At 37.4% G+C, this 69,002-nt stretch overlaps 10 protein-coding genes and 1 pseudogene across 18 annotated transcripts in view; 6 read left to right on the top strand and 5 right to left on the bottom strand.

The window, feature by feature from the left end:
• Positions 1–2,966: 2,966 nt before the first annotated feature.
• Positions 2,967–6,447, bottom strand: LOC113768633 (transcription factor TCP9-like). 2 transcript variants are annotated; one of them, XM_027313071.1, is made up of 3 exons: positions 5,805–6,447; positions 5,111–5,235; positions 2,967–4,583 (listed from the first exon to the last, which is right to left on the bottom strand). In XM_027313071.1, exon 3 carries the CDS (start codon positions 4,538–4,540, stop codon positions 3,269–3,271), a length of 1,272 nt encoding a protein of 423 aa, XP_027168872.1. In that variant the 5' UTR covers positions 4,541–4,583; positions 5,111–5,235; positions 5,805–6,447; the 3' UTR covers positions 2,967–3,268. The 2 variants fall into 2 exon arrangements, with proteins under 2 accessions (XP_027168872.1, XP_027168871.1); XM_027313070.1 differs by lacking the exon at positions 5,111–5,235.
• Positions 6,394–9,535, top strand: LOC113767822 (annotated as a pseudogene).
• A 4,205-nt stretch (positions 9,536–13,740) lies between these two features.
• Positions 13,741–14,620, top strand: LOC113767467. Of its 2 annotated transcripts, none has more exons than XM_027311574.1 (2): positions 13,741–13,939; positions 14,130–14,620. In XM_027311574.1, exon 2 carries the CDS (start codon positions 14,189–14,191, stop codon positions 14,573–14,575), a length of 387 nt encoding a protein of 128 aa, XP_027167375.1. In that variant the 5' UTR covers positions 13,741–13,939; positions 14,130–14,188; the 3' UTR covers positions 14,576–14,620. The 2 variants fall into 2 exon arrangements, with proteins under 2 accessions (XP_027167375.1, XP_027167374.1); XM_027311573.1 differs by having other exon boundaries at positions 14,111–14,620.
• An 83-nt stretch (positions 14,621–14,703) lies between these two features.
• Positions 14,704–17,179, bottom strand: LOC113767468 (pectinesterase 3-like). The gene is made up of 2 exons (XM_027311575.1): positions 16,030–17,179; positions 14,704–15,932 (listed from the first exon to the last, which is right to left on the bottom strand). Exons 1-2 carry the CDS (start codon positions 17,087–17,089, stop codon positions 15,262–15,264), a joined length of 1,731 nt encoding a protein of 576 aa, XP_027167376.1. The 5' UTR covers positions 17,090–17,179; the 3' UTR covers positions 14,704–15,261.
• Positions 17,180–19,443: 2,264 nt separating this feature from the next.
• LOC113768054 (pectinesterase 3) lies at positions 19,444–22,822 on the bottom strand. The gene is made up of 3 exons (XM_027312282.1): positions 22,545–22,822; positions 21,320–22,441; positions 19,444–20,474 (listed from the first exon to the last, which is right to left on the bottom strand). The coding sequence occupies exons 2-3, from the start codon at positions 22,395–22,397 to the stop codon at positions 19,804–19,806; spliced, it is 1,749 nt and encodes a 582-aa protein (XP_027168083.1). The 5' UTR covers positions 22,398–22,441; positions 22,545–22,822; the 3' UTR covers positions 19,444–19,803.
• A 7,600-nt stretch (positions 22,823–30,422) lies between these two features.
• Positions 30,423–34,881, bottom strand: LOC113767615 (pectinesterase-like). 3 transcript variants are annotated; one of them, XM_027311767.1, is made up of 3 exons: positions 33,656–34,881; positions 30,702–31,398; positions 30,423–30,610 (listed from the first exon to the last, which is right to left on the bottom strand). In XM_027311767.1, the coding sequence occupies exons 1-2, from the start codon at positions 34,731–34,733 to the stop codon at positions 30,707–30,709; spliced, it is 1,770 nt and encodes a 589-aa protein (XP_027167568.1). In that variant the 5' UTR covers positions 34,734–34,881; the 3' UTR covers positions 30,423–30,610; positions 30,702–30,706. The 3 variants fall into 3 exon arrangements, with proteins under 3 accessions (XP_027167568.1, XP_027167567.1, XP_027167566.1); XM_027311766.1 differs by having other exon boundaries at positions 30,423–30,622; positions 33,656–34,880; XM_027311765.1 differs by having other exon boundaries at positions 30,423–31,398; positions 33,656–34,880.
• Positions 34,882–40,525: 5,644 nt separating this feature from the next.
• LOC113769479 (pumilio homolog 23) lies at positions 40,526–47,162 on the top strand. The gene is made up of 11 exons (XM_027313932.1): positions 40,526–40,682; positions 41,130–41,444; positions 41,531–41,894; positions 42,198–42,500; positions 42,807–42,974; positions 43,216–43,359; positions 43,662–43,781; positions 44,455–44,640; positions 45,699–45,847; positions 45,965–46,147; positions 46,761–47,162. Exons 2-11 carry the CDS (start codon positions 41,299–41,301, stop codon positions 47,119–47,121), a joined length of 2,124 nt encoding a protein of 707 aa, XP_027169733.1. The 5' UTR covers positions 40,526–40,682; positions 41,130–41,298; the 3' UTR covers positions 47,122–47,162.
• A 5,105-nt stretch (positions 47,163–52,267) lies between these two features.
• LOC113768753 (ubiquitin-conjugating enzyme E2 34-like) lies at positions 52,268–57,680 on the top strand. 4 transcript variants are annotated; one of them, XM_027313222.1, is made up of 10 exons: positions 52,268–52,568; positions 54,033–54,120; positions 54,906–54,960; positions 55,177–55,215; positions 55,440–55,503; positions 55,626–55,687; positions 55,815–55,854; positions 55,942–55,969; positions 56,733–56,824; positions 57,085–57,680. In XM_027313222.1, the coding sequence occupies exons 2-10, from the start codon at positions 54,064–54,066 to the stop codon at positions 57,380–57,382; spliced, it is 735 nt and encodes a 244-aa protein (XP_027169023.1). In that variant the 5' UTR covers positions 52,268–52,568; positions 54,033–54,063; the 3' UTR covers positions 57,383–57,680. The 4 variants fall into 4 exon arrangements, with proteins under 4 accessions (XP_027169023.1, XP_027169021.1, XP_027169022.1 ...); XM_027313220.1 differs by having other exon boundaries at positions 53,985–54,120; XM_027313221.1 differs by having other exon boundaries at positions 53,981–54,120.
• A 1,320-nt stretch (positions 57,681–59,000) lies between these two features.
• Positions 59,001–60,423, top strand: LOC113768802. 2 transcript variants are annotated; one of them, XM_027313298.1, is made up of 3 exons: positions 59,001–59,067; positions 59,328–59,457; positions 59,766–60,423. In XM_027313298.1, exons 2-3 carry the CDS (start codon positions 59,374–59,376, stop codon positions 60,171–60,173), a joined length of 492 nt encoding a protein of 163 aa, XP_027169099.1. In that variant the 5' UTR covers positions 59,001–59,067; positions 59,328–59,373; the 3' UTR covers positions 60,174–60,423. The 2 variants fall into 2 exon arrangements, with proteins under 2 accessions (XP_027169099.1, XP_027169098.1); XM_027313297.1 differs by lacking the exon at positions 59,001–59,067 and adding an exon at positions 59,089–59,200.
• Positions 60,424–61,115: 692 nt separating this feature from the next.
• On the bottom strand, positions 61,116–62,820 carry LOC113768399 (RING-H2 finger protein ATL3-like). Its single transcript, XM_027312739.1, has one exon. The coding sequence runs from the start codon at positions 62,540–62,542 to the stop codon at positions 61,610–61,612; it is 933 nt and encodes a 310-aa protein (XP_027168540.1). The 5' UTR covers positions 62,543–62,820; the 3' UTR covers positions 61,116–61,609.
• A 6,176-nt stretch (positions 62,821–68,996) lies between these two features.
• The window catches only part of LOC113768021, a 4,198-nt gene continuing 4,192 nt past the window's right edge, over positions 68,997–69,002 (top strand). The window contains exon 1 of the mRNA XM_027312235.1: positions 68,997–69,002. This exon is cut by the window's right edge and continues 239 nt beyond it. The gene's annotated coding sequence lies outside the window, so the exon portion shown is untranslated.

The following is a 69,002-nucleotide window of genomic DNA, read 5'->3' as shown; positions in this document are numbered from 1 at the left end:
CTTTTGGATCAAAATTTTCCACCAGCCATGACATTAGCTCCTCATTTATATCAAACTGTTTAAGTTCTAGTAGTGATCCCAATCCCATGGATTCCACAGCAATAATCTGATTCATGTTCAATGAATCAATCACCTCGCGTACCATGTGCGTCGAGCAAATGCTCCTATACCTCATCTATAACAAGAGTAAAAACAAAAAATTTACATTTCCATACACTACCAACAAATTTATTTCAGCACTACATCACATATTTGCTTAACTAATTACCGGTTCATTCATCCATTTGGCTTCTCTATCAACGTCAATGTCGTCTGTCGGATCAGCTAATGGCATGATGCTGTTATGGTTGACTCCATAAAATCCATTCCTTCCTTGTATGTATTCCATCTCATCAGTGGCCCCCCTGTGTTTTCACATTGAATTCATCATTATTGCCATGATACTACTACTACCGAAAAGGTTCACCCATTATACTAATACTACTCTTACCCATATATATATATATATATATATAAATGAAATATACAAAACTATTGCTTGTAGCTTATAATAATTTTAGGTAGTGGTAGTGGCAAAAACTGGTCATTTCTGTTATGGTAGAATCCTTCTTTGTTTCTTTCTTTTTTTTTTCGTTTTCTTGTTTACTTTCTATTTTATTTAACGGCAACTGTGAAGTCTTTTTATTTTTATTTTTACTTTAAAATGTTGCTCCTTTTTTTTTTAATTTCAAATTTTTAGAAATCCCTTTGTATCGTTGTTTTGCTTTATTTTTGCTTCAGACATACAAACCACTAGCATGAAATGTGCTGTTTGTGATTTGGCGGATGATTTACATGTGGTAATGTTTAGTGGAAAGGAGATAACTTGAGATATTAGTAGGTCTTATAATTGTTGGACTGGGAGAATTGGCTGCTTTTTCACAGGAATCCCAGTTTTATGCTTTACTTTGCTGACTCTGCAGTGCAAGTTAGCTGCATCATAACACTGCTTATTGCTCATCCAATCTTGGATTCAGTTGTGGCTTATAAACAACGGAAAAAAAGAATAGTAAAACAATTGGATTCTAGGGGTTGTTGGACAATTTGATGTGATTTTGCTGGGGTGATAGTATTTACCTTTGGGCACCATAGTTTGAAGGCAAATGAGTACTTAATGAGTATATGTTTACCCTTTTTTCTGAAAGGTTGCGGTGCCTCCCATGATTATACGCACAAACACTGGCATTTTCTCAACAATATTTTAGAAGTTCAATCAATCATAAAAAATTTCTGCAAGCTAACATCATCTATATGGGAACTGTAAGAATCTATAATGTGCAAATATATTCACATTGATGCAATCTCTGGAGTTATGTAACTGAAGTGCAGCATCAATCATAAAAAGTGATGTGATTCTTAAAGGGAATTCATCTGATTCCCCGAATATGTAGTGAAATTGAATTTGTTCTGGTGTAATTACAAATTCTTTTTTCTTTTCACGGTTTTGGGTTGATGTTTGTTCTCTTATCTTTTTTGTTCTAGACTTCATCGGAAAGTTGGAAATTTTGAACTATAGACTATACGCGACTAATCTTTCTAGTTTCATTCCTTGTAATTGAGCTACCACAACTAGCATTTGTTCTAAATTGGACCTCTGAACTATTTTGTTATGTAAATTTCCTCTTAAGTGACAATCACAAAACAATATACGTCTTCAAAGAAATACACAATGCCGCTCCGTGTGTTCCTTCCCCTCCTCTCCCGAGGTTCCCCTCAATTTCATTTTTCACATCTTCTTATTTTTTTTCAAGATTTTGCCCAAATTCATGTGCATATATGCTTATCCCAACCAACTATTACGAAATTCGCTGCTGCTATCATCTATTGCTTATACATTAATAATAATTTCAAGGTAATCATACCTAGTTTCTACAACAATCAAGTCATTACCCAACAGATTTTAGGGTTTTTCAATGATCAAATTTCATACGTACCTGATGTTTCTACTGCCAGAACAGTTCCACTCGTTCTCCATGACGGATGATACGCTGCTCATTGTGCTCATTTTTTGTTTTGATTCTAGTTCCGGGCCTTCCGGCACCGTCTGCACACCCACGCCCTTCCTCTTCTCTTAGCTGCTTTTTGCTTTTGTACTGCACTTTCCTTATCGTACTCCTAATTCCATAGATCTGCCGGTTTTTATGCCACCCATCCCATTGTCTCGTCTCTTCCGTTGCAAATCTGTTGAAGTTTATCTGCTTTACAGACGGAAAGATAATACTTTGGCTATTTGCAGGTTCTACTAATACTGATACAAAAGCACTTTGCTCTTGTAGGTATATTAGTGCCGGTTGCCCGTTTTTTGTACCCCTTTTTTCTTTCTTTATTATCTTCTGAGTTTGTACGAAAATGATGTGACACGTGACTGTTTTGACAGGCGGTTTTGTCAGTCTAATAACATTTTTGTGGTAAAAACCACTCTCAACATACTGTATAACTATCCTTGTCAAACCGATTTGTCCAACAAACATACCATCATCACTTAGCTAAGCCGACCGATAAATAACAAAACAATACGGGGGACTGAGGAGTGGGGACCCACGATGCACGTGCAACTTCCCAATCTCACGTGCACTTCTGCATTAAATAAATTTGACCACAGGAGGCGAGGCCGGGAAGTTTTTCTAACAATCCTCCACCAGAAAGGCAGAAACCACCACCACGATACCATCGCCAGTAGAGATTGATTACCTTCATCAATTTAGACACATTAATTATTATTACTCTTTAACAGTACTCAAATGATTGCGAGGGGATGCTTCTTTGAGCTGTAGACCCACGGCCCCAACAATTTACCGATACCGACTACGCTCGGTAGCAAGTTTTCCATTGAACCAGTATTTTATTGATTCCAGTCCTATTTATTTTCCGCAATTTTTGTACATGCCATTCTATTTGCATGCTAGGCGGAAACTGCAGACGGAAAGGGGAAGAACGAGAGGAGTTACTACTATATAAGATCAGCAAAACAAGTTCATCCTTAGAAATGATCCCTATAAGTTTCTACCCAGCTAAGAGATTAGCAAAACAGACAGCCTCCACTGGGGAAACTAAAAGAATACTCACTACTAGATAAAAAGGGGAAAAAAAGAACCAAAAAAAAAAAAAAACTAGCAGAATCTAAAAACGAAGGATTGTGTTGTCTGCTCTAGGACTATTAGAAAAAAAAATGCTAACCTCCTAAAGCCCTAACCATTTTGTCAGTCCACCCATCTATTTTTATCTTCTATCAGGATTTCGAAGATGGAGTTTGGTCATTCCCCGCCCCAGCAGCAGCACCACCAACCATAAACTGAAGTTCCCTCTTATCGTAAACCTCCAGTGAAAAGTCCCTCAACACTTGAGCTGAAGTAGCACCAGTAGGACTCCCAGTCGCCCTTGTTCCAACAGTTGCTGCACCATCCCTACTACTAGTACTACTGGCAAATGGAGCCATTGCGGAAATCTTCCCTGAAAAATTCTTATCTCCGCTCCCAACAATATTGGGCAATGCAGACCCCATACGACCCTCACCCTCATCACCCCCACCACCATCAGTAGCAAAATTAACCGAAGGCCCAGGCTCCATTGCGGACACAAAATTAGAAATGGGCCTGCCTGAAACGCCAAAAAACGGCGTAGCTGCTGCTGCAGGTATGGCCCACAACTGAGGCTGATTAGAAGGCCTGGGAGGAACAGCACCTGCAGCTGCAGCAGCAGCAGCAATGGTGGCGCCAGTAGGAGGGATCATAAAAAACGCACCGCTTGGAACCACACTTGTGGGAACCATCCCAGGGGCCCCGTGTGCTCCCACCGTCCAAACCGGCACCAGACCTTGTGGGGTAATGGGTGCGACAGGTGCAAAACTGGAATTATCGTTCACCTCATAAAACTCGCTCGTGGAGGCTCTCTTCCTTTGTTTCCTAGCCCCGTCACCCTCAGTGGCCGTCATACTGGTGCTCGATGTGGTCGGAATTTTCAATGCCCCGTTAACTGAGACGGCAATGGCCGGAACAGTGCCAGTACCGGTGGCTTCAATGATTGCTGGCTCCGCTCGCTCCAGTAGCCACCGGATAGTCTCACCGTCGGACTTGTGGCCCAGCTCCCGTGTCAATTGGAAGATTCTGGCAGCACAAGTGGCAGGCATGCGGATTCTCCTGCCGCGCCCCTCCACCTTGGTGTGTCGGTCCTTGGAGGACCTCTTGGGAGGCGCCAGCAGCATGGGCTTATCAAGGTGATGAATGGGGGTGAGGCCGACTGGGATTGAGCCCTCAACGTCATTATCTGCAGGCTCTTCCTTGAGCATTGGAACGATATCAGAGGACTGCAGAAAAGGAGGCGGTGGTGGAGGTGGAGATGGGGTTGGGTCCACCGCCGCCGCCACCCTAGGAGACTGTTCGAAAGCAGGCCCAACGGCTGTGATAGTGTAATGGTGTGGGTCACCGAGTAATAGATCGTGTGCATCATTGTTAACCTCGTCATCGTCAGGTTCAAGGTTCTGGCTGTTCTCAACAGAGGCCATGCTAAAAGCAAAAACCTTAATATAAAAGAAATCACCTAAAAATCTGCAAAAAGAAATGAAGAATGGAGAGAGCAATCAGTAATCAAAACAGCAGTAGGTGTGGACAGACGAAGTCATTTGGAGCAACTGAAATTCAGAGGAAAGGGTTTGGACTTTGGCATCAGGACTGGGATTGTATTCACTGATTGGGGTTTCAATTGTACTCTGAAAAGCTATGTTTTGAAACTCAGACCGAGTAATGACTCGGCCGAACTCAAGGGGTCAGGAGTCAAAGAGTTCGATCGGGGTTGGACAGGTCTAAGAACTATGTATTGTCATCATGATGTCATAAATATATATAACCTTGAACACCACAAAAAGTACATACACTTTGGTGGCTTCCTTTTTCCTACCCATTTCCTACGTATCATACCCACAAAGTAATACCAACTTTGAAAACTCAAACACATACAATCAAACCAATAACTTCACAAATGAAGAAGAACAACTTCCAAATCCATCCAAACTAAATACAAATCTAATATTACATCTTAAAATCTTAAGACAATGAAAAAAAAAATTGAAAATTACCTCTTTAATTCAGTTCCAATGTTCCACAGGCAATACCACTGCCATTATGTATATTCATCAACTCCCTCGAGTTGAAATACTGTAATAACTTGTTTCAATCTAAAACTTTGACGGAGCAACATCATCTGAAAGAACCAAAAAAGAACAAGTTGAAGTATAATAAGTTTTGTTTAGTTGAAAACATGTCATAGTATTTATTCAGGTATTGACATGTTAGGTTTCTATACGTCGAGTTATTAAAAAATTTTCTAGGCCCAATATATACATCTTAGTTCTTTTTCTTAGAATCCATATGTAACAAATTATTGCAGAATATGATCTCTGGCCAGTTCTTACGTGCGAAGCTTAATCTAAAATGCAAGTGCCAAAAATGAAAAAAAACACTGATACAAAACTTGATTCCCAAATAGTAGAATCAATTCCTACTATCCTGGTTCTTATATTAATGCACTTTTTAAACTACCACTGGTACTATCCTTCAAACACTAGGCCTATGTTACAGTGGGATCAGTCCACACATCGAAGTTTTTTATCAAACGAAAAAGTTTTAAAGAACCCACAATAAGCATCAATTTGTCGTCCCTTTCAGAGTCAATCCCCCAAGAGCAAAGCAGATGCCAATTACAATTTTATACTTGCAACAAAGGAATAAAAACGAAAAAAAAAAAGGACAAATGAAGAGAAAGAAACCCACCTTAGCAACATGAAGTCGCCGGCGTCGGTATTGACGGAGACAAGGCTACGGTCATGTCTCTGATGAGCGGAGGAGGCATATTGGGTGGGGAGGAAGGGAAGTGGGGTAGGAATTGCGGTGGTGACGGCTGGGGGTGAGGTGAAGAATTAGGAATTAGGGCTGGTCGGTCAAACAAAAGTTAAGACAAAGTCAAGAGTCCCAAATAAAAAGTCAGCAAAATGCAAAAATGAAAAACCCCGGTTTTACTTGAAAGTGAACAAAGGCCGAGCGGGGACCGGAGATTCGTGGCAATGCAAAAATGAAAACCCGGTTTCTCTCTCTATTACTATTACGGTATTACCTTTGGCAATGCGGAGATTCGTGGCCGGCCAAACCACAAATCTCGCCAGGGATAGCTTTCACTTGTGTTCCATGGCCCTACTTTGCCTCCTGTCCCGTCCTCGACGTCACACTGTTCCCTTCTTTCTCATCCTACAACATCATCTTTTTCCTCTTCTTCTCCTTCCCATCAATCGTCTATTACCAGTCCTCTACATTTCTTGACCGCAGCTGCTCTCCATCCTCCTATTTTCCTGCTTCTCCTAACTCCATGGCTTCCAATGATTCAACCACCCCTGTTACTCTTTCAATCCGTCAATCCAAAGGTATTCTTCTTTCACCCTTTTTGGGATTTATTTTCTGATTTGCCTTGTTAGTTTTTGCTATTCTTCGCTCTTTCATTGCTTCTGCAAACTTTATAGCTTTTATTTCTTTGTTCTGAATCTGGGTTTTACCCATTTTCTGGTTAAAAAAACTCATAAAGCTTTTGACTTTTGCTGGAATTTATATTTCGGCCTTGGGGAGGGAGCATGCCCTATTCCACTATTGATTGTAGCGGGGTGATCATGACTATGCACTAAAGGTTGACTCTTTTTTTTGGTTGGGGTATCTAGTAGTTGTTGCCTCGATTTGAGATGCTTGATCATGTATCCTTTTCAAATTGGTTGTGGGTCCGACTTAATGATCTTTTTTTTGGTGTGTGTGTTTTATTCTGGATCACTCTTTCCTGCAATTGTTTTTTCTTTTCTACGAAGCATTATTTGAATGAATGTATAAAAATGGAGATGAAACAGTTGACTATTAAGTGGTAGTTTGATCTCTTCTGACTTTGATTCCATGTTGTTATTTGATCTATGCTCAATTTGAATGGACAATATGTGATCTCCTGTAAGTAACTTGAGTACGGCTAAGCCTACTCAATTTGGTCATCAATAGCTTGTGAACAACTTGGGTGTAGCTTATCTGGTTTTGTCTCGAATTTTCAAGTTTATTGATCTTTTTCAGAGAGGAAGACGAAAAGGGTATTTGTTATTACCTTCAAAGCATCTTGCTGACCTCGTAAATAGACTTTTCAGTGTTACTTTTCCCAGGTCTGAAATGTGAGTATGCTGTACGTGGAGAGATTGTGACCTTGGCCTAGTTAATTTACTTATTGCCTTGATACATTGGCTATTCATCTGTGGAGTCGGATGCTAGTTTAGGACACAAGTGCAAATCGTCCATATCATTAACAATTAAAGGAAAACAGAGATGGGAAGTTATAAAATGTTTTTTCCTCTAGCATCAGTGACTGAGTGAATGTCTGAATGTGATTAAATCCAAAATCTGGTACTTGTCATTTCTGAGGAGGTCTTGCAGAATGCTTAATTTTGCTGAAGTTAGAGCAGGATTTAAAGCAGAATCCTGATTCTCATCCTTTTTGATGAGGTACAGAATTTTCCGCTCTTCAAAGCCAACTTAGGAATGCATACTGGCAAGCTTTTTGATCATCTTCACCACCTTTTGTAATGATTCTTACCAAGTAGAGATAAGCTTTGCTATGTTAAAGATTCAAAATTGAATTTTCTTTGGACATGGCAAATAAGCGAGTCTTTCTAGAAGTTCTTTTTTTGCTGGGGGTGTCTGCATCTTAACAAAATAAATAATTAATTAATACCAGAATAAATTTTTGTAATTACAATTGCTTGTTCATTAAAAATTTGGCAGATAATTTACTGCAACATTGGGAATCCTCAATCTTTGGGCCACCAACCTATCGCTTTTTTCATGGAGGTACGTGATGTATACCTATCACTTTCTTGTATTGACTATGATAACTTTTTTCTGTTTTTCAGCATTTGTAGTGATCATCGTCCCTATCTTAGGTACTTGCTTTATGTGACCATCCAGCCATTTTGGACAGAAGTGAGACAAAGGTTTATTCAGGTAAGGAAAAAGTGTTAAATTTTAAGCTTTTACACGAATTAGAATGTTTAACATTCTTGTATCCAGACAATTTCAAACGTAATAGGTTTTTTTTTTCTTTTGTAGCAATAATTGATCTTTGCCTCTTTCACCTCTTCTGCAGTGCTGATGCTCTAGAGTGAGCCTTCGAGATCTTGGATCAAATTCCTGGAAGAGCAACTGGTGCATATAGTCATAGTCAGGTAAAAACATTCATCTTGAGTTTATTTTAATTTGAACCAGTATTGTAACTAATTTCAGATGTAGTGTGCCCCTTTAAACCAGGGAATTAAAGGGTTACGTGACACCATTGCTTCTGGTATCGAAGAGTGTGATGGATTTCCTGCTGGCCCAAATGAAATCTTTTTGACTGATGGTGCATGCTACTGACATACTTTTCTTCATCATGTTCTAGGGATTTCATATTCTAATTTTTCTCACTCCCTACCTTCTCCCGTTCTTTTAGGTTCATATGATGATGCAGTTACTGATAAAGGTCAGAGAAGGATGGAATTCTTGCCCTATTCCCCAGTACCTCTTTATTCTCCGCTTCAACTGCCCTCCATGGTGGTTCTCTCATATGTTCTATTTCCATTTTACAAGAGATTCTTCAATCCAATTAAGTTGTCATTAGATGTGATGATATTTACTGAGAGGTTGCAGGCTATATAATTAAGTACACTTCTGCAAGTGCAACTGGGCAGTTACTCAACACTATATTCAAGAACTATTAGTCGAATATAGGTTACCATCAACGTGGGTTCTGATGCAAAATTCTTAATTAATTCGAGGTTCCTTATTATCTTGATGAAGCAACTAGGTGGGGACTGGAAATCTCTGAGCTTAAGAAACAGTTGGAAACTGCCAAGTCCAATGGTGTTTGCGTTAGGGCTTTAGTTGTGATAAATCCTGGCAATCCAACGGGGCAGGTGAGCACTGACATGATATTTGCACCTCATGGACCAAGAAATAGTTTTCCATTATGGTTGTAGGATATTGGAATTTAGTTTTTCTTTCTTTCCTTGTTCAGTTTCTTAAAAATTGGTTTAAGATAAGAATTAATTGGTCAAATTTTGTGCATTGTGTAAAGGTTCTTGTGGAGGACAACCAGCGTGAAATTGTGGAGTTCTGCAAGAATGAAGGACTTGTACTTCTGGCGGATGAGGTGACGAGAATGCTGAATTTGTCTACCTCAAAGTGCCAAACGGAGAATAATCTGTGTTTCATTTGTTGGCGCCCGCAGTTTTGCTGCTGTCTTGTTGGGCCTTCTCCCTATTTTTTCCAATTTCTGACCATATTTTTTTGAAAAGTCGAATTCCTTATTGACACCAGTAGTAGTTGTCGTAGTGCTTTCTTGGACCTTAATATCCAGTTGTAAGCACCAAGCAAGAGGCAATTTACAACTCTTAAAAATGAATTTGACTTGACTGTAACATTCAACTTTTAACAGAATATAGGGCCTGTTTGGAACCCCAAGTTTTTTACAAGTTTGTATGCTACTAGTTTTTTAACAATTTTTGTTACAGGAACCCCAAAAAACTTATCAAAGTTTTTAACCTACACACTTAAAAAAATTTTCCCTTCAACTTTTCTAATACATAAAAAATTTCCGAAAAACTTTTCTATAGACCTATTTGCCATCGCAGGAGTTTATTGAGAAGTATTTCACCAATAGGATTTTTTATATAAGTAATTATCAAGTGATTAAGTGCTTTTAAATATATTATTTGGATGCATAATTCAATAATTATTTAATATATTGGATAATTTGTAATTTAAAATTTTTTAAATGTATTTATCTCTTCATTTGGTTCATGATATAGAATAAAATGATTAAATTTAATTTTTTTTTTCTAAACCACAAAAGATATTCTAGTAGTACTAAATTTGAACTTTTGCTAAAGAGTCATGTTATATTATAAACACTATTATAATCTACAAACTTACAGCCCCCTATTGTAACAAGTTTTTGCAATATTACAATGAACTCCCTTAAAAATGCTTATTTATCCATAACCCCAATGTCGCTTCATCTTGTGAATTCCTTTCTTCTCCCCCACTCCCCTCATCTTTTCCTCTGATGTCTTTGTCTTGTTGGCCTTTCTCCTCTTTTCTGCCTCAACTGTTCTAACATCTTTACCATTGATTTTCTACTGAGTTGTACATATTTTGGTAAGGTCTAAAACTTATGCTGCCAACCAACCATGGTTACAACTAGCAAAAATTGAGAAACAAGTTGCTTCCATTTTTGGGTCACCTCCTTTAAATTGTTAATGATTCAAAATTTTAACTTTCTGGTATTCCCTACAACTAAAGTAATCAAGAGGCGAATTTTTTTCTTTTTCTGAATTTTTATCTTCGCTAACTTCATACCAAATAATAATCTAGACGTTCAACTAGGTTTTTCTAAACTTTTTCCAAGCATATCTCCCTTAATATCAAAACCAACGGATAATTGACAAAAAAAAAAGGAATAGAATGGAAAATGGAACTGGAGGAGAAAAGAAGGGGCAACCAAGGAAGATCAAAGGGTAGGGATAGATAGGTGGAGATTATTTAGGTGGGCACGGTGGTTTACCGAATAAAATGGTAGCTAGTTGCCATCTATATGCAATGAACGGCTTAGATGGGTCTATAATTCTGAGAGAGTTACGACCGTAAACAAGCAATTTTAGTTCTTTTGCTAAAAGTGCTTAATTGGATAGATTGTGGACAGCCAACCATCGTGCTGTAAAAATTGGATAGGTTCGATCTATAGTGTTATTAGGGCCTCCTAAAAAGATATACTAAATTCATCAAGTTGTTCTTAAAGATCAAAAAATGGCCGATTATTAATGGATTGCCCTCTAAATCTACAATCATAGTATCTGCTTAACTTAACGTGCTTCTAGGGAGTGTAGAATCTCAAGTAGTAACATTTAGTATACTTAAATAAAATTTCAGTAAGCTAATATTTTTCAAGCCTTTACTTTACGCGATTTGCAAAGCGTATTTTTAGGTATTCGAGCTTGAAATTGCAGTTCATACCATAAACTAAGAAAAACATATGAAAGAGAGGCATTTGCAGTGGCGGATGCAAGGGTCGAGATTTGAGTTGCTAAATGTGTAAATTTTCTCTAATAAAATTATGCAGGAACACTAGTTGCTTTCTGTAAAATTGTAGAGTTAAGTCTATTTTTTCCAAAGAGATAACTAAAAATTTCTTTCCCTTCATCAAAAGGAGGAGGAGGAGAGGGGGGAACAATTTCTACAATCACTAGCGCTCCTAGTCGTTGGTGGCTTGGTGCAATCCACACCTCCTAAGGAATGCGCCGTTAATTTGTTTCAACTGCCAGAGTACAAAAAAGAGTTCCATATTGTTCCCACATTGCCAATATCAAGACTAGAGGTGGCAAGATGGGTGATTTGGGCGGGTTTGGGTTGGGTAAAATGGGTAATGGGTATAAGTGAGTCAACCCATTTATATCCATTTAATTAGATGGGTATAAATGGGTAAGTCAAAAAATGAGTTGGGTAACCCAATTATCCATTTATAACCCATTTATTCTAATTTTTTACAAGCTCATATAAATTCATTTTGTAAACTAAATTATCAATTTATACCATTTTACACCCATCATTAATTTTAAATATTTACTTATTATGCCAAATAAGTCTAATTATCAATTTTTTTTCCATCCGCATGCCATGTCGCAAAATTACATATTATTTAATAATTGAACAATGAGAATCTAAAAATTTGGACTAAATAATATGAAAGTTAACAAAAAAATTTAATCCAAAACTTTGAACCCCTAGTATTTTTTCGTTTATAAATTTAAAATTTCATTTGAAAAGGTAAGAAAGGAAGCTAAAATTTGTCATAAATTGATGATGCTAAAAAATGATCAAATTAATAAATTACAAGGAAATAAAGCGATAAGATAAAACCAACAAATAAATATAATAAATAAAACAAAAATACTTAACATAAAAAATAGTTTGGGAAATACAAAAGGTTAGCCATTATCAAATATTTCAAAGCTTGCACCATTTTATAGAAAGTAAATCGCGTAAATAATTGCTAAATAAATGCTATATCCATTCCAGTTCTCTGCTCATCCTCCAGAGACCCCCTCTTTTTCTCCCTGAAATTCTTCACCAGACCCATCACTACTCAAGAAAATAATTGGGATACTTTTACAGATGTAGATTGCAATTTTCAAGAATTTGAGTCTTTTCCACCTGAAAAAACTCCAGCCAGCTCTTTTTCACCCCGGGAAATACAAAAGGTTTGGGAATGTAAGTTAAATGGGTTAAATGGGTTAGATGGGTTACCCAATTATACCCATTTAATAAATGGGTATAATTGGGTAACTCATTTATATCCATATATAAAAATTTAATGTACCCATATTCAATTATTAATGGGCGGGTATGGGTAAAATTAGTTAAATGGTTTTATTTGACACCTCTAATCAAGACCATGAAAGAATGTTCATAGTTTGAGGTTTTTTTTTTTTTTTTTGGTCAAACCATAGTTTGAGGTTGTTACTTGGTCAATTTGTGTTTAATACCTAGTGGCAACAGTGATCGGCATTTATTGTAGAGGACTTGGGATTCAAAATCAATGAGGTCATGGAATAAAAGGATAGGAAAAGTGCCAATAATCCAAAGAGAAATACTTTTGTTACTTGACCAACCATCAGAGAAAGCAAATACAACAAATTGTGAGATTGTGAAAACCAACGTAGTACTAAAACTTAAAAGAGCATGGGATCAATTATTATGAAAAATTAAATTGACCCTTTTTTTTTTGTTGTTGCCCTTTTGGCATTTCCCTATTAGTAGTAGCATAGTTATAAAATCCGGCCGGCCCGGCGGTCGAACCGGTCAACCCGGTGTACCCGCCAGTAGACCGGGCCGGGTTTCTAATTAGATCGGTTAAGCACTGGAACCGTTGACTAGTCAACGACCCAGTGGTTCAACCGGATTAAACCGGAAACCCGGCCGGTTTTGTGAAGAAACCGGTTTTGAGGAAAAAATTTTACAAAGTTGTTGGCTGGATTCGAACCTCTGACCTTAGGTAAAGTTTATGACAAGCTCCCCACCAGACTACTTCGCTACATGTTAATTAGTTATCATTCTTACGCTATATGAACGTTTTATCAATTTTATCTTTATTCTTTTTTTATTTCTCCAAAACAAATTTATTTGGAATCTTTTAATACAAACTTATGACCACCAAATTCTATAAATTATAAAATAGATTTCAAAAATAACATATTACATAATTTATTTTAAAGACAAATATTGTTTTTAATAATTTTTTGCACTTAAAATTTGTAAGTAACCTAGATAATTACACTAAACATAGATAAAATTTTACACTTAAAATTTGTGGATCACTAATTAAATTTATGTTTTGATGATTCTTATATAAATTAATTATTCTATAGCAAATTAAATCAAATGAGCATTTGTTATGACATTATTTATTAAAATTTATATCATATATCCTATATAAAAAATTATAAGATATAATATTTAAATATATTTAGTGACCCACTGGTTCAACCACTCACCCACCGGTTGAACCAGTAACCCGTTGACCCACCTCCTTCGCCGGTCTCCTTTCCGGGCCGGGTTTAATAACTATAGTAGTAGTATCATTTTCGATAAGTAGGGAAAAAAATTCTCCTGATGCTAATTAACCCAAGTCCAACGCACAAAAAACCCAGAGCCGAAACCCGTCTCTTCGCAGCTCCGTCTACAGTGGCCCTTTTCGCCTCCTTCCCCAATTCCGTTTCCCTTCTGAGTTCCTGGCTTTCTTCGGATCTGGGGCTTCTTCAATCTAGAGCAGAAGAATCACAGGATTGAAAGCCTCCATCATCGTGAGTATCCTTATTCCCTTTTTCCTTCTATATCGAAATTAAATTCTTGACAAAGAAAAGAAAGAATGGTATTGAATAAAAGTTTGCTCTTTTGATGTATTCCTAATTCCCATTGCCCTCGTCGTCCCGTATATATATATATATATATTATAAAAAAAATTAAATCTGCAGGCCGTCGAGATAAAAACAGCAAGAAAAAAAAACAGAAGAAAGAAAAGGGTGGGCGGTCGATTTTAGTGAGTTGTGGAAATGGAGAGAGCAGCGGAGGCACTGAACAGAGCAGCAAACAGCAATGGATTGATGAATGTGTTTCTAATTGGGTGCTTTGGGGCGCTGGGAGTTCGGTCGATGAGGCAGCAGAGGGATATTGAGGCATTGGAGGCAGAGAAGGAGTCTTTGGTCAAATCCAATAAAGCCATCAAGGCTACTATTTGGGACTGGAAGAAGCAACTCTTTGCCGAGGCTGAGGAGGCTGCTGCCGCGGGGTCCAAGAATTCTTCTAGAGCAGCAGGGGGGCCCTTAGTTCCTCTTTCCAAGCTTAAGGCTATCTACGGCGAAGTAACCAGCCCAGCCCTCCCCGCTGCTGATGCCGACGGCGCAAGTGGTAAATCACCTGCATCAAAGATTGTAATTTGACGGACAGTTATTCCTACTAGTAATCAATCATCTACTACTCTAGTACTGGTCTGATTTTCACCCCAAAAAAATTTTTTTTTTTTTTTGATACTGCAGAAGCCTAGAACTATAATGCATAATCCCCTCCGTTTATCTTCTTGAAACTTTTATTTATCCGTCTGCCCACCCAGCGTTGACATAATCTGATTAACTTGATGCTTTCAAATTTTAGTACTACTAGTAGTATTTGCAACGGACTATGTGAAGGGCCATTTGGAAGTTGGAAATAATTTGACGATCACATCTGGGAGTGGAGACTTCTATGAGAATCGATGCTTTCCTATTCTAATTCTGATATTCTGGGAGTGGAGACTTCTTGTTTCAGATTAGGCCCAGCAATGGACCAACAGACCCCTCCAACTTACTTTCCAGACAAAAGGCTCGATGCATTTTCTCACAAATTGGTCCAACAGGCAAGACAGAGATAAAACACTCCTCCTAAAGAATTAATTGTACAGGAGAAGCAAAACATTTTCATAAATAAAAAATCAAAAGTAGGAAACAAAATGAAGAATACAAGAAGCAAAGCTGGAATGATGGTATGCCATCCTTCTATTTGATGACCACTGCCGTCTCTTCCGTGTGCTGATTTTACTGAATGATGAAGACGTTCCAATCTGCAATCTATGGAGATTTACCTTTGTCATCTACGTAAAGGTCACCTGTGATGCCGGTATCCAATCTTGGCCATCTAGAAATGGTCCTATAGCGAAATTAGAAGCTTGTTTGGGTGTGAGAGTGGGCCTGTAGCCTGCCCATTTGACCCTGTTGGCGACGCTTGCTCCTGCACCCGTGTTTTGGTACTCGGCGTAGAAAATGGTGCTGGGTGGCTCCACATTTCGGAACCACTCTATCCAACCCACGGGACTCAACAAGCCGCCAATTTTAGTTTGCATGATTATAGTGGTGGAGTAATTCTTCCAGGGCCTGCCGAGGAAGACTGGAACTGTGACGTTGTCCAGCGGAGTCACGACACAGCTTTGAATACTAATGCCTGTGTTCTGATTGCGATCCTTCTTTCCTTGAGCCGTTATGGTTACAAATTGATCCGGAAGTGGCTGTCTGGGCAAAATGTTGCAGTCCTGAAAAACAACCGCAGCATTACCAAATATGAAGTCTACTGTCCCAATGATGTCGCATTTGCTGTAGAATTGGCGATTGGTGTGTGAATAAAGGGTATCTTGGAAGCCATCAAAAGAACACTGATGGAAAACAGATCGGTCGGAGCCGGACCGCACTGCCACGGCCTGCTCCTTTTCTGGTCCAGCTGTGTTCTTGAATCCCATGTTCTTTGCTATGAAATTTTTCCCCGTCACAGCTGGTAGTAAACATGAACCAACGTCAGCTACACAGTTATAAATGACAAAAAGTACTCAAAATCAACAGAGGTTTATATATGGACGAAGAGTACTCACCGAATGTAGGCGTGTCGAAAGTTCGGGTTCCATCAACATAATTGTCGTCGAAGGTAACAATGGTCTCGGTCTTGCCATCTCCATACATCATCACATTCCACAAGGGCTTGTCCAATATCACCTTCTCCTTATAAACACCGGCCTTAACATAGATCACAAACCTTGTTTTACTGTTTATCGGAATCCTTGCCACCGCCTCATTGATTGTCCTATAATCTCCACTGCCGTCCAGGGCCACGACCAGATTAGGCTGTGGATCCTTAGACGTTTGAAGCAGCCTCCTGTCAGCTGCTCTAACCCAATGGGGAAAACCTGAACTTCTTCCTGTCTCCCCTAGCAACTTCCTATTAACTGGGATTTGAAAGTCGCTGAGAATTTCAACGAGTTTCGAGACTATTGCCAAACTGTTGCTGGCAAATTCGGTTGAGTTCTTCATTGATGTTCTCACGTCTTCCAAGATTGTAGCATTAACTTCTTCCAGAGTATCCAAGCATGTCTCTAGATCGGTAAGGGAGGTGCTCAGCCAAGTCTTGAGATCATGGATTCTCTTCACGGAGAATACTTTGTTGCTGTCGATCACGTTTAAGGATAAGATAGATTCATTGACGGCATCAACTGCTTCATCAAATACCGTTTGGCATACACCCAAAGCCTTCTTGACTTCAGGGTCATCAGTATTGTTTATCCATTCCTGAGGCAGAGTGGAGAGCTTCTCCAGGGAGTCGTGGACGACTTGCAAAGAAAGATGGAAGAGCTTTTCCGGGTCAATTGTGGAATTTGAAGTCCCGAATGGTGAAAGGCTACTGTAACATGATTTTGGATAAGTTGCTACACTGCAGACTGCTTTTATTGATTGAGCTGAGTTTGGAGTTGAAGAAAGAGCATCATCACCATTCTTGTTCTTCTTGTGATTAAGAGTCCCCACCACGATTCCAATGATGAGAGCTACCAAAACAACCAGTGAAAGAAGTAAAATGATCATCTTTCTACGATTTCTTCGTTTGAGGGCTTGTTTTTCTAGAGAATCCACTTTCCCATAGGCCTTGAAGGACTTCGTCATTGTATGTGTTATTTAATCGAGCTTGAGGTTGATGTTCTTTTTTCCTCTCTTGAGGAAACTTGTGTATTATACAAAACGACTGAAGTTGTAAAGGAGGTTTGAGAAGTATCTGATGTCTTTCAGCAGATGAATGAAGTATCTTTTTATAGGAGAGAGTGGCCTGTTGGACTTGCTCTAAGATGCTGTCTAACCATTATAATTTAAAATTATTGCCGCTGGTTAAACTTAAAAAGCTCCTTGTGATGAATTCAACCTGTCATTATCCAATTTGATGCTCTGTCTAAGGCATTCTCTCTCTCAATCGATCAATAAGGATGGATCGATCATCAGTCGTTTGATCTGTTCTTGTTCTTTCGTTTCTGGATTCTGTGTTAGTTTTCCCTTTGATGGACGCTGTGACACAGTCAAGTAATAGCTGGCAAGGAAAGAAGTTTTGAATGTCAATTGCTTTGCGATTTGAACGGATACTAATGTTTAGGATTTTGCAATCTGGTTTTTGTTCATGTGATGTTTGAAACAAGAATAGTTTGATCACATACTCTTGTTTGCAACAAGAATAGTTTGATCACAAGTTTAAGTCTGAGTTTGTCAAGGAAAGGAACTGTGAATCTCAATTGCTCTATGACATGAAAACTATTTATGTTTACGCTTTTGCAATCAGGTTTTAGTTTAAGTGATCTTTGCAACAAGAGTACTTTGATCACATAGCTTCATTAGAGAGTTTCACTCAAATTCTGAAAGGGAAAACTTGAGAGAAAATTCACCTAAGACGCCGAGATAGGCGTCACGTAGCTTCCTTCTTCCCCTGCTGGGACATGAAACTTTGAGCAGTTGTCATGTCCTCAATTAACACATGTCCCGATGGGTATGTCACATGATTTAATACTTCAGCTAATTGGAATTTTACACACTCCCAAACTGTGCATCATCGTTTTCTGGCTACATTGAGCTAAGCTGCTCTTGATAATTCAGAGGGTCGTAGTTATCTGATACCATGTTTTCAATGCCAACAAAAATATTCACCGAAGGATGATGATGAACGTAACGTAAGAGGATAATGACATTCATAAACTTGGCATTTGCATTTTCAGCAACCAGATAACTATATAAAATCCCCAGTCAAGAGTTTTTGCTAGCCAGAAGCAATCAGGCTGTAATTTGGAGGGACATTGATGGAGTATGTTAGGAAAGGGGATGTCCGGCTTTCCAATCGCGAATGAAAAACTAGCTAGGATTTTAGTTTGACGGGGTAAGACCATTTACTCAACTCAGCTAAGACCAGGTCTGTGTCCTAGTTCGGTTATGCTGATAATCCACCTGGCTGATAGACTCAATCACACTAGAAATGACATTGACGTGCTGGATTGGACCATATACTGGCCCTCACGATTGCATCTCACAAGTTGCCAGGATACGAAACTCAGGCCTTGGTCGCATGAATTTTCCTCGGTTTCCTGTGGGGTGGCAGAAGAAATTCAGAGAAACTGGCAAAACCATATGCATATGCATTAATGCATATATATATATATATATATAATGTATATTATATGACGAGAACTATAAATAAAGACACAAAAGGGAGAATGCAAGTGCGAATGCATTGAACAGAGCAGCCAACAGGATTGTCACTTGCGATGAATGTGATACTAATTAGCATAGGATGTTTTGGAATCAGCAGAAAGACATTTGAGGTATTGGAGAAGGACTCTTTGGTTAAAGCCATCAAGACTGGTATCTAAGGAGGCTCAGGCTGCTAAGGTTGATGGCAGACCACCAGCATTAAACGTGGTAATTTGAGAGTTGTCTCCATGAAGAGTCGTCTTTGACGAGCTCGAGATGATCTTCAGCGAAATGACTGCACTTAAGAGGTATCTTGTTACGGTTTTGCACTCCTAATAACAGATTGAGACTTGCAAAATATGCGATGATGGAAAGTTTTTTTGTTGGGGGGTCATTGAAAATTTGCCTGCATGATTGTTCTGTTGATGTTGTTGTTACCTGTTCAGTTTGCTGCCCCATCTTTTGATTAACAAAAGAAACTCTTAGTTAGTTAGTGTGGCACAATCAATATATGGCCAAGAGAAAGCTAATCAATATATGTCTTATTTGCATCAAGTGCGGCATAATTTTTTGCCATTCTAATTTGAAAGCTGCAATTCGATCTTCCAGCTCCTAAAATAAGAAAGGGTAGTTTTGTTAGCTAAATTTTACCTTAATCAGATTTTTTTATTTTTTGGTTTGGTCTGAAACATCAACTAAAGCGGATTCAACAAGCATCCGTCCATCTTTGGATGTAGCTGGACAAGGCATTTCCGAAAAAGCATTAGCGAGGTCACCAGACCATTCAAGCCCAATAAAGGATGATCTCAAGTTTTGCCTTTTTCATTCAGAAAAATTGATGCATCATCTGACAAATTCGCCCAACAAGCAAAACACCAGACAATCTCTGTGGTTTACAAACATCTCGACAGGGGACTCGCAATAAGGTGCTAGTGCTAGTAAGCAGTAATATGGATAACCAGTAGACGAACTAAATGTATACAAACCAAGAATGTTAGTAGAAGCCACGGAACTCTGCAAACATTAAAAATGTACGTACGGGGGTGCAATTGCTATATGCAGCAGTTGGAAGCTGTTCCTATACTAGTCGGCCGTTTGGAGTGGTAAAGCAAGGAGGAGAGGCTCTTTTATTGGAAAGGGGTAGTGTAGGAGATTTACGTAAAGGTCACAGCAGATGCCGGTATCCAACTTTGGCCGGCTATAAATGATTTTACGGTATACTTGGAAGCTTGAGTCGCTGTGAGACTCGGGTTAAAACCAGCCCACTTCACCCTTTGCGCGACGCTGGATCCGGGACCTGTGTTTTGGTACTCGCCGTAGAAAATGGTGCTGGGTGGCTCCACATTGAAGACCCATTCAATCCAACCTTTGGGGGCTAGGAAGGCACCTATGTTGGTTTGCAAGATTACGGTAGTGGAATAAGGCTTCCAGGGCCTGCCCAGGTAAGTGGGAGCTGTGAGTTTGTCCAGCGGAGACATGACACAGTTCTGAATGGTAATGCCTGTGTTCTGATTGGGATCTTTCTTTCCCTGAGCTGTAATGGTTACAAACTGATTGGGAAGCGGCTGTCGGGGCCGAATGTTGCAGTTCTGAAAGACAACCGCGGCATTACCAAAAATGAAGTCTATGGTTCCGCTGATGTCACATTCGCGGTAGAATTGCCGATTGGAGTGGGGATAAAGGGTGTCCTGGAAGGCGTCAAAGGAGCACAGATACAGCACAGATTGGTCAGAGCCTGATCGGAATGCCACGGCCTGGTGCTTAGCTGCTCCAGCAGTGTTCCTAAATGCCATACTCTTTGCGATGAAGCCTTTCCCTGCAACAGCTGGTTATGACAAGAGCCAAATATGTTAAGGCCATGTTTGTGAATTTCATGCAAATCTCATTTTGAATTAGAAAGCCTTCTCAAAAACCTGTTGTGATTAGTGACTTTAAATTAAAATGCATTCAATCAGCGGGTAGGCCTTGAACAAATGACTCCATCATTTGTGATTAGATGCACTAAACCCCCGCCGTCCACCCTTAATCTGTGGCCATCCGTCATGTTCCCAACACGACAGAGAAAGAGAAGTCGGGGCAGTGCTAGCTAATTTGCACATGGTGGTGGGGGATGCTTATGCGGAGTAAATGCGCACTGCTCAGCAGCCTTCTTTTAGTTGTAGAATTAAGGCATTAATGATCAAGTGAAACCACATGGAAACAGAACAAATCAAACCACCCTTGTGGCCCTCCTCATCTCTCAACTCAACTATCATCATGCACTACTTCGCTAAATTATGAGAACTAATTATACCCACCCACCCACCAACAAAAAAACATTAAACACGCATAAAAAACAAAAGAAAAAAAATCAGGGATCGATCGAGCTTTCAGACGGATTACTGACTACTGGTTAGATATTTTGTGGTGTAAACAGGCATTGAAGGTGTTCAATCAATTCAGCGACACGAAGAATCAGCACAAAACTAACAAAATTAATTTTAAGTCGAAAGCAGTTCGAGTTGAGTCAAACGCTGCTACGAGTTTTTAATCGGAGTTCAGTTGTTGAAAACAAAATCAAGCATAATATTATACTAGGAGTACGAAAGCAATATGGAAAAACTAATGTGTATAGGATAGCTAGGCATGAAAGGGAAGAAGAGTGAGCAGCAGCAAAATCCATCCACTTACCAAACGTGGCAGTGTCGAAAGTTGGGGTGCCATCTACGAAATTATCGTCGGAGGTAACAATGGTCTTGGCCTTGCCATCACCATACATCATCACATTCGACGTCGACTTGTCCAGACTCACTTTCTCCTTATACACACCGGCCTTCACGTATATGACGAATCTCGTTTTACTCTTCTTTGGAATCTTGGCCACAGCTTCGCTGATTGTCCTGTAATCTCCGCTGCCATCCTGGGCCACCACCAAATCCGGCTTTGTATTTTCATTTGGCGTCTGAAGCAGCCTCCTATCCGCCGCTCTAACCCACCTGGGAAAACCCCCGTCTGAGTCTGTCCCTGCTGCCAGCAACTTTCTGTGAACTGGGATCTTGAACCCACTGAGAATGGTGAGGAGTTTGGAAACAATGGCCAAACTGTTGCTGGCAAATTCGGTCGAGTTCCGGGAGGAAGTCCTGACTTGTTCAGCCAGCACCGTAGCATTCACCTCTTCCAGCGAATCCAAGCAAGTCTCCAGATCAGTGAGGGAGGCGCTGAGCCAGGTCTTGAGATCGTTGACTCTGTCGACGGTCAGCAGTCTGTCGCCCTCACTCACGTTGAGGGAGGAGAGGGATTCATCGGTGGCGTCGACCGCGTCGTCGATGACGGCTTGGCAAACCCCCAAAGCCTTCTTGAGGGGGAGGTCGCGGGCGTCGCTGATCCAGTGTTGAGGCAGAGTGGAGAGTTTCTGGAGGGAGGCGTGGACAACTTGTAAAGAGAGCTGGAAGAGCTTTTCCGGGTCGGTGGTGGAGTTGGAAGCCTCCAGGGAGGAAATGCTGGTGTAGCAGGAGTCGGGATGGACGGTGACGCTGCAGATTGCTCGAAGAGATTGAGATGGGGAGGTAGGAGCATCATTAGCGTTACCCTTGCTGTTTTTCTTCTTGTGGGTAACAGTTGCCACCACCACTCCAACGATGAGGGCTACCAAGAGAAGCAGAGAAACAAGCAAGATAATGGTACGCCTGCGGGTTTTTCTCCTGAATGCTTGTTCTTCCACAGGGTCCACCTTGCCGTAGCCCTTGAAGGACTTGATGGTGTCCATCATCAAATATCAACCTGTCTTCTGTGCGAAGTCTGGAGGTTTGAGCGGTGTCTGATGATCTCTTCTGATATCTGCGACTTCTTGTTTGGTTTGGTGTAGTAGTAGTAATTATTTATGGGAAAGGCGTGGGATTTATCAATAATGTTTATGGGGAACTGTCTATGGAGCAGTAGTATGTTTGTAGTAGTAGCAGTAGTAACTAGTAGTAAGTCGTTTGCTTGTCTTTATTTTATAGTTGTAGTTTAATACTACAGGGTGGATGGGTCGTAGAATTAGAAAGAAAGCAATGAGAAGCTTTTTGGACCTGTTCCACGATGCTTCTGTCTGAAGATCTGACCATCATTCAATAATTTAGTCCGACCGTATAGCCCTCCAGTTAAACAAAATGACTGTAAAGTAAGAGGAGGACACGCTCCATGATTGATTGCTTCCACCTGTCATTATCTAACTAGACACACTTCCTTTTTTTTCCTTCCAAATCTGAGGTGCCGCCGTCTTTCTTTCTTTTTTTTCTTTCTAAATTGGCTTTTGGACAATTTCCATTTGTATCAGGCATTTTAAGTTCCATTTGAAATAAGAAAGGAAGTTCTGACCCTCGTATCGTATATTCGTATGTTGCAATTTCAACCGCCGTTTTCCTTGATTACGCTCTTCTTTTTTCCTCTTTTTTGTAATCTGATTTATTAGTATGTGTGAGCTTTGGAATTCTTGGTAACCTTATACCTCTCGTTTAGGGACATTAGTCAAATCGGATGCCTTATAGAAGTTTTGTTGATTAGGGTTCGAACACTGCCAACATTAATATATTATTATTTCTGCCAAGGAACAACAGCAGCAGTAGCAGGCACACCACACACACAGGAGAAGAAATGGAGGTGTAATTTATTTGGAGGACACAGATGGAATTCAAACATACAATTGCATAGTAGGGACTAGGGAGTGCGCGTCCGGCAAGTCAACCAACTTGGCTCAAAACGCAACGCAGCTCCAGTACAATTACGCGGTGGCGGGAGGACCGTTTTACTCGGTTCAGGAAAACCAGAGACCAGTTCCTTCGTCCTAACTCAATTAGTACTTATTATTTAACTTTAAAAAAAAAAAAAATTCCCACTGGACTGATGCTGCTAGCCTGCTAAATGTAGTGTGTTTGGATTGTAAGTTATTTGAAATATTTTTACTGTAGCACTTTTTGTGATGTGATGTATGTGAGATAAAAAGGTAATTGGGAAGATAAAAAGGTGTATTGGAAATTGTAATGAAGATTTTGATTGATTCAACTCGTACCAGATTCTCATTCAGATTGAAGACGACGTTGCCTAGCTAAGCTAGTAAGTATCCAAGTTTACCCCACTCGCCACCAGAATCTCCTGGATTTTTTGCCTCTGAATTTGAAAAATTAAACAAGTTCTGATTGAATTATCGGATGCAGCTTTTTTGAGCTTTTCCGATGGAATCAAAGGCAGCTCACATTAAATAAATTATATCTCATGGGCTATATTGCAATGGATGTATTACAGGCAGCGAGGAGCGTTGATAAAGTCTTAAATATTCTCAAATTTGATTATGTTTCAGATCATCCTTGCAATTCTTTTAATTATTATTATTCTTTTTACGTGCAATGCAAAGAATTGAAGTTCAAAGAATTTCAATTATTATGATGTGTCAAACTTTTGTGTTAACAATATTGGATTTGTTTGGATCGAGACTTATTTACAAAATACTATTTATTTGCGTCATAAACATAATTTTCAATCAATTTTTTGTATTCTCAACTACTTTTTTTCTTGTATGTATTATGTCATAAAAAGTACCAGGGGTTATGTTTGAATAGCAAATTTTTTCGCTTGCATCATAAGCACATTTCCCTATTCACCTTTTTATTTCACATACATCACATCACAAAAAGTGCTACAGTAATTATTCCAGATAATTATTTGGAATAATGCTGTGTTATAATTATTCTAAATAATCTTTCAAATAATTTCTTAAAAACATACTAGTAAAAAATCAAAATTGAAGACGCAGTAAATTAATGGCTCTTCTATTTGATAGAGTAGTATTATTTGTTTATAGAAGGCGAAATGGAAAGCTGGAAACGGTACAATTCAAGAGCCAGAAACTTAAAAAGAGCAATGTTTTCAGAACCGGACCGGACCGGCCGGTTCGACCGGTTGGACCGCGAACCGGCCATGTCACCGGTCCGGTCTAATGCTAAAGCCGGAAGTTCATGGAAAACCGTTGAAACCCGGACGAACCGTGCGAACCGTTAAGAACTGTGAACTGGCGGTTTTTTAAATTCTTCAACAAAATATCAAGAATGGTGTAGCTAAGATTCGAACCTGGGTCTCCAAGTTTAAATATGACAATCTTACCACTAGACTGTACTTAAGTTTGTTGAGAATTCTACTTGACTAAAAAATATATTAAAACATCAAGTTCTTCTCTTATTTTTTTTTTCAATTTTTTCTTCTTAACCATTTTTAACCCAAATATCCACAACAAGATTTTCTCAAGTCTTCACCATTATTATCTGGTTATTATCTTTAGCAGATTGTAAACAAGTTGAAAATTTCAACTTTTCTTGTTTTCCAACATTTTAGTAAGTTTAATTTTTTTCTTTTCAAGGTTTTTTTCTATATTATTATCTTTAGTTGATTTTTTGCATTTTCTTCTTTTTCCCCTCAATTTTCATATGTTTCCCTCATTTTTGTTTTATTTTTATTCGATTAATTAAGGATGAAATTTTTGCAAAAGTAGTGCACATCCGTGTAGGAATTGGGTAGGAATTACAAATAATAACATTGGGTTGGTCAAAAATATGGTAGTTGGCACATAATCGAAGCTATTGATAATTGAATTTAAAATAATTAATGGTATAGGATCATTGAATTTAATATAACATGTTAATTAGTAATGTTTAGTAGCAATTAATTTTTTATGTGTTTAACTGTATATTTGTTTTTCAAAAATTTTTAGTTTTTTTTAGTTTGAGCAATTAGATTTATATTTTTATAATAAAATTTTAACTTTTTCAGCTTAAGTTGATGAAATTGTGAAGGTGGTGTGGTTGCTTATCATGCCACTGATAAAAGTTTGCTATTCAAATAGTTTGTCTTAACTTGAACTCTTTTATGGATTTTTTTAAGGGTTGTAAAAGAATTTCAATATTTAATTAATTTATTTTTTGTGTTTTTATTTGTGATAATTGGTGCACATTTGGATTGTATCTATTTATGTTTATAATGAATTTATGAAAACTTGTGGTGAATTATGATATTTTAATTATATTTATCATTCCATGTTTTGTGTATAACTTTTAGAAAATTTATTATTATCATAACTTAAATTAAGTTATGTTGGTAAAGTTCAAGTGTAGAATGAAACCTGCTTAGTACTTAACACTAAAAAAAAAAAAAAAAAAAAAAAAACCAGTTAACCTTTGAACCGGCCGGTTGGACCGGTCGAACCGCGAACCGGCCACCTCTCCGGTTCACTGACCGGTCCGAGTTTAAAAACATTGAAAAAGAGTATCCAACTAGTTCTAAAAGTTATCGTTAGGGGAAAAAAAAAAAAAAAACTAGTTCTAAAAGTTAAAAACACCCACTGTTGGACTTTTAGCCCACTGAAATTTGGATAACCCATCAATCAGCACCCCAAACAAAAGGAATTTTTGGTTGACCTTCTTTAGTTTATTATGTAATGAGCAGCGGATAACCCTCAAGCTTTATTTGTCGGTTTCTGAGCTTTAATTCATGCGAAAATGTAGCACTCTATTTTTAGTAGTGTTAGACGCAGACACATATGTATGTATATATATATATGCACAGATATACGTCACAATTTGTGGAAAGTCGTGGACTGCGTCACAACTCTGTGGGAGTCGATCGTTTGGAGGTGGCATTAGTGTAGTATATTCTACAGCAACTGTTCTTGGATGATATAATATAATATTATTGTTTGAACAAAGCATAGTTCATACTAAGTTGTATGGTTTGATAGTAGAGATACTATTAGTGGGAATACCCGTGCTATGCACGGTGCTGACATTATTGAAAAAAAAATAAAATGGTGAACAAATAAATGTGAAAAAATTTTACCAATAAAATTAAAATATAATATCTGTTTAACAATAATTTGAAATATAATAGAATGTATATATCATTCAAGAACCGTCTTTTTTCGGTTGTATGAGAATTTTTTTTATCATTATATGAGAATTGTTAACAAAAAAATACAATAGTTAATATAGAATAGCATCAATATAATTTAATACAATTGTGTTGTAATCAAATGAAAAATACTCACCAATTGAATTGTTATTAGCACCCATAATTAATGAAGTAATCCCTATATAAAAATATTTTGGTACATGTAGTAATTGGTAATCTATAAAATAAAATAAATTGCTAATCTATAAAATTGCTAAGTTGTCTATAAATAGCATCAATAGAATGTAATACAATTGTATTGTAATCGAACAATTGTAATACAATTGTATTGTATTGTATCTATAGTTGATTTAGCAAGATAGTGCAGCCAAAAAGTGTGTATGTAAGATGAGTATGACGATATAAGAAACTGTATATTTACCATGATCACGCAAAATCATTGGTGATGTGGATGCCTGGCGATCTTGAGGACAGTTAGATTTTTCATTTCTTTGATCTAGAAATAAAATATATATTAAATTAAAAATCAATAGTTTATGTATTTATTTTATGTGTAAATAGTGATACATTGTATGAGAACTGTTAACCAAAAAAATACAATAATTAATATAGAAATAGCATCAATAGAATTTAATAGAATTGCATTGTAATCAAATGAAAACAATTACAGAGAAGTGGTTACCTGAACTAAGGAATGCAGTTTTAAATGCTCAAAAGTGCCTTGACGATTGCACATATGTCAGGGGCTTGGTGAGTTTTTTGCTCCTATTGAATCATTTTCTTTTTTCTAATTGTAATATATTACTTGCAGGTGTTAAGTAGGACTTGACTCTAACATTTTGTTTAAGTACTTTAAGCAATGAACTATTTATTCCATGAGTTGAATTGTGCTGTTGCTAGATAGATGAATCACGTAGTTGTAATTGTCATTGTTGATAAAGAAAAGAAATGCTAGAATGCAATTTTGCCAAAAGAATTTCTGACGAAATTAAAAATTAATCCAATTTTAATAATGGGCGTATAGTGCCTTAGTTATTAGTAGTATCTGAATTGTTTTTCTCCAATTATAAACATTTTTAATTATTTTTTTTAATTATCAAAAAATCTTTTTTTTATTTCATGCACGATCATTTTTGGAATAAAATTATGAAAATAACTATCGTAACACCTATTTTATGTGATAAATGTGCAATAAAAAATAATTAAAAAAATTTCAGTAATACAAACAAATAAATTTTTATAATATACAATTTATGTTAGAAATAGTAGAACCCTCAATCATGAACCTATACCATCCGCAATTATATAAGCAAGCAATACCTTTTTATCTTTGCTTTACAGTGTAACAATAAGCAAACAACCGTTCATAAGATTTTGTAAAAAATTTTCAGAAATAATGGATGATCAGAAAATCAATGCAATATCATTCATGACAAAAAACAAAGCAAAAACAAAACATACTTAAAAGGCAGAGGGGACTGACCTGGAAAATTAAGCCGGCCGCAAGAAGGTTGATTTCTGCTGGAGTCTCTGCACATAATATCTTCCACTACTGCTCACAAAAGAAACAAAATCAATACATTTACAAAATCAATAGAGAACCCAAAACAAATAAGAAACTGAGAGAGAGGGTGAGGGAATTAACTCGATAAGTTAATTAAGTCGATCAGTAAAAGAAGAATTTGTAGGAGTAATTGTAGGATGAGTTAAGATAGTGGGATAGTGGGAGTGAGATAGTGGGAATATTGATTGGTGATAAGGTGATAGTGGGATAGTGGAAATATTGATTGGTGATAAGGTGGGTTATAACCCACTACTTTTTTATGTATTAAAATAAATACAAAAATATGAGTTAAGATAGTGGGATAGTGGGAATATTGATTGGTGATAAGGTGATAGTGGGATAGTGGGAATATTGATTGGTGATAAGGTGGGTTATAACCCACTACTTTTTTATGTATTAAAATAAATACAAAAATTTAGAAAAAAGTATGACAAGTTTAGAAGGCATTGAGAGGGTTTCTGCTAAAAATCCCTTCTTGAATACATATAGATATAGATATTCAACTATGATTTATGTGGGTTCGCATTTGTCTATATATGGCATTATTTCGACCTTACATTTTAAATTTTTGTTTTTTTAGTACAATGTGAATCATAAAACAATGGCAATCGTTTGTTGCAGTTTATTTCTAGAATTGTAAACGAGCTACCCTGAACGCTTTTGATTTTTAAGTTCGGCTCACCTAGTTTTTCAAGATAAACTAAATTTACATAATTTCTAAGGAAAATTAGAAATAATAGCCTAAATAAATGTACAAATGAGCCTAAACAAACTACTCGCAATTTGAGTTGAGGCTGGGTTGTTTAGGAGACGGAGCCTAATTTGATATGAAAACTCGTCGAGCTCACACGAGTAGAGCCAAGTTGGGCCCACAAGCCACCGACTCTACATATTTGTGCTGAGCTGATTCTTCTTCTTCTAGCCAACAGCCTCTTGAGTTCAACCCTTGGCTCCCACATTATCACTTAATTATGGCTTTCTCTGGCGGAAAAATTTCGTCGACTCCTCCTCCCCTCAGATTAGGTTATACAAATGTTATCGTTGTGACAAGGAAAAAAAGATTCTTGTTGTTTTTATTTTCTTTGTTTCTTATAATCAATTGTCATGTGGCTGGGTTGTAGTCAGCTGCACATTTTGGTGTGACCGCCCGACCAGACCAGCCTTTCACATGCCAAATCCAAGACGTTGACGGTATCAAGAACACCAACCAACCAACTTGGGCATCTCTGTTCACATCTGCCGTCTGATCAGCTCCTCGTGCCGAGAATTACGCCAATCTCCTGAAGGAGAATTGTCTGATCCTTATTTATACTCGTTTTATTTTTCTATCCGCTTATTAGGGAACATAGGCCACGGAGTATTTGACTTGAAACTCGAATATTGTTGGCCCCATAACCCCCTGTGTGAAATGAATTCATCAGTTGAAGTGATCAGGGATGCCCACAACCCATTTTCTTGTTGCTTCTCTCGTCTTGTTTCTCGTAATTCCATTTGCCTGGACGCTACTATACATCTTCGATACTTGAGTTGGTAAAATGGTACGGTAAATATTAAATCATTAAATTTACATACACAGGATCTGCGCAAGTGTTTGTCATGGATCAAACTATCTCATTTCGTTGATTCAATTTTGTGGCTGCATCAAATTTCGAGAACCAAAAACAACGAAAAAGAAAAGAGGATGAAGGAGGATTGATTTAGGAGATCAACTTTAAGATAGTTTTCTTCAATTATTCAGGTTTTTTTTTTTTTTACAGGTTACACGTGCTATAATTAAGTACTCTTCCCTCTTTATACCAACTAAAATAAAACAAATGGCGGATCCAATCTATATATGTGCAAGTTGTATTTCATAAATAAATAAAGTTTGCATGAAGTAATTTGATGTGAACATTTTCATTTATAAGCAAAATACAATAATTCTTTTATTTTCTTTTATGAAGCATGTTGTTAGATACAATACTTATGAAGGGCTGGATATGTTCAGAATGTATGCACATAAGAGTTATAGGAAGAACTTTTTTTTTTTTTTTTTTTTTGGTCACTCAACTTGTGATTTGTAAAGATAAAAAATGAAGGGTTAAAAAAAGTGATCTAAATTGTTTACACGCACATCCAAAAATAAATAATAATAATATTCACATGCCTAAGTAAGTAAGTATGTGCTGTTTGGGCCTCGGGTTTTTCAGCGGAGAAATCAGCATGACAGTAGGTGCCCAGCCCAAATTCTAGATTGCCCAAACGACCATTTAAAAAGAGACTCTCTTAATCATAACACATGAATACTTCGCCCCAAGAAAAATAGTGAGATGCACAAATGAATACTTCGGGTGTACGTAATATTTATTAACAAACCTTAAAACGAGTCCGATCGATGCCGGCTCCAGATCAGTTTAGTTTTATGAAACATTATTCAATCAAATCCACCATGAGCAGCTACTAGCTGGTGTAGTGCTCCGCCGCAAGAAAAGAACAGTAGAAAACTGAAACGGCAGCTGCACATTAATTAATTAATTGTACTAATTTAATCGATTGAGATTGGAAATGTTGGGTGAATTGGAAAGTTGATCTCACGATTTTCATAAGCCAAGGGCGAACGGGAAGCCAGTGGCGCCCAGCCAACTGTTGCCGTCGATGAACCTTCCGGGAGTGAAAGCCTGGGCCTCCGCTGCGCTCGTGATCACCTTGTACCCCTTCCACTTCACCCTTCCAGAGGTCCCCGCTCCTGCCCCAGTATTCTGATACTCCGCGTAGAACAGGGTATTCAGCGCAAAATTCCCGTTCCATTCGTGCCAACCTGCAGGGTCGATCACGTCCGTAATCGTCGACTGCATCACCACCGTCCTGGAATAGTCCTTCCACGGCCGTCCCAGGAACGTGGGGAATTGCTGCTGGACCGGTCTCAAGTCGGACGTGGCCCCAATCCTGCACTTCTGAATCACAATGCCGGTGTTCTGGTTGGGGTCGATCCTGCCCTGGGCCGTCACCATGTTCTTCTGCCCCGAACCCGGTAGCCGCGCGTGGATGTCACAGTCTTGGAAGACGGCGGCGCCGTTGCCGAAGATGAAATCGACGGTTCCGGCGATCAAGCAGTTGATGTAGAACTGGCGATTGGAGTGGGCGTAGAGGGTGTCTTGGTAGGCCAGGATATCGCACTGGTAGAATGCGGACAAATCGGAGCCCACCCGAAGGGCCACGGCCTGGTGCTTGGATGAACCCGCCGTGTTCTGGAAGGTTAGGTCCCTCGCTAAGAATCTTTCGCCAACCGCCGCTGCATTGCATTGCATGTGAGACATCCGATCCATTAGACGTGTAACGTCAGACAATGCGTAAATAAATAGTACTGTAGTATAATAAATCAAACCTCAGCAAACAAACCATTAGCGAAAATTCATGGCATCAGTTTGCAGACAACTTTTGACCGAAAAAAAAAAAGTTTGCAGACAACTGACAAGACAATGCAGCAGTCAGGACAGTTTGGTACCGTCTCCTATGCTATGGTATCACCAACCTTGTATGTATAGCAAAGGATTAACTTTACCTAATGATGAATAGCCTTCGTATATTACCGCTCTATGTGTGTGTAGAGGGGGGTGCGGGGAAGGAAGAGGGGAGGGGATATTAGACTTGTGTGTGAATGTGTAACCATGCCCAAGAAACTCCTTCACAAATAATACATGGATGGAATATTATTATTTGCCATATTTTTAAAATAATAATGTACTAGTTTATGTGAAAATGATGCATGTAAAATAAAAATATGTTAAAAAATAAAAACAAGATGATTTTTTTTTAAAAAAAAATGTTTGTGATATAATTAAAAAGAATTGTAAATAATGCATAATCCAGACAAAGCAATGATTTTTTTTTTTTTTTCGGAAACGATAGATGACTTGTTATAGATAATAAAACTCTACAATATTTGAACAACTGCTCAACCAACTATACAAAGTGTACCATGATACTTAAGAAGAGTCAAAAATCCTCTCCTCATCCATAAATATGCTTAGAGCATAGTGGCTAAGATGATTATATAAAGTCATATTACTAATATTCCTTGCTTCAAAAAAGTACACTTAAAATAGATTAGCTAAAGCATGAATATCTTCCACTAGCGGGGCAGTGGTTAGTCGAGGTGTATTTTTCCTATACAAATAGCTCCATGATGAAATCTTGGAGAAGAGTTTCATTTTCTCTGATTCTTATTAATGCCGCTGCCAGCTGCCTATATGCATTTTACGATGCAAACGTACTCTATCCTTTGTGTTGATGTTTCATTGTCATCATCAAAGCACTTTTTTGACTCGATGAATGGAGAAAGCTAGAAATATCATGAATACGAATCTAGATTCATAATAATATATTGTTGTCCGACAGCTCACCTGATTTCAATTTGAAACGGAACCGTAATTGAAGGAAACCATCCGGAAAAGAAAAACCACATCCTACCCAAAGGAAGTAGCGTGCGTAATAGTACTTAAAGTCAATGCAAAGCATAGAAAAGTGACAAACCTTCTTATTCCAGAAATATTCCAGCTGGAATTGAAATGCACCGATTCTTAAATAATGGTACTAGCGTATTTGGCATCAGAGATAGCCGCATTATCCTGATCCTAAGAATCGGATTGCTGACGTACCTTTTTATTAACATTAAACAATTATAACAACTTATGGCCATTGATGATGAATGCAAAAAACTTGACTAGGTTCCTTCTTATCTTTCTTAGAAATAGGACTTGAACCCAGAATAATAAATGTATTTTACTACTAGTGGGGAGATCAGAACCGAGAATGGCTGAAATTATTTGTCTGCTTATTTTCTTCTTCAGTCCGTGATTCAGAAGAGCACGTGCGTTCTGGTAGGAAAAGTTAAATATTTTTTCAATATCAAATGTAGAGAATTACGAATTACTACATTTTATGAATCAAACTTGGGCTAAGATGATGGTTACTTATGATGGATCTACTACTTCTACGTACTGAGGATAAGGATAAAGGAAGAATGAGAGACAAGGCACCATAGGTGTAAAGCCGATCAGGGAACGGCAAAAAGAGAGCCTTCTGCAAATGGACAAAGTAAAATTACAGGCTGCTGCACGGGTCGTCCGGTGAAAAGACAACTTTAAGTTTGGACCACCGCTGCTCTGTCACTCCACCCTCCACCACTACTCTACATCATCCACCTACTATAGTACTATCGAAATTAATAATAATATTTACTACTCTTAGCTAAACATCTGTCACCCTCCTCCGACTTGGGTAAGTTTAATTAGTACCGCCACTTATTAATTACATAACTTAACCGAACAAAGTCACAATTAAATTTCTCTCTTGTTCACGGGCAACTCTAAACTACTGTACATGATCAGTAAGGTGCCTGTGGTGAATGTACCCTTCTCTTTTTCCTTTCTAATCTTTTAAGTTTCGGATATTTGCAATTATATAGGAGTATCTACCCAATTCAATTTAATGATTAAGGAGAATTAAGAAAAGCAAAAACAGTAGTAGTAATTATATGTAACTCTCACCAACTGTGGCGGAATGGAAGGTGGTGCTGCCATCAACCACATTCCTGCTTGCGGTGATGATTGTTTTGGTTCTACCATCCCCCAAGAACATTATGTTTGTCTTCTTTTTCGGCACCTCCACATTTTCTCTGTAAACCCCTGCTTTTATTCTGATTACATATCTCCTGCTGCTCTTCTCCGGTGCCGCCTCCACCGCCGCCGATACTGTTTTAAAATCCCCGCTGCCATCAGCCGCCACAACCACGTCAGCTGTCACGGTTGAAGACTGCAGCAACCTCCTGTCCCCTGCAGACAGCCAATTTGGCCACCCATTTGTCTCCTCCTCCTCCTCCTCCAGCTTCCGCCCGCCGGCCTCACTTTCCCTTTCCATGTCCGTATCGGTCATGTTCTTGATCATGGCTAGAGCATTACTACACAGCTTTTCTACGTGCACTTCACCGTTCGACAACTCTTGGCGCACATGCTTATCGGCGTCGTCGTGAGAGAACCCGTCGAGGCATGTTTCTTGGTTAGTCATGGCAGCGCTCATTAGGGTTTTGAGGTCGTCGGCGTGTTGTTTAAGGGATTTCTTGCTGGGGTATAGTTCGAGGTCCTTGACGGTTTGGTGGAGCTCGTCCAGAGTTTCGTCTATGGTCTCCAGGCAGTCATGCAACGCAGTCTTCTCGCGTTCCGTTAGATTGTGGTGCGTGGCAATGAGGTGCTCGACAGCAAAGTAATTGTGCTCGACAGTGGTGGTGGTGTGGTTCAGCACTAATTCTATCACGTCCTTTTGGCTGGTGATTTTTTGGCTCACTGCTTGGGGAAGGTTGGCCAGCGTAGAGAAGCATAAATCAGGGTATAGTGTGTTGCTGCAGGAAGACTTGACGATTGCATGGGCTGCGCTGGAGACTCGGAGACTTTCTTGCTTGGAATTGTTCTTGCGTGAATTGACTCCAGTCACTGCTCCAATTACTGCTGCAACCAACAGGATTGCTGCCAGAAGAGTTATGAACAAGAGTTTCTTCCTTTTCTTCGACAGGGTAGTGTCATTTCCGGAATGCGGCATTATTCTTCTCAAGTGTTCTCCCAGGCGTGTCATGTCGGAAACTCGTTCGGCTCTAGTTAGGCCTTTGGCTTTTGGCTTTTGGCTTTTGGCTTTTTCCGAACGAAGAGGGATGCTTGAGTTGAGGGATGTGGTGGTGTTCCAGGAGAACAATATGACGCCCAATCTACTTATGAGCGTGGGATTATATGGATATGATATCGCAACGGATCTTTGTCCCAGAATCCGTGTCATTTTTTATTATATTGCTATTTCTCATTCATAAATATCATGTTTTAATTTTTTTTATTTTCTAAATATCTAATAACTATTAATTCAGTAAAAAATAAATTATCCTTAGTGTTTGGGTTTTGCACTCTTATTCAAATCTAATCAGGGTCAAATTTGGGTCAAATATATATAAATTAAGTAGCATTTTAGAGTCAAATGTTCTATATCTTTCTCTTAAACTATAATCTTACTTTTTTATTTTTATTTTTTTGTACAATTGGTGTTGTTATTATTATTATTCTTATAAAAAATGAATATTTCAAATAAAAGTTTCAATGTTAAAAGACCAGTGGTACTTTATTTTTTATTTACCATTCTTGATTTTTAAATCCATGACATTATTTCCTTTTTTTTCTATTTAATTTCACTCTTTTACTTAAGATTACTACGTTAAAATATAAAATATTATCATTTACATTTTTACTTTTACTAAGTTTGTCAATGTTTTCTCTTTATTTACCTTCACACCAATAAACTTGAAACCAAATTACTATATAAGTGGAGCCACTTTTTACTTATTTAAATTAGAAAGGCATGAGAGTCACTTCTCACTTAGGAAAATGTTATTTGCACTCCATTTTTTATTATTTGCAATTCTACTATTTGTTTTATCATATAATCTAATTCATGAAAACTATATGATCAAAATGATTATTGACGTGTAAATAAAAAAAAATGGGAGTGTAAATAACATTTCCCTTTTTTATTTAAATTAAGAAGGCATGAAAAAGATGTTATATTTGTTATCTCTTCTTTTGATTTTACAGAAGTCTTAATTAGAGTAGAATTATAAATAACGCATAGCAATCGGAAACGTGACGAGTTGAAGTTCAAATAGGACAACATGCACATTAACTAACAATTTGAATTGAAATGATTTTAAAAATAACCAACAATTTCAAATGTGAATAGTAGATGTGGAAGTTGAGAGAAATGTATTTTATAAATTAAATAAAATGTGAAATGCTAAAAAAATGAAATTGGGAGTGGGAAGATGTGTGGAGGCTTGTTGCTCAAAATTCCTCCTCAAATTTATATAAATATAGATGTAGATAGTAGTAACATGTAAGTCACACAAAGTATTAATCTACATAAATCTAGTGAAAATATATACTCCCAATATTTATCTACATCATAATTATAATTTGTAATTAACTTTTTATATTATTAGCAAACTTTTTTTATTCCACATATATCATATCATAAAAAAATTATAGAAATTATTCTAAATAATATTTCAAATAATTTCCTATCTAAACACTTTAATTGTGAGGTTTACATGGATCAAACAGTTTTAACAGGGGTGTAATATATAAATATGTAACAGAAGATTCAATGCCCCTGAGAGTGTGAAGGAAATAGGAGTGTCAATTGGGCATTTTTAGTTGGGTTTTAGCAGGGTCAAACTCAGCTCACAATCTCATATTAAAAGATTCAATCTAAGCTCACACTTTTATATGAGCTTCAAACTCAAATCGAGTTTATGTCAAACTCATAATTAAATGCATAATTATATAAAATATATATTTTATAATTATGAATTAATACAAATTTATATACAAGTTATTAACATTTTATATCATAATATGTATAATTATAAATTATAGATATTATTATATATTTTTATGTATATAATTATCCTCGTATATAAGCTAGGTTTTAATTGAGCATGAGCATGAGTTTAATATAGTTTAAACTCAACTCATATTTAATTAGATCCAATTTCTATTTGACTTAATTAAACCTTGGATTCGGTGAGCATTTTTCGAATCGAATGTGCGAGCATAGATTGGTCCGGCCCTATTCACAGTTACAGTGAGAATATCTCGAGAGGGTTACATGATGGAATGTTTAATTGGTCCGGGAACGTGGTAAATGTGGAATTATAGATGCCATGTGAATGGTGGGGTCATCACTTTTCCTTTCGTTTGTCTCCATTGTTCGTAGCTGGTGATGGGAGACTGACAGTCAGACTATCTGCAAGGCGTCGATTCTCGAGACGACAGATACTACTGCGGAAGGATTACGATAGACTTTTCAAACTGATTTCGCATGCTAATTTGTACCATTGCTACTGTATAAATATGTAGGTTTGGACTAAAAATTAATTGTCACATGACGATGATGATGATTGCTGATGAGCAAATATTTACGGGATAATTTCAGAAACTCCCTTGAAGTTTTGGATAATTTCATATATATCAGTGTGTTTGTATTGTAAATTATTTGAGATAATTTTATTTAAAAAGTACTGTAGCACTTTTTTTGATATAATGTATGCGAGATAAAAAAGTGATTGAAAAATGTGTTAACGATGCAAGCAAATCAGTGTGTGTAAATAAGGTGTAAATAAAGTGAAATAACTAACTTCTCTTGAAATTTGTAAAATTACACTAACCTGTTTTGAAGTTAATGTTTTCGTAGCAAAACTAGTCCAAATCAGAGAAAGTATGATTAAAAAAGTACTTTGAGAAAAGAGATAAAACTTTTATTTTGCAAATGCCCTTTATACTTGTATGCAAGTTATATTATAAACGAATGAAAAACATGTTAATAAAAGTGAGGGAAGGTAAGTGTAAATGGTAAATAACAAAAAATATGTAGCGAATGACTTTTTCTACGAAGTTGGACCAATCGCTAGTGCATTAGATTACAACGGCTATTTTTTTAAACTGTTATCATTTTACGTATAAAGGCAACAAGAAACATTAAGATGGATCTCACTTTCATTGGAAGCAGCAAATTTTGAGGTGAAAAAAATAGTGATTTTGTGTGAATTTTGCAAGTTGAAGGTAAAGTGTATGTGCCAAAAACTATGACCCTATCAAACTATAGGAGGAAATCATAAAATTCACTTATATCCTTTAGCATCAAGAACAAATATTACAAATGTAATCGTAAGATAACAATGAAGATTTTTTAGAGTACAAAAGATTCAGATAAATTACTATTTAGTGTATCAATTTTTGAAAGTAAACAAATATTTGGTACATCAGTTGACACCATTTTATAATTGCAGGTCACAATTTATCATTAAAAAAAATTCAACAAACTATTTTCATTAATTAGTTATTAACAGTTAATTAGTATCCTAATTATTTAGTTGCCAGGTGTTAATTTCCAGTAAAACATAATATCTTAGGGTATATGAATAAATTTTTTTAAAAAAATGAGACACTACACGGAGGTTAGTGTTATTTTACAAATCTTAGGGGAGGAGAGTGAATTTATTAGAAATCTAAGGAGAAGTTTCTAAAATTATACCACGTTCAAATATAGAACTAAGGACTTGCGTGGTTTGTTTTGTTGGTGAACATCAGAACATGTGAGAGAGGGGTTTTTCCTTTCTTTCTTTTTCTAGTAATTTATCGGTTGGCAGGGTCCCCAGTATTGTTGGCCATTAGCTAAAGAGGGTGGTGGCAAATTTTTTGCAAGCTGTAATGCAATTGACAATAAAGTTGATTGGGTTGCCTACCTGCCTTGCCCTTTTGTTGGACTGGACACTGGACAGCAGAATGCAATCATTTTCTTTCGTCTTTTGGTTTCAAGATCATCCACTGGCTGTATATTCTGCCAGTTCCATTGCGGTTTTCATTAGATTGGCAGTGAAAGAAATGAAACTATTCCCATTTTCTGACCTATTTATTTATCCAAGATGGATGGAGGAATCGTGCGGAGCTCTGCGAGAATTTAGACACAGTAGTGTGTAACTTGAGACTAATTTCTACCAGTTTGGTAGATGCACCTTAGACACGAGCTGCAAAAATATGGATGTGAATCAACCAGACAACCACTCTGTATTCTCTCTCGGCTGATAGCACTAAAATTTAGGGAGTGGGAAGCATCATATTGACTGTTGGGTCCAGTTCTGACAATTGATGCCCAACGTTCGCGTTTGAGTTGAGATTTAGGCAACCGATCCCTGCGTAATTTTAGCCATGCCTGAAGGCAGGCAGACACCTATAAATAGTATGCTATCTAAATACACCCAATACTTTGAGCCGCTATGCTGGACAGCCCATAAAAAGCGGCTGCATGGGGGAACAATAATTTTTTTTTTTTTTTTGGTCATCTCAAGGGCTATTCAATTTGTCGTAAACATTTGGCGTCGATTAATTATTCTTGTACGACACTTTCCCATCTTTAGTTAGCAAAGCGACGTGGCTGATATCGGCATTGGGATGCTCGACGTAATTATTATTAAACTATTAAAGACGGCCCAAATTACAAATATATGCATGCCCGTTAAGATAAAAAAGGCCACCGAGTCACCGACACCGACAACTAATTAGTAATCTTTTACCTAAGCTTCACCACCTTTATTTGCTGCTTGCTAGCCTCCAATATTGATCATTTTTGATTGGGTGCTGTCTAGTCTAAACTTTCCATTAAACGAAAGAAAAAAAAGATTTAGTACCAAGAAGGCAAAGGGAACCCCACAGGCAAGAATGGGGGGACTTGGGTGTCGACCTGTATGAAGCCTGTAGCTGCTGGCATCTGGGTTTTTTTTTTTATTTTATTTTCTTTATGACTTTCACAAATTTTGTAGTTTCATACCAAACGACCTAATTAGGTCTCATTTGGATTGATATTTTCTAGTGTTGGTAATATATATATACACACATACATATTGTAACAAATTAATGTATATGCGGTAATTTAAAAATGTGATCACAGAAAAAATTCAAAAAAATCATTGAAAAATTGCGATCCAAACAAGATCTAACTAAGGATAAAAAAACGAATTAAACTACTCCATACTCGAATCGAACTTGACTCGATACGAGTTCTTTTGAGTTTGGTTGATTAACTAATCAAGTTAAAATTGAATAATATTTTGTGTTTGATAAACTTTCAAGTTTGACTCAAACGGTTTGATTAGCATGGCAATGAAATTTTACATGTAAAATATTCAAATCAATCAAGTTCGACTTAATAAAAACTCATTCGAATTCGACTTGAGAAGTAAATGAGTTAAATTTGGATAAAATTTCAAACTCGTTAAAATAATCAAACAAACTTGAATACAGTGGTGTTTGATTTGTTTAGATTCGTTTATTCCCTAACCTTAAACTATACCCATTACAAAGTATGGAATCTGCCTGGGAAGAGCACGAATATACTTAATTAATTAATTACTCCATACAAATGAACCAATACTCATGTAACTATTGTACTACCTGCTGACTGCTTCCAAACGTCCATGGATGATAAAATGCGACTTAAGCTATTTAGCAGCAACACCCACCCTTGGATCAGGATGGCATTTCTTTTATAACTTTGAATACTTTAAAATAAAAAAAAAACAAAAGGAATTTCCTAACAAGCGCAAAAACCAGAAGCAGGCCTCGTTAAACTTGGACAGATATTCTGGATGAAGTGCCAAGAAATTTCGGGCCGGCCCGTAAAAGGAATGATCGACTTTTAAGGGACGGTTTTTTGACACATAATTAATGACGGATCCTAGCCCAGGAGAATGACATTGGATTCGACCCATATACATATAACCAGATATTTGTAGGATTTAGTTGCCCTCCTTCTCTGCTCTCCCAGTCGCCCAAAGCTCCATTCATATTCATCAGCTCTTTCCGACAGAGCTCCCAGTCACAGGTTTCCGGCCCCCCTCCCCGCCCACTACAAACAAAAACCCTCCTTTAAAATAAAAAAAAAAGTATATCCATAATCTTCTGTCATGCTGAGCTTCTAGTAGTACTGGTATGTTGTTGTTATTATCATTATTATGCTGCTGTTTTCAATTCTGAAATTTTAGGTAACTCTGTGCTGTATACACTAAGTTGCCGTCAGTCTTTTTTTTTTCTGACGGGGCAGTGAACTTTTCTGGTTTCTTTTTTGTATGCACGTTAAGGTGTTAACGACAATATTCGACTAAAAATATCAAAACCATTGACAGTTTGTTTATCAGAAGAATATGATAGAAATTCGAAAAGCTTGCTCTTTCATTTATGAGATTGTTTGTTGGTTTTTTTATTTCTGCAATTCATGTCCACTTATTCATTCAATTTAGTAAACAGCAAAGATGAATGAGAATTCATCTTTTTCCCCTTCTTCTTCTTCCGAGTAGCTATTGTGCAAATGTAATCTATTGGTGTCGAATCCATCAATCGACTACTGAGACAGAAGTTTTGGTGGTTCAACTTTTAGGTTTAATTGATTAGTTAAAGCATGCTGGAAGACATTGGGAACCCGCGTGATCGCTGTTGGTTCAAAAGCTTTGCTATTCCCAAGACATAAACTGCTTTCCGGACATATTATTGTGTCCCGCCGAGGAAAATAATTCTTACCATAACTACAGAGGAAAGAAAAGAAATAAATGGGCAGAAAGCCATTCAGAAAACGAGCTGGTTCTGATGGGAATCATTCCTCTCAGGATTTTGGTGGCCAAATGAACAGAACAGGCACATTTTCTAAACCCTTGCAACACGATGAAGCCTCTGTTCCGCATGCGTCATTCGTCAGGTTTCATCGTATTAACTACCTGAATTCTAGATTAGGGAGCTTTGGCGGATATTCATCCTCATGATGTACAAAATGTTTCAATGTAGAAAACAGGTTGATCCAGAAACATCAAAATATTTTACGGAAATTGCAAATGTCATTGAAGGCAGCGAAATTGATCTCGAGGAGAGGGCTGTTATATGTGGAAATGCTTTGGAAGAAGCAAGAGGGAAAGAAGTGCAACTTGCCACTGATTACATCATAAGCCACACTTTACAAACTTTACTGGAAGGCTGCTCTGTAGAACATCTTTGTGGTTTCCTAAGAAACTGTCAAAGCAACTTTTCCCTTATTGCAATGGATAGGTCTGGGTCTCATGTGGTGGAAACGGCACTGAAGGCTCTGGCTATGCATCTTCAAGACACAGACAACCACATTCTGATCGAGGATACTTTGACCACTATATCCAGGGTATGAAGTTCGGTGTGTTAAAAGTGTCTAGCTCTCTTTAGGTTGTGAAACTGTACCATGTTACACAGCTGTGTTGCTCTGGGGGATTACACGCCCCTATTTGATGCAGCAGACATGGGAATACATGGTCTTCTGGCTAAAAGAAATTATGAAGAAAAGTTTGCTACCAGACTAAGATAACTTGATAAATCCAGAAAACAGTGCTGATTGTTTTGAAACTTGATTTAAGATAACAATGCTATCTTCATGGATTTGCTAACTTTGTTGAGCCTTTCTTTAATTGGTGCCCTTTCTCCATTCCAGATGATCGTGGTCAATCCTGTTGATATAATGTGCAACTGTTATGGATCTCATGTTATTCGGAGTCTCCTTTGTCTTTGTGGAGGAGTGCCTTTAGACCCTTCGGGTTTCCATTCTACTAAGTCATCCACTGTGCTTGCTGAAAGGCTAAATTCTAGAGTTTCTTCACAGAGTAATAACGACCTGAAAAATCTTCAGCAGAGATTTCCAGAATTACTCGAGTTCCTTGTATCTGAGATGTTAAGTTGTGCTAGAAAAGATATGGCCGTCCTTCGAGTTAATCAATACGGCAGCTTGGTTCTGCAGGCATGTTTTGCTGCTATTTCAAAGTTTGCAAGTATTGTGATTTCCTTCAACTAATAGTTTATGATTAATGTTGTTCTCTGATGCTTTCACATGAGCTTTGCATTTTTGTCTATACTTTTACCAGAAAATACCTGTTTGCCTAGTTTGTAGCTTTGGCACAGATTTAGAAGAAGAGATGCCTTTACATCTATGCTTGTATTGTTTAACCAGCCATTTCCAACTTAGAGCTTTCTGCTTTTCATTTGTCTTGAAGTTGTTAGCCATTGTGAATTAGCCTCAATAACTTGCTTGGTTATTGAATCGCAGACTTCTCTAAAATTATTGGCTCGGCAAGAACAATTGTTGTTGGATATTGTTCCTGCTATTCTGGGATGCAGCTCGGAGAATGCTAACGAGGGGAACTTAATAGAAAATACAGTAGTGCAAAAGCTTTTACCTTTGATGGAAAAAACTGCATTCAGCCATTTAATGGAGGTACTCTAACAGATCAAACCCTTAATGATTTTTGCATTTTAAAGTGCCCTGGTTTCCTTGATTGGCCATGATAAATTGTTTTAAGTTTATGAATTGCTTCCTTCATTATTGTAATTCAAAGTTTCGTTGCGTAATTTTTTGAAGTTCTCTTGAGGCCTTATTTGAGTGTTGTGATTTTAATCTAATGTGTTAGTACTATATTGTGTTCCTTAAATTTTGCAAGTTTTGTTTTCTTTAACAGGTTATTTTGGAAGTGGCCCCTGATTCCTTATATGAGGAATTGTTTGTGAAAGTTTTCAGAAATTCGTTGTTTCCTCTGTCATCACAGCAGTGTGGGAATTTTGTTGTCCAGGCTTTGATTTCTCATGCCAGGACCAAAGATCAAGTATGTCCACTGAAACTTTAAGTGTTGTGAGTCTTCTTCTCTTTTTTGTGAATTATCCAAAATAAGATAAAAATCAGGTGCCCTAGGTATTACTGGTTGCAAACAGCAGTAGATGCATTTATTTAGTTATCTGTATGGTGCCAAGTGTGATGTCCATTGGAGCTTTCAGCTTTGAATTAGTAGCACAACTTATCTGCTCCTTAGATTTGGTGCTACTAGAGTTTTTTTTAAATAATTACCCTTGAAGCAATTTTTTTAATAGATTGCTATGTAATTCTTTTCTATCATATTTTTGTTACTAGATGGATTTGATTTGGGTCGACCTTGGTACAAAGTTTAAGGATCTTTTTGAAATGGGAAGATCTGGAGTTGTTGCTTCCCTTGTTGCTGCTTGTGAAAGACTTCACAGTCATGAAAATAAGGTTAGTGACTGAGAATATCAGTCGTAAAACAGTGCCATGCAAACAGCTTAGTACCTGAAATTTAGAATAAACAGCTGCTGATCTATATGCTTCAGAAATTCAATTTACAACACAGTACCTCTAATTTTGTTTTAAAAATTTTCCAATACATGGCACCTAAAATTCATCTTTACTTGAAGCATGGTGGTAGTTATATACAGTTTTTGGTTGATTGAAGTGACTGCTCGTAAAGAAATTTTTTTCAGAAGTTGACTCTTGTAGAAAGTGATTTTTTAATACCCTATAATTCTTTGCAAGCTTAAGTGCCAATAAATTAGATTATCCTACCGCCTGGTAACTCTCAGACACATGGTCAGCACCCGAATAATGTTTTTAAGGATCAAGTTATGAAAGATGATGAGGTTGCATGAGTGGAAAATTCTAAGTTGGAATGTGAACTTATTTTTTCTTTTTCTTTCCTCTCTCTCTTTTTGAGATTGAGATTGCGATATCAACACAAACAAATTTATAAGTAGCATTTTGGGGAATATTCTTGTACAGCTCTAACTTTTGAAACCTTGGGTGCATCCCTTTTTCCCTACTCTGTCTAGCTCTGTGCTAGTAATCTTGTCCTTTCATGGCTTAAACTAGTTTGATAACACTATTTTGACCGTGTTCTCTCATCTGTTGACAGTGTTCTCAAGCACTTGCTACTGCTGTCTCTGCAATGGATGAGTCTCCTAGATGCATTGTTCCTCGAATACTGTTTCTTGATAAGTATTTTTCCAGTGAAGATAAATCCAACTGTTACTGGCCAGATGGTGTTAAGATGCATGTAGTGGGTTCTTTGATACTGCAGACAATATTCAGACTTCCATGTGTATGTGCCTCTACTTACATATTTACACATTGTACACTTTTTATTTGAACAATGATACCTTACATCACTGCCTACCCCTCTTTTTTTGGTTTATAGATCGAATTTTACTTTGATTTCAGAATACTCTTTCTTGATAAAGATTTTCCAGGTGCAGATAAATGCAAACTAGAACGTCCTGATGGTGTTAAGATGCATGTACTTGGTTCTTTGTACTGCAGTCAATTTCAGAATTCCATGTCTATGTGCCTCTAATAACACATGTATCAATACCTCTTTATTTGGACGTTGCCATCTTTTATCGCTGCCTACCCTGTCTTTTAAGTGATGTATCAAATTCCTGTGTTATTTCCAGCATTGTCCATTTGGCTTCTGTGTGTTTGTATCTGTCTGTTCACTCCTGCCAATACTATGAGAGAGATTTACTATGTGTGCAGTTTAGAATATTAATAGTCTTTTTTTTGTATGAGTTAATTTCATGAAAAACTTCTCAAATCAAAAGCAAGTAGTGATCCTCTATAATTGTATAATTATTCCTGTTAAGTGGTAGTAATCTTTTTAGTTACAATGCTATTAGTGGTTATGTTAACAACATATGCTTCGCTAGTTAGGGTTAAGTAGTAGTTTTTGTCCTTCATTATGAGGGTAAAAAATTGGAAGTTGAAAAAGTGAAGCAAAATGTTTACGTCGAAAATTGCCTCATGCTTTATGTGTAGTAAAGATACACAATTTGCTCAGAGCCCTTTTTTTTTCGTCGGTTAACTTTGAAAAATTATCTGCTGAATACTTTTGTCATCAGAGCCATATAGGGCCAAGTGACTGGGTGCTTTACATTTATTTGTCATTCTTCTGGCAAATACTTTATTTTCTTGTAAAACAAAGTAGAAATTTATCTTTACTTGTTATGAATTGATATTGAACCTTCATATTTCTTCTGAGTTTACTTTTTGTTAAAATAGCATCATCATGCTTCTATATGGCCGCTTCAATTACCAAAGGGGTGGGGAAGTGAATCAATACTCTGTCTTTGGCTCAGCAATCCACACTTTCTTTCTTTACAGGAATTTATACAATCTTACATTACCAGTATCACGTCATTAGAAGACAGTCAAGTTCTTGAAGCATCAAAAGACGCATGTGGCTCACGGGTTATTGAGGCTTTTCTGAGCTCAAATGCTTCTTCGAAACAAAAGCGCAAGTTAGTTATAAAGTACGTTCTCTCTTCCCAATTTTCTTTGACCTCTTTGTTGAAAGTTGACATTGAAGACTTGAACCATTCCAGAAGCTATTCCCGACCTTATGTTTACTGAATTTTCATTATTTCAAGGCTTTGTGGACATTTTGGAGAGCTCTCAGTGCATTCGTTGGGTTCATTTACAGTTGACAAATGCTTCGATGCCTCCAGTGCCTCTCTGAGAGAAACAATTGTATCAGAACTTGTACCTGTGCAAAAGGACCTTTTGAAGACTAAGCAGGGACCTTACCTGTTGAGGAAACTTGATGTTGAGGGGTAAGCTGCAGCTGCTTCTTCCTTTCTCTGGTTCCTTTAATGGTTGATTTAATAGAAAAGTGCATTGAAGATCACGTTCTATGTTTATGTGTGATTTTGCCTTGTTGCATTGCATCTTTACTTTCATCTGAGAGTGCTTGGGGTGAATTTTGAGCCGAGTGGTTTTATGTGCTCCGAGGTGGACTGAGGTTAGGAAGTGTAGTTATTTGAGCCTAGTTCTGCCACATTCTTTGTGGGAAGGACTTTGCTCGTTGTACGAATTTGACTCTCGAGTCTTGATTCATCCCCTTATGAAACTGGCATGTTGCCCCTAATCTCTGCTGATGTGTTGCGGATCATGAAGTAGCTGTATGTTTTTGCCTTGGTACGTAGACCTCCAAATGGAAGGAAAATTAGAAAAGATAAAACCTGATTACCACATAAATTCAAAGTTCAACTAATCACGTGGTTCCAGTGTCTATGCTTTTACCCACTTGTCATTTGAAATCCACAACTTGTTTTTCTTTTTACTTGGACCTGCTTGCTCAGAGCCAGTCCGTTATCAATTCCCCCCGCCCCCCCTCTCTTTTTTGCTTGCTATTATTAATTTCGATTTTTTTACTGTATATTCTAGATTTGCCAAACGTCCTGATCAGTGGAAGTTGAGACAAGCTTCTAAGCAATCCGTTCTCAAAGAATTTTATGATGCCTTTGGACCACCAGAAACCAAATCATCAAAGAACAAGAGCTTTGTTGCAGATGCTAATCGTAAATCACAGCCTGACAGGATGCAGGAGATTAGGAAGGAGATTGACAATTCGCTGGTTAATGTTGCCCCTCATTTTGGAAACCAGTTTTTGGCTCATCAAACATCAAAAAAGGCAAAAAACTCAGGCCGAAAGCGACCCCGAGAAAGGACAAGTCGTGCCACGGATGCCAGGGGTGGTGGTGATTTGGGGAACAAAAAGAAAAAGAAATACAACAGAAATAGTTAAACATGGTATTGAGAATATAGCTGCAAATGATTCAAATCGAGCAGTGGCTTGTTGGAATCTTCTTAGGTGAAAGAAGGGTCGAGGATTAGGTCTGAACTGTGTATTTAGTTATGGGATTTTTTGGACTCTCTCATTTTGTAGGTTTTTCATTCTTCTAAGGGATGGAGAATTTGCTGAAATTTTGGTCGGTTTTTTTGTTCAAGTTGTAGTAGCGAGTGTTGTTGGTTTCGATTCTTAACCATTATGATTAAATTTTCAACAGTTTCGTTCACGGACGTGTGGTTTATGAATGGCTCGAACTGCTCTAAAAAATCTCGCAACCTGATGAATAATTTCCTTCTTTTTCTTTCTCCGGGGGGAAAAAAAACGAATGATTATTTTCTTTAACCATGTATCAAGGTATTCAAAGTGCGAAGGTACAAATTCTTTGATCGATTCTGTATTTACGGACCCTTTGTTGCTTTGCGCGCAACAAAATAGTATAAAGGAAATGAGTAAAAGGAACGTGGAGTCTTTCTTACAAAACAGGGAAAATAGGAAATGTTGAAACATTAAAATCTCTGTAAATAAAGCCATTGCAGATTCGAGAAAGGAAGCGTTACAGTCGGGAACACATCTAAACAGCAAAAATTTGAAACCTCCACGGAGTACCAAGTACGGAAATAGTACCGATCGAGTTCTGCTCCAACCCAAGTGAAGTGATTGTATATATATATATTTTACACTGTCATGCTATGAAGAAGCTAAAATACTAGTACATCACCATGGAACCAAAAGTTTTCTACATCCTGCAGGTATATTATATATTGAGCTCTTCTCCTTTCCTGTTTGCCAGTTGTACTGTTTCTTTGTCGCCGACCCCATGCCCATGGAGGCGTGTACCTATAGCGCATATAACGATAAGGGCAGATAATGAGTGATAACCGATCGATCAGCGAAAGCTACGTGCTTGCAGCTGCATATGTACCCTTCATGCAGTTTTGGTATTCAGAAGTTACTTGTTCTGCGTGGGATTAGATCTAGTGGGAGGTATCTGCCGCACGCTGGAATCTGCGGCTTTCTTGAATGGATTCTGCTGCTTCTCATGCAAACCTTTCAAAGCTTGTGAAGAAGAAGCAGTGGTGGTGGTGGTGCTGCTTGGTGTTTTGTTCTGGAGAAGACGGCCTGCTTCTGTTCCGTGGCAGGATAAGGCCTGTAAGATCAACACAAGCGCAAGGACAAAAGCAACCGTCGTCTTCACGCAGGGGGACTTCATCATAATCTCTCGTGTTTTACTCGCGGCTCTTCTTTCCGATGACGAGGGTATATATATGCATGGCTGTGAATGTGATGAGATAAGATTATGGGCATTTGAACTTCCAACAACGGGATTGATTATATAATGGTTTGTTGATCTAAAATCCCTGATCACGATGGTACCGGACGTGGGATCATGTGATGCTTCTTTGACCGATCGAGAGAAAGAGAGTTTTCTTCCATCTTCTTCTTACTCTCTCTCTCTCACTTATCACCTGATTTTTTGATTAACTTAGTAGTTTCTGTGTGATCATGTGACTTGGCACGTGATTTTTTTTTTATTTCTCAAAAAAAAAAAAAAAATTTGAAATAAAATAATAGGTGCGTGCAGTGCGATTTGAGCTTTCTGATTTCATCGAATATTACAAGTACTTTTCGGACAGCTGCCTCTGCACAGTAATTAGATCGAGATTTAAAGGATCATTCACAAGTTAGTTTTTGTCTCTCTCGCTCTTGTCAATTGTATAATTCATTTGGTGTAAATTAAGCGGAAAGTTATACTATGTCATTACGAGTACGATTACTTGCACCAAAGCTATATGAGTTCTTACAAAGCTGTAAGAACTGCAAAAACGAGAGACAGAATAATAGTAATCAACTTTCAAAATATAATACAAACCGGTTTTCACATGCATCATCAGAAATTAAAGAGCCCTACTGAACGGAAAAGATATACGGCCACTTGGCACCCAAGAAAACATGCGTAATTGGTACAGCCAAAAAGCTTTGTGAAAACGTATTAATTACTACTCTTTTCTGACGTTGGTTGAATGTGTCAGTGTCTCTCTCGCAAGTCAAAAGATGCTCCCGCCTCCAAAAAACAGTCGAAGACTGTTTTACGACTAATTTTTTCCTAGTTTTGGACCGTTTGGCTTTAGGGTTTAGTTGGCTGGTTATTTAATAAACTGCTTCATGGTAAAATTGAAAAAAAGATTGATATGAGACTTCTAGTAGCGTAGCGGTGCTCTCTCTCTCTCTCTCTCTCTCTCTTTAAAATACTATAAATTTGCAGACACGACAGGCTTCCATGCGAGGGTTGTGGAACTTTTTATTAGCAGTCGATCGTGAAGAAGAAGTAAATCAAACAGATAATCTGGCCGCTATCACATGTTATTATGTTAGTAGAAGAAGGCCTTTGATGGATTTGAGAAGAATTAGCAGCCGCAGCATAACAAATTAGACTAATCCCCTCCGTCACTCATTCCTAGGCAGTGCCCACGCGTTCTCCACGACCTGGGCCATTTTGGCTCCAACTCTCCCGTATTGAGTGAGCATCAAGCTCTGGTCCATTGGGTCGATGCTCCCCCTAACTTGTGCGTCGTCGTAAAGGGCATCCGATGATGCTTACGTTTCAGTTTAAGCATATGTAGTTCCAGGCCCCCTCCCTATGCATATTGGCTTGGAGCCGGAGTCTTTTCTGAGATGTTTTTTGTTTCAGAGTGATTTTTATGTATCTTTGACAATAGAATTCGAACACATACATGACCTTTTTTACGAGGAAATGATCCGTCATTACCAACTTAATGATTGTATCCCAGTTTTAGGAGTATTTGAAGAAGACAAAATTTTAATAAAATGCTATTTATATTAAATTTAATTTTTTATGTACTAATAATATATAGTGATTGCTTTACATTAGCCGTTTTGGATATATGTCATTTGTGTATGATTTAAATTTTAAATTTATATTATGTGGCATAATCTAAACTTGCTTGTGTAGAAAATTTTTATATTGACAATGTATAAAAAAAAAAAAAAGTTATTCCTTATATTATGCTTCAAAAAACCTAGAAAATTTTGAGAAAAAAAAATAAATAAAACATTGGTAGTTAAGATGAGCAGCCAGCAGTGACGGATGGCAGAGGTTGCTGAAGCGGAGGAAGAGAGAAAGAGGTGTTTTGGAGGAAATACTAAGAGGAGTTTCGAGTATTTTAGATAAATGTCAATATTTTTCTTAAACAATTATAATAAATTCCATTAAAATTTGTAACAAACACCAAACAAATACGAAAAAGGAGCCAGTGCGGTTGGAGTTCCATACAATTTGGTCCTATTATTGTACATTTTATATTTTTTGGTGTGCAATTACATTATATCATTGTATTCATAAAAAAAAAAAAGATGTATAAGAATAAAATATTTAACTTATATTCAATACAATACCATAATGTAGTTGTACATCACAAATTTAAATATGTTCAACATTTGAACCAAATTGCATAAATCCCAACCATACTGGCCCCTAATCCAACAAATGCACTATCCAAGGTGGGACCAAGAGCTCAAACGGTCATCAGAAAAATCGTTTGGACAAGTTTTGTTCAATTCCACACGATATAATTTCATTTATTTAGAATGTAAATCGTTTTCAATATATTGTAAATATAGAATAAAATTTTATGAACCTTACACATGGTGTTAAAATCAATATCATAAGTCTTACAATTTTTTTTTTGTTGCAATAGTGAATCTTTCTTGACGGTTGCTACATGCAGCCCAATCTCCATCCATGGTGCTTGCAATTAACAAAGCGATGTTTCTCAAAAAAAAAAAAAACAAAGTGATGGTCTCCCTTGACAAATGGAAAGCCAATAAATTGCGACGGTAACATATTAGTAATCAGAAAGATCTCCATTTCGGATTTCCCTCGGCCATTTTTGTGGATTTTTTTTTTTCATGGATCTATTAGTTGTGGATTTGTGCGTTGATGTCTCGGTCCACTTTTCTAGTGATGGTGGTAAAGAACAATTTGCATGGTGTAATTCATTTTAGGGACCTTTATGCAATGTGCGATGGAACCCAAGGGAAACCCTTGTAGTCTAAAACAAAGCCCATAGATAGGAAATGTATAAATTACCATCACTCTTGGCGGAGGTCAATACAATTTACCCAACAATTAAGATAAACCACGACAATCTTTATTGTAATTAGCTACATTTACGTGTATACTGCATAACTTCTCGATCAAATATGCAACTTAACCAAACAAAACTTACTCCAAATTGAATAAAATAAGTAGGTAAAAGTTAAGAGTAAATCTTTTCTACACTGACGGTGTATACACTATCATCGTTGGATTCATAACATGTGTGCAAAAGTTGAATTTCAAATTCAAATTTTGCATAGTTGTCATTCATCTAATGCTGATAGTGTATACACTGTCAGTGTAGGAAAGATTAATCCAAAAGGGGGTTAATGGTGATAAGTTTTTAATGTGTTTCAAAACAAATTTATACTCTTTGTAATTTTGCTTATGTTACACAATTTTTTCTTGTCCTTTTTTTTTGCGCCTTACTTCATAGAGTAGTATGATTAGCAATAGGAAAAGCATCCACAGTCTTTCTAGTTGTGACCGGCTAACAGTGACAATATTATAATTTCAACGTTATTAGTTGGCAAATTTTGTATAAACCAGTGCCATTTTGAAATTTTTGAGGGTGTTAGAATGTGAACGTTTCTTTTTTTTTTTTCTTTTTAAAAGTGTAGGTTGAAAGTGCAGAACTCGAAATCTTTCACTTATAGTCTCTTTTCTAGTATAACACATTCCCTACACAGAGAACTTAACTTATTGGAGATTTTAAATTCAGACTTTTCTCGGATTTTATTTTCTGTGCAAGAATATCTTGAAAAGATATTAGATAATCGTGTATGTATGGAATGATAGAACTTAAAAGGTTTGGAGGGACGTGTATTGCAAAATAAAATTTAAATCTTTCAATCGGGTGATTAACAGATTTTTCACTTTTAATTGGGTTAGAATTAAATTATCTCTTTTTTTCTTTGCCCCTTTGGGTAAACTTTGGATTTTCCTCGAAAAGGGCAAAAAAATCTGCGGCGGATTGATTCTCCGGACTAGAAAACCACTGAAAAGTCCCATTTCTCCTCTTTTTACTTTAAAAGAGGTCATTATACAGTGGATGCTGCATAGGGTCAATCTCGTCTCTGTGGACAAACCTTCAATCGGCAACACGGGCAGAAATCCAGAAATCTCAACGTTCCTGGAACAACAATTACACTTTTTTTTTTCCTTAAATTTTGCAGAAATATTTTGCAAATTAGTATACAATTTTCAGAAAAGCCACGCAAAATATAGCTTCACGTGCTCCGATCAAGCGCTGCCGATAGGGTCCGATATTAATCGCCTGCATTTGGTAACCGAACGATCTTTTTCTATTTCTCTCTATTGATTGTTTGTTCTGTTGTTTATGTATCTTTAATTTCGTATGCAATCGATTTGGTTGATCTTTATGTATGTATGTATCTTTAATTTCGTATGCAATCTTTAATTTTGGTTGATCTACTTATGGATCTCCTACGGTTTGGATGTAGGAATCTATAATAATTGGCTCGAATTCAGGATAATTTTGTGGACTCATCTGTGTTTTTTTTTTGGTCAGTTTTTTCGAATTATTTTTTCGTGTAATAAGAGTATGTTGTTCTCAGTAGTTCTCTCTTTACTTTTGCTTTGAGTTTTAAGTATCAACACGCTGTACGATGAAGCAGCTCAATGCATGTTCTAATACAAGAGGAGTGGTTGTGTCTTTAGTTTGAGTTGGGGGTGGATAAATGAATTGTGCAAATCGAATTTGGCTTCCCGGATTAATGTCTTTGGTACTTTGAAGAGTCTTTATCTGTATTTAGCAAAGTATTGTAGCAATGAATTATGTGCTATGATGGAGGTAATTTTAGTTATATTTAGTATTTCAATGGGCTTTTTGAGGTATTTTAGGAGGACAAACAGGAAAATAAGGTGACTTAGGTTATGTATGTATGCTGTGGCGGCTTGGAGAAAGATTGACTGTCTACACATAACATCCAAGATTGATATTTCACCTAAGCGCGATTTTTTGGGTACTTGAAGTGTGCTCAACATGCTTATTGGTGAATCACGTCATCATGCTCAGAGAATCTAGGTTGGCATGAGTCATGTCAGTTAAAAAATGTTCTTAATGATCATATTTCTTACAAAGCACACTGAGAGCAAATAATTTTTCCAGCAGCTTTTTGCTGTCATCACTATTATACTACCATAATGAAGTAAAGCCTATCTTCTCTCTTCTTTTCTTGCTTAGTTTTTTTGCTTGGCATCCAACTAGATCCGTAAACTTAATAACTTGACAATCCTCATTGATTGTTTTGCTGTTCTATTTGTGGCACCCAGCACCAGTGCTTACACAGTATATTTGGAGTTCTCTACGTAGTTTATCTGCTGAAGTACACCTGAATGTTATTTATCATATGATCATGTCTCAAATTGAGCTAAGTGGCTTGCTAAAGCTATATTGTCGTCCACCTAACTGCAATTGTAGGATGGGTATATGGGGTGGGAATTCTTTGGTTATTGGGTTGTGCCCTTCGTTTAGTTTCAGTTGCATAAATATAGGTTTATGTGTCAAAATTTCTCTCATATATATTTTTAGAACTAATTTAATGCTTTTCTTTATGAAAGATTAGTTCCTTAACAATGTTTGGATCTGCTGCTTTTATGTATGTTTCTATGAAACATAAACTATAGTAATTACTACTTCCTCTATGTAACTAGACAACTGTTTTCTTTAATAAGCCAGATAATAGCAGTGGCAACCAGAAAAGTAAAGGGACTTCCTTGGGTGCAGTTCCCGTTGGCTAGAGTTTTTCAAGTTGAGGATGGCTGAAAAAGCATGTGTAAAGCGTCTTCAGAAAGAATATAGAGCTCTTTGTAAAGTATGGACCCGCCTTACTCTGCACAATTCTTTAGTTACAATACTTGAATGTTATATGGAATTCCAGCGCCCTACAACTTGTGCTTTTGTATTCTGATGTTTAAGATAAAAAAAATGACGTAGATTGATTATAGGATAAATTGTCGTTTACCACTTAACTCATATTAGCACCTTAAAGTAACCAAGTGATTGTTGATATCTGACTTAATTCTGAGGCTTCTTCATGGTTTTTATATTGGCAAGATAGGTTAGCTATCATATAAATATTTCTCTATCCAAACTTAGGCCTTTACCGAGTTGACCATTTAATATCTCTCTTTTTCACTCTCTTTCTTTTTTAATTGACATTATTCCTCCACTCACCATGGTTGAGAGCTTTTGGCTTTCATTTGTGTCTAGATAAAGGAATATATGCATTTTTCTTCTTCCACCAGGACCATTAGTTGTTTGAGCTTTGTCTGTGAAACAATACCTGTTCATGGGTTCAATAGTTATGTCTGGGATTTGGGATCTAGATCATTGATGGGGTAATTATTTATGAGATTATACATTGTAAATTGTAAAAAATCTCATTTTTTTAAGTTCGAATTGATATTTAAATCCTTAATCTGTATTCACATCCCTAGAATACTAAGGCTACTGATCAGAAGTTTTGCTGCTTGTTTGAGAGGCTTTAGCCAAAATTCTTTCTCCTTTATTGCTTTTGCACTGGAATTTACTTTTTGGGCAAATGCTAAACACTTATAATTGCCTTCCTTGGACAATGATGTACAATGTGGATGTCAGGAACCTGTTTCGCATGTTGTTGCTCGGCCTGCCCCAAATGACATCCTTGAATGGCGTAAGTTGTCTGTCCTGCCAAGCAGCTTTATCTACAGAACTGTTTGATTAAAGCTGTTGCATTTGCCTGTTGATGTGTACTCTTTGTTTGATGCACCTTTCATGTTTGTATTTGGAACTGAGCCTGTGGGTCCTGTTGATTTATGTAGCTAGCACAATCTTTTTCTCTTTTGTTGGATTGGCAATTAACACATCTCTACAAAAACTTTGTGTCCAGATTATGTGTTGGAGGGGAGTGAAGGAACACCTTTTGCAGGTTGTCATTTTTTCTACTGGTTGATTATCCAGCTAGCTTCTTATCATTTTTTGTTCTGGAACCTTTTCTCATCTCATTTTGTACTTTTGTTAAGAAAAAGTTCTTTCCAGCAACTTTTGAACTTAGGAGATGCTCTGTTTAAAATCGATATTGTTACAAATCTTGTCTGGACATGCTAACTTGGTTTGATTATTTCCTTAAAATGCCTTTTCTTCTGAATTCAGGTGGGTATTACTATGGAAAGATCAAGTTTCCTCCTGAATATCCATTTAAACCGCCTGGCATCAGGTCTGGTAATTAATTCACTTCTTCTCCACAAATTGTACTCATGCTTTTACTTTTACCTCCTGTGTTGATTTGATCGTTCTCTTGTTAGATAGTTCTAATTCCATTTTTTCCCTCATCTGTAGCATGACCACTCCAAATGGACGGTTCATGACTCAAAAGAAACTATGCCTCTCCATGAGCGATTGTATGTTGCTTTTCATAGCTTTTGCTACTTCTGGATTACCTCTTACTTCATAGAAATAGAAATTTGTGTCATTAATCTTTTACTTATATCTGTGATCGTTTTGTTATCCTCCTTTTTTATCTTCCAGTCCATCCAGAAAGTTGGAATCCTATGTGGTCTGTTTCCAGGTAATGCATGTCATTAGCGAGCAATTACTGCTCTTTATTTACGTTATCTTCAGTTTTCTGCTGATGTAGCTCTTATTTAACTTGCAGCATATTGACAGGACTCCTTTCATTCATGGTGAGTTTCTGGCATTTGTCCAGTATCATATTAGTTGTATGATTGATCCTGCTACATTTAGTGCACGGGGTTGGAGATCTAGTATCATTTAGAATATTTTCCTCTTGCAACTTGTGTGCTATTTCTAGTACATGAAAGATCTGTCTCCGGGTCTGTTGTTCAAGATAGGATTTTCCTTGTTATTGTTTTTGTTCTCAGAAATAACAGCAATTACGTGAATAAATTCCCATTAAAATTGGATAAATAATGTGTACGTTGCAAATATTTGTGGAATAATCTGTTCTGATACTAAAATCTATTTGGTAAGCAAAATTTGATTTAGCTGTCTGATTCGGTTTTCCAACTTTTTAGCTTGTGACTCGATCCAAATCTGACCTTGTCAAAATGTTTCAAGTCAGTGGAATATGAACCTATGGAGCCAAATAAAAGTCTTTTTAGAAAAATAATAATTAAAGGACGATTGCAGTTCTTTTCCAGCTGCTGCACTATTTGCTTCATAAACAGGAGAGAACAGAAACTAAAAAATGGGGTCTTTTACCTGCTAACCTTTGCGGAAGAAAAACCCTACTACTGGTTTGTTTATTGTTCAGATTTGAAACATCACTGGACAAGTTTGTTTCCAGAAACAAAAATACTTTATTTTGCATTCGTGAAGTTGGAAATTAACATGGTTTGGATGAGATTGAAAAAGTCGGAAACTTCTGCTCTGTATTGAGAATGCTTTTGCCTCAGATTTATATGGTTTTCCTGCCTTACAATGCAGATGGACAATAGTCCCACCACGGGCAGTGTGACAACTACAGTTGCTGAGAAACGGAAGCTTGCGAAGGCTTCTCTTGCTTTCAATTGCAAAAAGTGAGTGTTTTGGGATTCTGATGATTCTGATCCTGGATTGCATTATTTACAGACATTCTGCATGCAGGGGGCTGCAATTTTCTTTTTTTTCTTTTTCTTTTTCTTGGTTGGTATTTTGAAGAAATAATTATATCTTTCCTTGCATTTGTGTGATTCCTAGATCTGATCACGTGAACTGCATTATATAATTTCATTCTATTTGGACAATGCATCTTTTATTGAGTTGTATTTCACTTTGTTGATTCACTTCTCATGCTTAGTATGTGCTATCCACATAACAGCGCAACATTTAGGAAATTATTTCCTGAATATGTGGAGAAGTATGAACAGCAGTTATCCGAGCAGGCTGTCACTGACAAGGTTTCACCAGTGTCCAATCCAGCAGAAAATACCAGAAGTTCACTGGGTGAGCATGAGAACCCAACAAGAGGGGAGATAAATAGAATAGAACCGCCAAAAGAAGTCAAAAACCAGAGGCACTCATTTCCAACTTGGCTGCTGCTGTTGCTAGTTTCCATTTTTGGAGTTGTGATGGCTTTGCCTCTGCTTCAGCCTTGATTGTCGTGGCGTAAGCGGGGAAACCTTTTTAAGTGTTAAGAGTGGAAAAATTAGCATTTATGCAAAATGAATTTACTCTTTAATACTTGATGTCTTAGATTTGTCATGTATGTAAGATGTTTGTATAGAGGTAGTGCATACAGTTTATGGCTGACACGGTCTTCCTTCCAATTTGGCTGCTGGCCTTTTTTTTTTTTTTAACAAACCAGACATTTATGGGATGTAGTAGCAAGTGGCTCCAGTGTACTGCTGGTTTGGAAGATTGCGCTTTTTATTCTGTCGAATTCCTGGAGGTAAATATGACAAGAATGTATGGCACAACCCAGGTACTTGCAACAATTGCTTGCAGTGTGCACTTGACATGTGATTGTGGTGATGGTAAGAGCGTGGCGGTTGTAGTACGTCTTACATCTCCAGAAACTGTAGGGTAATTGTTAATAATAGGCATTGACCCATTTGTTTGATTGCCAGCGGATCCTCTTGTGTGATGATTGAGTGAACCCTTTTGAAACAAAAAGGGGACAATTGCGCGAGAATTTGGGAATTTAAACAAAGCTGGCAAAATAAATTAACCAGCTGGACAATAGTGACTTTCTAACTGATGCAGATGCTACGGTGAATCATACATGTAACAATCCGGTCACCGGGATAAGATTATGTGGTTTTTGCTAAAGGGGAAAAAAAAAAGTTCTGGGGTCGAGCTTGTCAACAAACAGGGACATCTACCGGCTTTTGATATGGTTCTTGCTTGTAAAAAGCCATTCTTTCCATATCTGTCATTTTCCTTTTTTCTTTGTGAAGGTCTTTGTTCTTATTATGTTTGTTGAGTTAGGAAACCAAGAGGATTAGTATTGGTCTTTTGTCTCTTGTACCAGCTTGCGTTTAAGTTTTAAAGCTACCAAGTAAGCCAGCAGTTTGGTTGAAAGCCGAGGGATTGTGTTGGTTGGTTAGATTCTTGGCCTCCTTTCTCATGACTTGTCACCCATTTGCTCGCCACCCATTCTCATTACGCTGAAAGCTCGTCGGACCCTCCGAAACATGCGGCGTACAAAACTCCCGTCTTCTTGAATCCAATAGCACAATATTATGATGCTCACTCATGTTTCTCTTTTTCTGTTCTTTTTTTTTGGTTTTGAATTCTCCTTGTGGTGATTTTCTGGAAAGTGGCAGGCTAGAAGATTATGTACCAGCATGATTCCTTTATTAAAAAAGGAAAAGGAAAAAAATCCGCTACCCATATCTTTTTTTGAGGGTTTTCCTGGTTGATAGTTGGTACGTAGCACTTGAAAGGCAATATAATATTTATTGCATTGGTGGTCATTAAAATTTTTCGAGTGGATACAGATGTTTACTACCATCATATCTTTAGTCTGTACCTTAGGAAGTAAGAAAGTTTCCTTTTCATCGCAAAACGCGGAGACTTTCCTCTTGCATGCAAAATGCTGGCCAGCTTTCAGAAGCATTTCCTAAAATGGGAGCTATCTCGCACAGTCACGTCACATGGGGCGATTTATTTAAAAGAGTGGCTTGAACGCCAGCCCGGGAGAGATCAGATTACAAGTGAAAATGACCGAATGGGTTAAGAGTACCATTACCCCCGTCGTCGTCGTCGTCACTGCTACTAGTTTCCTCTGTCCTTTTAGTAAATAGTACTTGTGTGCCATTGTGAATGAGGAAGGCAAAAGGTATACGATACGAGAATCAAGAATATGAAAATTATTACATTCCACTCTTCTCTTCTGGTCAATTTCCCTTTTGGAATTCCGAATTTTATCACCTTACCAGTTACCAGAAGAATATGGTCCGATATCCAAACATGTAAAACGTTTCTGTTTCTGTTGAACTGAACAGGGATTTTAATTTACTGTCTGCAAGCTGTCTGAATCTTGCTCTGTTTTATTCTCTTACTATACATTTCTTTGTTCTCTGCTACCAACTTTTGCAGCATAGGTAAGTTCGCCCTTGCATTCAGACGCATCCATGTGAGAAGAATGAAGACCTCTCCAGTTTTCCCAAGGAATGAAGCTGGAAACTACTTTGCCTATGAGTTTGACCCACACGCAGACTTTGCACAGGTATTTTCCTGAGCTTTTTACTGACTTGAATCCCGAAGAACCACATCTTTCCCTCTATTTCCTCGTAGTAACAAAACGATCTTAATTGTCTCATTCAAAAGCGTCTGAACTATAAAATTAGATTGTAGTATTTAGGACCGACTTCATGGCATGGCATTATTTTTCTGTCTTAGTCATCTACAGAGTAGCCCCGCGTCGTTCTCCTTGGGTTTCTGGCCGGCCCACGATGGTTTTCATGCCTGTATCGTGTATGTCTCGTCGGACATGATGCCAAGATTTTAACAACTCAATTTCTTGGCCTTTTTCAGTTCTTAGAAGAAGCAAGAAAGCGCACATGTGATGAGGTGAGCTTTAAGGTTGCTCTACCAGATACCGAAGAAACGCGAAAGACGGAGTCAAATGGGGAGAAAAGGAACAAGAAATCGTGGAAAAGTTCCCTCTTTTCATGGTTGAAATCTGACAAGAAAAGCGATAATCTGGTGGAACCGTTACATGGTTCCGCCGCTCCCAAACTGAGGCGTGGAATTGTTTCTGGTCCAATACGTGGTAGTGCAGGTGGCCTCGTTCCTGCCAGGCCTAGGAAGCCAGTATCCGGACCCTTGATGAGTCTTTTCAATCCAGCCGATAAGGTGGATGGGATACCTTATATGTGTCTAAGCCATCTAACCAATCCTCATGAAGCTCAATCTTATGGACCTGTTTACTTGGTAACATAGGAGTGCTAAGATAGTAGCCAAGGCCGGAGGGATACTTGGAATCCATTTTCCACCTCAAGGGCTAGTGGACCTCAGCGAGATAAAACTCGGATCATATTGTAGGTCAAAAAAACCAAATTTGCTGAAGCAGATTTCACCTTTTATGTCAACAGAGTTGGCATTATAGCCTGAAACTACTCTTGATGTAACGAATCCAGAACACTGTCATATTTGACAGCTTAATTGATAAAAATTATCCTTCAGTTTTATATATCTGTTCAGAACTTTTGTCTTGTTGACGTCAGTATTCATGCCAAATAATTATCACTCATTTAACTTATCTCCAAGGAATTTGTAAAAAAAAAAAAATACATTTGCAAATGTGATCGAAACTGGTGCTTCTTACCGGATATTCTTTACCTCCTGATCTTGCTGGTAACCAGGAGTCAAGGGAACAGTGCAAGCAAAGATGCGCAATCAAAGTCATCTGACTGAGGAATTGATCTCCTCTAGTTAATGAAATGAAGAAAGGGAAGAATGAAATGGGTAGAAATTTGAGGGTCGAAGCAAGAAAGAAAATCACAGTGCTTCAGCAACAATATACTGGAGCATAATTCATGTAGGACCCGCGACGGGTGATAGATTGGAGAATGAATTCACAACCTGCTGATTCCCATGTTATGAAAGCAATTATTCCAAGAATTGTTTCTGCTAAAGAATTATTCCAAGAATTGTTCCTAAAGCTATTTTTAACAAATGAGGTGCTCTGTGTCTGCTGTCAAAACTAGATGGCATATTGGTTTAACAAGCAAAAAATCCTCCACAAGGCAGTTCCAATAATTGCACATAGCCTTCAGGACCAGGGCTGATGCAAACCGAATAGTTAAAGTTTAAGCTAGATGAGTTTATAAATAAGATTTTCTATACACTTAAAATACTATTCTAAATGTAGCAGCTCAAATATACAAGAAAGGCAGATAAATATATATACACATAACGCAAACACACATAAGGAAGCCAGATATTTAACTGAAGGAGGTTAAAGTTGCTTTACTCTTCTGTGGATTCCTTTCCATTCTCATACAGAGAAGCTAACTATACAAGATATTTGTTTCGAGTAATCTCAGAAGCTTGTTGGAGATGAATACAAGCCTCATGCGTAATAGGAAACAGATGGAAAATGCAGAGATCAATGTCTTACTATCAATTGCATTAAGAATCAACAAACACTGAACAAATAAACAGATCACCATGATCTCTACATACAGCAATCTATACTGCGCCAACCTTCCATACTCCGGAATAAATCATCCAAAGTAAGAGCCCGAAATGACAAGTACTGCTCATTTACCAGAGCCCTTACTCTTCAACTGTTTTCTGGATATCACACGTCTCCTCCAATCAATGTGCATAATTACTAGTAATTAGCAACAGACTGTACATAATTGGAAGAGCTGCTAGGTTTCCAGTCTACCTCCTTGTTGCTCCACGTCAACATCACTAGCATTACGAGGACTCACCCTCCTATCCCTGCTCAAAAGCCTTTTTAATGACCTCAAGCGCGTTGGTATTGGCGATTTTGGTTCTTCATCCTCATTAGCATGCCGTGGGATGTCAATCACCAGAGTTCCATCTGGTCTACTACTGGTTGATGCTGGCATCATAGACGAGGCTGAGGATGTGCAAGGTGGCTGAGCAGAATGAAGACCTTGATTGCCTTCCTCCAGTGGTGGACCTAAAGTGCTAACTTGAGTTTCATTACCCCAAAACAAAACATTGGTTGGGAAATCCAGTGACTCTGCTGAATATCCATCAAGACCACCTGTTGCCTCTTGATTTGGAACCTGCAGTATAGACTCCATAGTTGTGGATTCAGGGCTAGTGTTGGAGCTGAAGGAGGATTGGTTGGAAACCGGATTTCGGCAAAGAGGGCAAGTAGAATGCGAAGCAAACCACATATCAATGCATTCAACGTGAAACCCATGATTGCATTTGGGTAAAAGCCTAATCTTTTCAGATTCAGAGACCTCAGAAAGACAAACTGCGCATTCCAAGCCATCTTTGAAGTCATTGGTAGCATTAAACACAATCACAGGTATGGCTTTAAGAACAGCGGGGTCAAGACCTCGGCGGAGGGCTGCCGCAACAGTCAATTCTTGGTAGCCAGGAGCAAAGTCAAAGCGGCGGCGCCGCCTGGTGGTGGTGGAGCTGTTGTTGTTGGCAGAGTCTTCTTGGCGGCGACGCCAGAACCATTTGGCATAGAGATGAAGGAAGAAAACAAAGACCACCACCAGAAAGAGAACTAAAACAGCCACCACCATGATCTTCCCGGTTAATTCAATTACTCCTGAGTCGTCTAATTTGTCACCAACACCTGCTGAATCTCCCATTATTCCACCAATAGCTTGTTATCCCAAGCAAAGCCCAGAATTATTATTATTATTATTATTTTTTAAAGAAAAAAAACCCTGGGATTGCTTGATTTTGTGAAGGTACGTTGAGCAAAAATCCCTTCAAACTTGAAGGCTAGTAAAGCTTCAAACTTTTTAAGCAGCAATAGTGCTGAAAGTTTATGGGGAGGAAGATAAAGAGAGCAAAGACAAATGCTGCTGAAAATGTATGCTGATGGTACCTTTTTTAAAAAAATATATAGATGTATCAGCAGTAATTAGCTAAAAAAAATATATATATATATATATATATATAGATGGGGTATTTGAAGGAAGATAGGCGTGAGGAAAAGCCTGCCTAAAGAAGAATCGGATGAGAATTGAGTCTAAAAGACAAGAACTGAAAATGACAGACCCAGAACCGAAATTGAAATAGAAATACTAGTAAGTAATGAATGGGAAGGAAGAGGGAGAATGAGAATATGAGATGAGATGAGTCAGCGGACGTTATATTTGTTGGTATTACTAAGAATACTATATGGTACATGGGAATTGGGATGCATGGCCCTCTCACGGCGGCGGTTTGAATGAGGGGAAGACGACTTCAAAAATGTTGAAACCCATTTCTTTCCTTTTCTTTTCTGTAGTTAGCACTTAGGAAGCAGCAAGCAGTATTAGCGCTCTTCTTTCTTTCTTTCTTGGAGGCTTCTGATTCCTTTGACCGGTGAAATGGCAATGGTATTGGTGGGTGCAGCGGCGTCCCGCTGTGGGGTGGGGTCTGAATTTCAGGCACAAACCTTGACTTTCTCTTTGGCCTTTTCAACTTTCGACTACTACAATAACATGTGAATCAATTTACATGATCCAACATTAAAATCCTCTATTCGCCCGTACTCGGGACAATCACATGCTATTTCTTTCCTTCCCCCCCATTATTTTTTTTTCTTTTTTAATTATAGCTCGAAACAAATTAATTATATTATTATTATTATTATTATTATTATTTGTATGAGGAGTTAATTTTAAGGAATCAAACGGTTAGACTGCTAGTGTATAGTTTCTTCAAAGATTAAAAAAAAAAAAAAGGAAAGACAGTACTAATAGTATTCTTTATTACTAGTTGAACATGCGGTTGATGTGAAATATGCTCTCACACAAGTTAAAAAGTAGCAGTAAAAAGTAGTAGTCTCCCCCCATCCCCGCCAGAAAATATACTATATTGTTATTATAAGGAACATGAAGACAAAATTTATAGGTTGGTTCCATGATTACGCAAAAGAAAAAGTAGCAAAAGGATAGTCAAACTTGTACTGTAGCTACTCGTAGAGAGGATCAGGGGTGGCAATTTTCGACACGACCTGAAAACACGACACGAACCTAACACGAAATTAATGGGTTTGGGTTGAGGTTTCGGGAATTCGGGTCAGAATCGGGTTGGACCCGATGAACCCGAAAAGAAAACAGGTCGATTTCGGGTCAACCCGTGGTGACCTGCTATGACCCGATATGACCCGTTTACGAATTAAAAATAATTTAATAAATATAAAAATAATTTTATCTAACTAAACTAAGTTATTCTTTTTTTCAAAGGCATTAATTACTTAATCCTAAATGAATTTATTTAATTTGTGTGAAGTTGAAATTATTATATTTGGACAAATAATATATTATATTATTTTTTACTTTTATATTGTTTTAATTTATTTTATATTTTGTTTGGGATAAAACACTTTTACGGTGTTTAATTTATTTTAGATTTGGTTTGGAATTATTTATTTAAATTTTTATTACTTGATTATGTAATTAGTTTTGTGAGAAATTGATTTTATTAGAAATTACAGTGATAAATTAATAAATTAAAATTAAGTTTCGGGTCATTTCGGGTCGACCCGCCAACCCGGCAACCTGAAATTTTCGGGTTCGGGTCAGCATACCTGCCCCGTCACGGGTTGGCGGATCGGGTTCGGGTCAACAGATTTTCTGACGGGTTGACCCGAACCCGACCCGCCAACCTGATTTGGACCCGAATTGCCACCCTAGAGAGGATTTATTATGAGTTCTTAATTTTTCTTTTCATTCCCAGTTCGAGAGCTTTGTCTGACAGGCCCGCGAGAATAGTCAAATCCAAATTTGGTTTTCTCAAATTCTTGCGTTTTGTATCCTTAAACAAAAGCATTTCATCTAAAATCAAAACGTGCAATATGATATGTTATCAGCTTTTCAATCCTTGTACGCAACATACTTACAAATAATTATGAACACTACCAAAAAAAAAAAAAAAGAAAAGTTTATAGCACTCCTTCTGTCCCATTTGCTGTGAAGTAGTTTATGATTTTAAAGAACCTTTTTTGGTTTGCATTCGTAAGTTGCAATAACTTTTGCAGTGTTTTAAAATATGTTAGAAGGATCACTAGTGGATTGTATTTTCTGAATTTTTTATAGAAAAATTACTGTAACAATTTCATATATATATATAAAAGGTAAAGAAAAATTACAATTCAAACACACTCCAAATACAAAATCTATTAGCCAAAAAAAAAAAAAAAAACAAAATCCGACTGCAAAACACCCAATTATTTTCATGGTATATCTGTTTTTGATTTCGGTGCTTTGTCTAATCATACCTTTTTTTTTTCGGTGATTAAGTAAGAATAACTCCGCATGCCTCACTCAAAAAAGTGACAATAATGATTTAGTACTTTGAAATGATGATTTTTCTCCGTAATTGTGACCACCCTACCTACACAACCGCTTCGCCTCCCTCTACCCAGGGGCCAGGAGTCCTTTCTTTCGGCTCCACCATCGCCGCTAATAATTCCACGAGGTTTGTTCGCATGTCTCCCGGCCCGCACTCTTCGTTGCCTTTCTGCTACCCACAAGGAAGTCCGAGCTCTACACCCATTCAGTAAATGTAAATTCCAAGTGATGCTGATTTTGCTCTTCCTATTGCTCTTCCTAACCATAACCATAACTGTAAGAGAGTTCCGATGGATTGGATGAGTATCAGAAAATGATTGACACACAAAATGCAGATTGGGTCAACCAACTTTGACACGGAGAAAGTAACTGGTGGGAGCCCACTCCTAATTGTAGGTTATAACGCAGGCATAAACGAACCATGAACTAAAAAGTGTCTGAATGTTGCCAAATTCAACTGCAAATTAGTAATTGTCGCTACGATTGTTTGGTTTGCTGATACAGTTACCATCCCCATCCAGAGAAGCCCCTGCAGTCTCAAATCAGGTGGAAAAAATAAACAAGAAAATTTGTTTAATTTTTTCTATCACCTCTTGTAGAATGCTTTGCGACTCCTGTGGAACATCAGGAAGACCCCCTGCATTTTTGTTCGTGGGGATATATATGGTTGCATTTGTGACATAAATGGCTCGCAATGGATTGAGACAAGCTGGAATTGTCACAGATACTACTAGTCTGTTACCAGAAACTTTTTCAACTTTCGAATAATGTACCCAATAGGCCTTCAATGTTACTGCTGCTGGGCTGTACCATTTTTCTTGGGATTAACCGATTTGTTGGTAAGTGACTGGAGACTAGGCAGTACTATAGAATTTGCCAATTAACCAACAGTAGTAATTTGGAATATGAACAAGCAGCTATCTGTGATATACAATACAAGTCAGCTATCTGTGATATACAAATACAAGAAAGAATGAAAATGGTAATATAGGGATTAGGTTGCAAGTGTTGGTGAGACTGGAGAAGATGATTGCTGGGATTCAAAGATGAGCTTGGTGGTAATCGTGACAAGAGCGGTCAAATGCAAGCGGGTTCAGGAACCATGTCCGGAGGTGATCCAGAAAGGATAGGATGGAGGCAATTACGATCTCATAATACGCTTCCTGATCATCGTCTTCATTACTTCTACGCTGCTGGTGCTTCCCGTTCCCGGCCGGAGTGTAAGCGACCGAACGTCGGCATAGCGGGCAATTGGACTTCTGCATCAACCAAGCATCGATGCAGTCAACGTGGAAGCCACGTCTGCATTCGGCAAGGACCCTGTATTTTTTGCCCTTAGAAACATCGTATAGGCATATTACACACTGCATCTGATCAGGATCATCACCTTCATCATTTATACGTTCCCCCTGTCCAGATGTAGGATCACCGTCGTCGGCGGTGGATGAATCAGTGGCACTGGCGGAGCTTGTATCAGTCGGCCATGGTAGTGAGCGCGAATTCTGGAAATTGTTCATTATGCACAGAATTGGGAGGCCGGCAAGTAAGGAAACGGCCCTCATCTTTCTTCTGATTGTCAATGCTGCTGCTTCTTCGCCGAAATTTGGTCTGCTTTGAGTTGTTACTGTAGATATCCGAGTCCTCTCGGCCATGGTTTTTCTTGGTTGATGGATACAGGAATCAACTTATAACTGGACTTAAATCTTATGCTGCTTACTCTGGCAGCAAGTACTGTGGGATGTGTCCCGGATCAGATTCAAGAGTTATATACGATTTTGTGAATCTGTAGAGGGATTCTGAAATGGTTTGGACTGGAGAGCAAAATTTGACTGTTAAAATAGGAGGGGGAACAAAAGAATTGCTCCAGTGGTCCTATTGGTTAACTGACTCGTGATCCCGCTGGTGTTAACTCATTATAGATTTTGATTTTAAATAATTAATTATTTTATTACAAATTTCATTTAGTTTTGTATCTAAATTTTGATTTTTTTAATAATTAAAAAAACTAAATTTGAAAATCTAATATAACTTATAGTAATTATGATTATTGTCAACACATTTCTCAATTATCACATCGTTATGACATACTTTTCTTAAAAAACTTCAAAAGCTTTCCATCCAAACAATAAAACAAATGAAAACGAGGTTAAAGAGGTCAAGAGAAATTCGATGAATCACTACCGATTTAGATGGGTGCCTACATATTCGTTGGTGAAATTTTCAGAAAAATCTGAATATTAGAATCCAGGTCACCGCACATAAGTAGAATTTTAAAATTTTATTGGTGGCTAACTACTTCTAGAGTTAACCCGTGGTGATTCTGTTGACTTTTTTTTGTGTTTTTGCCTTGATGTTAAAAATTTGGATTGTAATTTTCTGTTAAAAAATTATTATATTTTACGTAAATATATTTTTCAATCACATTTTTAACTTATATTTATCAAATTGCTATTGTATGTATTTTTACAAAAAATAAAATCTTAAAATGGGCAGCGGCCGCTGGAATTGGTGTTCCCGGGCCTCAGACCAAGACCAATGCCAGACCGCCGCCAAACGACGAGTCAGCGGCCAACCTTACTGGCTTTGACCCTTTCTTTCCCCATTTTCTGATTTTTCCTCGGGCCATAGTACGACTGCACTTTCTTTGAAAGCCTTTAACAGCCTAGCATTCTGGGTACAACAACAGCCCGCGCATGTAATAATTATATGTGGAATTGTGGATGTAATCCATGGGCGTGGGCTTCTGTTAATGGAAGTAGTCATTTTAGTCATCAATTAGTGGCCCCAACGCTCAATCCAACTTTGAGCTATAAAATAACACTGAATCCTACTTGATTGATAAAGGCAAACTACTCAACCAACTTTCTTTAGAATAGTTGGCTATCATATGTCTTGGTGGGATGGGAGTTCAAATTTTACCTTTCATCTAAAAATTATCACTTAATATAACTTCACTTAAATCTATGTAAGTGCCTCTGACACTCATATAATCCGATGGTGATTTGGTTTCGTCAGTTTCCGTGACTCTATTAGGTCAACTCTTTAGTATAAGTTAGAGTTAGATGATGATAATAGACAAAAAAAAAAAAAAAAGAAGGAAGAGATAAAGGCAATTACTTAAATTGTGAGGTCTAGTTCTTGCATTTTTGTTGTCAAGGCTTGGAAAAATCTCCTATTTAACTTAAAAGATAAAGGGTTTTTGTAATGCGTGTGTTTTTAACCCACATAATATTCATCTAACCCAATATATATATATATATATATATATATATACATACTAACAATTATTATTAATTAAGTTGCTTTTATCTAGACCTCACAATAAAAGCTAGTATTAGTATGGATATGCATTATTATATACGAAAGTAGTGGTTTTTTAGTAGGTATTGTTTACTTTAGACACATTTTCAAATAGTCTATCTTTTTTTTTTTTTTTCTTAAATGCATTTTATATCTTGAAAAGTGGTAAAATAATTAATAATAAGAAAACATTCTTACTTTCAACCCAGGTTAACACCTCTTTTACTTAGAATACTCATATAATTATTTCTTTCCTTTTCTCTTTCCCTGTAGGGGGACTTCAAAAATTTGCACGAAAGACATTAATCGAGTTCTCTTTATTTTGGCGAATTTCCATTCCACCCCAAGAGAAAAAAAGAAGTATCAGACTATGAAAAAATTGTACAAATACACAAGTAAAAGTTTTTTATTTTTTGCCAAGTCCAGAAAAATATCGAGAAATGAAAAGCCAACCCATATTATC

The sequence above is a fragment of the Coffea eugenioides genome, chromosome 4 (genome assembly GCF_003713205.1).
Source record: "Coffea eugenioides isolate CCC68of chromosome 4, Ceug_1.0, whole genome shotgun sequence".
NCBI lineage: Eukaryota > Viridiplantae > Streptophyta > Magnoliopsida > Gentianales > Rubiaceae > Coffea > Coffea eugenioides.
This window is presented reverse-complemented; position numbering and strand designations above follow the sequence as displayed.

Bases quoted from the DNA above. Each gene is read 5' to 3' on its own strand.
- LOC113767467 (XM_027311574.1), top strand. From the start codon at position 14,189: ATGGAGAGAGCAGCGGAGGCACTGAACAGAGCAGCAAACAGCAATGGA.
- LOC113767468 (XM_027311575.1), bottom strand. From the start codon at position 17,089: ATGACGAAGTCCTTCAAGGCCTATGGGAAAGTGGATTCTCTAGAAAAA. The intron at 15,933-16,029 runs GTGAGTACTCTT...GTTTACTACCAG, and splicing joins TTTCGACACGCCTACATTCG to CTGTGACGGGGAAAAATTTC.
- LOC113768054 (XM_027312282.1), bottom strand. From the start codon at position 22,397: ATGATGGACACCATCAAGTCCTTCAAGGGCTACGGCAAGGTGGACCCT. The intron at 20,475-21,319 runs GTAAGTGGATGG...TGTCATAACCAG, and splicing joins TTTCGACACTGCCACGTTTG to CTGTTGCAGGGAAAGGCTTC.
- LOC113767615 (XM_027311767.1), bottom strand. From the start codon at position 34,733: ATGACACGCCTGGGAGAACACTTGAGAAGAATAATGCCGCATTCCGGA. The intron at 31,399-33,655 runs GTGAGAGTTACA...AATGCAATGCAG, and splicing joins CTTCCATTCCGCCACAGTTG to CGGCGGTTGGCGAAAGATTC.
- LOC113769479 (XM_027313932.1), top strand. From the start codon at position 41,299: ATGGGCAGAAAGCCATTCAGAAAACGAGCTGGTTCTGATGGGAATCAT. The intron at 42,501-42,806 runs GCATGTTTTGCT...ATTGAATCGCAG, and splicing joins ACGGCAGCTTGGTTCTGCAG to ACTTCTCTAAAATTATTGGC. The intron at 43,782-44,454 runs GTTAGTGACTGA...ATCTGTTGACAG, and splicing joins TTCACAGTCATGAAAATAAG to TGTTCTCAAGCACTTGCTAC.
- LOC113768753 (XM_027313222.1), top strand. From the start codon at position 54,064: ATGGCTGAAAAAGCATGTGTAAAGCGTCTTCAGAAAGAATATAGAGCT. The intron at 54,961-55,176 runs GTAAGTTGTCTG...CTTTGTGTCCAG, and splicing joins AAATGACATCCTTGAATGGC to ATTATGTGTTGGAGGGGAGT. The intron at 56,825-57,084 runs GTGAGTGTTTTG...TCTCATGCTTAG, and splicing joins CTTGCTTTCAATTGCAAAAA to TATGTGCTATCCACATAACA.
- LOC113768802 (XM_027313297.1), top strand. From the start codon at position 59,181: ATGGTCCGATATCCAAACAT. The intron at 59,201-59,327 runs GTAAAACGTTTC...CAACTTTTGCAG, and splicing joins ATGGTCCGATATCCAAACAT to CATAGGTAAGTTCGCCCTTG. The intron at 59,458-59,765 runs GTATTTTCCTGA...GGCCTTTTTCAG, and splicing joins CACACGCAGACTTTGCACAG to TTCTTAGAAGAAGCAAGAAA.
- LOC113768399 (XM_027312739.1), bottom strand. From the start codon at position 62,542: ATGGGAGATTCAGCAGGTGTTGGTGACAAATTAGACGACTCAGGAGTA.